Source organism: Pleurodeles waltl, chromosome 10 (genome assembly GCF_031143425.1).
Source record: "Pleurodeles waltl isolate 20211129_DDA chromosome 10, aPleWal1.hap1.20221129, whole genome shotgun sequence".
Classification (NCBI taxonomy): domain Eukaryota; kingdom Metazoa; phylum Chordata; class Amphibia; order Caudata; family Salamandridae; genus Pleurodeles; species Pleurodeles waltl.
In genome coordinates, this window is record NC_090449.1 from 162213730 (window position 1) to 162285818 (window position 72089).

Sequence of the window (72089 nt, forward strand, 5' to 3'; positions counted from 1 at the left end):
TGAGGATCCTCTCAGATTCCAGAACTTTCTGTCACCGAAATTTGAGGAAAACTTGTTTTTTTAGCCACTTTTTGAGGTTTGCAAAGGATTCTGGGTAACAGAACCTGGTCCGAACCCCGCAAGTCACCCCTCCTTGGATTCCCCCAGGTCTCTAGTTTTCAGAAATGCACAGGTTTGGTAGGTTTCCCTATGTGCCGGCTGAGCTAGAGGCCAAAATCTACAGGTAGGCACTTTGGAAAAAACAGCTGTGTTTTCTATAAAAAAAAATAGGATGTGTCCATGTTGTGTTTTGGGGCATTTCCTGTCGCGGGCACTAGGCCTACCCACACAAGTGAGGTATCATTTTTATCGGGAGACTTGGGGGAACATAGAATAGCAAAACAAGTGTTATTGCCCCTTATCTTTCTCTACATTCTTTCCTTCCAAATATAAGAGAGTGTGTAAAAAAGACGTCTATTTGAGAAATGCCATGCAATTCACTTGCTAGTATGGGCACCTCGGAATTCAGCGATGTGCAAATAACCACTGCTCCTCAAAACCTTATCTTGATCCCATTTTGGAAATGCAAAGGTTTTCTTGATACCTCTTTTTCACTCTTCATATTTCAGCAAATGAATTGCTGTATACCCAGTATAGAATGAAAACCAACTGCAGGGTGCAGCTCATTTATTGGCTCTGGGTACCTAGGGTTCTTGATGAACCTACAAGCCCTTTATATCCCCGCAACCAGAAGAGTCCAGCAGACAAAACGGTATATTGCTTTCAGAAATCTGACATCGCAGGAAAAAGTTACAGAGTAAAACATAAAGAAAAATGGCTGTTGTTTTCAGCTCAATTTCAATATTTTTTTATTTCAGCTGTTATTTTCTGTAGGAAAACCTTGTAGGATCTACACAAATGACCCCTTGCTGAATTCAGAATTTTGTCTAGTTTTCAGAAATGTTTAGCATTCCGGGATCCAGCATTGGTTTCACACCCATTCCTGTCACTAACTGGAAGGAGGCTGAAAGCACCAAATATAGTAGAAATGGGGTATGTCCCAGTAAAATGCCAAATTTGTGTTGAAAAATTTGGTTTTCTGATTCAAGTCTGCCCGTTCCTGAAAGGTGGGAAGATAGTGATTTCAGCACCAGAAACCCTTTGTTGATGGCATTTTCAGGGAAAAAACCACAAGCCTTCTTCGGCAGCCCTTTTTTCCCATTTTTTTGGAAAAAACAAAATCTTCACTGTATTTTGGCTATTTTCTTGGTCTCCTCCAGGGGAAACCACCAACTCTGGGTACCATTAGAATCCCTAGGATGTTGGAAAAAAAGGACGCAAATTTGGCGTGGTTAGCTTATGTGGACAAAAAGTTATGAAGCCCTAAGCGCGAACTACCCCAAATAGCCAAAAAAGGGCTCAGCACTGGGGGGGAAAAGGCCCAGCAGCTAAGGGGTTAATTTCCGTAAAAAGTAATTTACTGTCAATCACATTGTATTGATACTGAGTTACTCATATCTTAATTTACTTTGTCTTTCTGCTTATTTTTTATTGTGGTATCCATTTTAATGATGTAATTTAGTTGTTTTTAATATTTAAAGAATTAGGTTTTAACTTATTTGACAATTAATAAAGTTTAACTTAACTTACCTTACTTTGGTGAGGTTATACAATAGAAATGGACCTCCACAAATCAAAACATATCCATGCTGCAGAAATGTAATTCCAGAGAAACAAGCGGGCCACAACGCTTTAACATGTTACTAATTTGAGAACATGTTTCAATTGTAATTTGATAGCACTTCTCATGTAAGCACAAAAGCCCAAAAGGATAAATGGCAGAGTTATTTTACAGTGATGAATATGCAGTATTTCCTATAAAGGAATAATTCACATCATGTCAGGCTGTTCATTGTGTAGTGGCAATAAGGAAAAACCCATTCATGATGCTGTATCTATCTATTGATATATATTTATATATGTACATATATGTGTGTGTGTGTGTGTTATTTATATATATATATATATATATATATATATATATATATAATTTTTTTGTTTTGCTAAATACTTTGTTTGACGCAGCATCTGCTGCTTTGAAAGCGTTGGGTGATCCCTCAAGTGGGGGCAGAGAAAAGGGGGGTACCAAACATGTTTTCCCCAAGCAATTTACCATAGGGATTTAGTATACAGCTACAGGCTGAACCACTGGACTGAATTATGCAACACCAGCCCAAATAACTGGATGAATTGCACCAAATGTGACAGAAAGCTAGCTCTTGGTCCAGAAAGCGTCCTTTTTGTGATTTGCTGTAAATCTATTTATTAGTTTTAGGGTAATTAAAGGAAAACCAAATTTGTATATCTAAGGATGCAGAGTGTCCAAGGATCCCAGAAATTTCATGCTAACATCTGATTGGCTGCCAACACTTCATCCAAGAAGTGTTGGCAGCCATTTTGGGGCTCTGACTCCCAAAACAATTTAGGAATAGGAATGTACCAATGTAGGAATACCCTGACCCCCTAGTGCTGGGGCTAGGGTCCTCCAGGGACCCTGTCAGGACAAAAAAAGCATGTTTGCTTAATTGTTTTGCAGAAAATCGTTGGGGATCTACGATTCTAGCAAAAAACTAAATGTTTTAAAACAAGCTCTGTGTCCTGCGCTTGTTGTTCTTTATGCTTCCAGGTGGACCATGTCCTGGGGCATGTGGATTAATAACTGAAAAGGAGGGGGTGTACGGAGCCCCACCCTGTGCACTCTAAAATTGCCCCACAATCACCCCCTCCCTAGGGGAGAGGGTGGCCGTGCTAACCCCTCACCATGAGCTCCAAAGAGCCCCGGGGACCACCACCTGCCCAGGGCTCCTTCATCATTAAGGAGGGGGCCATGCGGACCAACCACTTTGTTTCCTGAAGCCCCAGGAACCACCAACTCCCCACGGCCATACAGATAAAAAGGGGGGAGGAGTTGCAAGGCCCCCTCCTTGGCCATTTTTGGCCCTGTGGACCACCACCTCCTCGGAACATGGACACTAAACAAGTGGGAGGTTTTCCATGTAGTCCCCTCCCGGGCCATTTACAGCCCTGGGGGCCAATACCTCCCCTGGGACGACCCTGTGGAAACAAAAGGAGAGGGGCTACGAGGCCACCCTCCTGAGTCCCTAATGGGACTGCCAACTCCCAGGGCCAGTTCTCTATGTATAGAGGTGCCCAAACTCAGGAGAGAGCAGTTTGTTTTTGTTTGGTGGGAGCTTTGACAGCTCCCGCTCCCGCCAAGCGATGAAAAACTGTAAGTCCTCTTCCAGTGGGCGGAAGCAGGAAAACTGCTCCCGCTCACGGGTAGAGGACTTTTCATCTGTTTTCCTACCCACAACTATATGTTTTGCTGCTGCTGTTTGCAGCTCCCTGTGTGGGGGAGCAATGCTGGCTCCCGCAGGATGAAGGTAGCCAGCAGGGACCACAGGGGCATTCAGGCTGCCCTCACAGTCCTTAATGCTGTGATATATGAGGACATCTCCACCAAACAAAAAACACTTACAATATTTAATTAATAGTAAGTACCCTTGTTTGGTGGAGATTCAACTCTTTGCAGTCTCATCATCTTTTCCACAGCAGGATTCATGTTATCAGTATGAAAACACTTGAGGAACAGTCTCATTGCCAAAATTCCAGACATACAAGTTTACTGGAGCCATTACATCAGAGTCCTTTAAGCAGCTGTAGTGTGGAATATGCACTACAAATTTACCCACTTATGTAGCACTTTTAGGCAGTTGAAAGTGCTCTAGTTGGGTAGACATTTTGTGCAAAACTGTGGACTCTCCTTGGATAAATAAGCAGTTCAGGGTGCATTCTGGTACCAATACTCATTTTACAGAAATGAAATCCCAACGGGAAGCACTTAGAAATTTAAACAAAGCAGGTGCCACAACTAAAGCTCTGCTTTCATAAAGCACAATTTATCCTAAGTTCTTACTTTTGTCCAAGGCCAAACCCTTTGGCGGTGCACAGCAAGGAATTGGATACCTGCGGGGAGTTAGCAGCAGGGTCTGGCCATGGGCAACGCCTTGTGCGGAATCTCCTCTGGGCATGGTCATAGGCCATGCGCCACATGAGGTATATGCATGCAGGGGATTGGCTGCACGGCCTGGTCGCAGACGAGGCCCTGCAGCAAAACCCCTGCTGTGTTAAAACACATGGAAATGTACTGAACAAAACAAAGGTTACAGGGACGTTATAGTTTGGTTCTGAATTTACATGAACAAAACCACAGAAATTCAACTGTTAGAGTTATTTCAAGTAACTATAACTCATGCCTTAAGGTAACTATAACTCGTGTTCTAAATATTATCATTGACTCACTCAGAACTCTGTAATTCATAAAAACAAGAGTTATGTAGAGCAGGTAATTTGATCTAGGCATTTTGGCATAAATTGGCAGGGAGAAGGCAGGGCTAAATGTGCACTTCATATATCATGCCATCTCATGCATCCTAAGAGATTCAAATGTGAACAAAGTATTTCCCAGACACACCCTCAGAGCCTAGGCCTCGCAAATTAAAGATCTGGACAGACAGAACTGTAACCAGGGTTGGTGGCTGCGAAGTCTATCTAGCGGTGGCGAGTCACCAATCATCGGAATATAACTGGACCTAGCCTACCCATCACCAACCCACAGAATCATCCGTTCGTCTCCATAAAAAAAATACAATATGTAGTTTAAGTCATTTAATATGGGGAACCTGCAGTGCCGCTTGTAGAAGCTTTTACTTATTTGCAATACAATTTGTTAATTGTGGTTAGCAATACTTGGTTTCCTGGCCATCAGTGGCACAAATGTGTTTATTTGTGTAGCTCCTGTGTTGGGTATGGTAAGTAAAATATTCCTGACATTTTCCTCAAACTAACAGAGTGCACTTAAGATATATTTTTGGCAGTGAATGCTACGTAAGAATACTCAATCCGGCAGTAAGAGAAGGAGGGCCAGCAGTGGTCTCCAAAGCAGCAGCTAAATATTTGTCAATAGTTTAAGATCTGCCATATTTGTGCCAGAGTATCCTGTCCACCAAACTCTTAATGAGTTGCTTGGTTGCTTAGTTTTCATGCAGAGAATTGGTCCCTAACCCGAGTGTTGGCACTTGACCAAACATTGTGGGGTGCTGGGTACATCACATTTCATCTATGTGCCTCAAATTCCAAATATGTGCTCTGTAGATTTGTCACGACAATACCGTTTTAATAAATATGTGTCACGTAAAAATCACTGCACAACCTGGATGTGTCAAGATCAAAAACTTAAAAGAATATGTGGCTAGTTGACTTTGTACACCAATAACATATTAGTTCTGCAAAATAAACTTGTTAATACTTAATTGTGAATTTTAATTTAAATAGACAACATTAAAAAAAAAATGTTTCACAGTGCCTACAGCCTTCTGTGTATCAGAGAAGGTATATTTAATCTGTCTTAGCCTGTTTTTAGACTCTAATTAAAATATTTTACACAACCTGCCAGCATGAGGAGACAATAACTTCATTTGCACTTCCAGCAGCAATATTATGTTGTACATTAGTAAACTGCACTGAGAAGGCTATCAAATTGTGTCAACATTTGACTGTTACTAATATTTGTACCTGCTTACTTCAATCACCCTCTCCTTGTAAAAATCGTGTCTTCCTATCTTCCAAGTTCAAGTCACTAAACAATCACCCACTGCACCAATTAAATATACAAATATATTTATTCCTTTCATTGATGCTGAGTATCTAAAATATGTATGAATTAAACCAAAATGCTCTCGGTGTGCAAGCAGACAGATCTATACATATATCTATATGATAACAGAAACAGCGTGTGGCTGTCTTTCAAATGTTGCAAGATTAATAACCCCAAAGGGCATCATGGATGCCAGTTCTCCAGCTAAAATTGCTGCAAGTAGCCTGATGGTGCTACCGAACCTGCTGCACACATACATCCAGCCCTCTTGACTACAAATGAAACCCGAAACTAATTCACCAGGCGAACCCCGGTCGAACATGTCTTGCAAGACAGAGCGGAAATGGAGACTCTCATGTCCAAGTTGGTGGGTCAACATTGACTTCTGCCTGCTTCCTTAACCTATATGTGCAACTTGTAATGGCTCTACAAACGTACGATAACACACTTGGTTTCGCTTATATTGGGTGTGTAAGTGCTGCAACTTTCAAACTGGCCGTAATGTGTATGAGCCAACGACGCAGCATGGGCTTTGACGTCCCTGGCACTGCCCTGGTGTCCCTGGCATCAACAGAGGCAGGACCAGGAAGGGAACAGGGGTCCTTTCACCCTCTGTACTTCCTGTACTGTCCAGTAGTCCTTCAGAAGTAATGAAGAGTGTTGAAGGATGGAAGGTGGGACAAGGGATCAAAACGCAATGTCCTCAGGTGTCAAGGGGGCATCATGTCACCAATGGTTATGCAGCATAATGAGTTCAATTGAACAGCGGTACTACTTGCATTATCACATGGATAAAAGTTTCATCTTGCTAGTACCACCTTCAGCAACCAGCATCTAAAAGAAAAACAATTAACTAAAGCAAATGTTCTGTCACTGTGCACCATCGCGTTGTTTTTTTTCCAGTAATTTTTTTATTCTTTTGAGCCAGAAACAGTTTTGTTGAAATCTGAAAATAATGAAGCATGTGGTGGTTAATGTGGCAAATGTGTAATTATACAGAAAAGTTCGATCTGAGAATCAAACATTTTCAGTGGCTCTGAATATGACTTAAATGGGGGTTACAACGTTGATTACTAGGACATAATATGCCTTCGAATTTCAGAACTACAACTGGAGAGGTCGGATTCACAGAGAAGTACGAATGCAAGTATGAAATGCGCACCCGTAGGAGTACTCTCACAAACAGGTGCATATTTTGTACTTTTTGAAATTCACAAACATTAGCAATTGTACAACTGGATAGCTACACCAGGCATGCTCCGAGACCTACTACAGACAGCGTCATGTAACAGGTCTGGACACTGGCATGTTACCAGTGTGGAAGTGCACGTTCGGTATAATTCTGCACTGGGGAATAAATCCTTGGTGTCCTGTGCAAAGTTTGTTTATTCTGATGTATTTTTCCTCCCGGGAAAAACATTTTATTTTATATCAGAATTCACAGTTTAGGGAGCGAGGTGGTTAACATAACATAAGGACGGCAGTCATGTATGGATATATGGTGCTTTTATATGAATAATCAAAGGCGTAGCGTGGTCTGTAAGATTGGGGGTGACCTTCACAATATCCAACAATCATACCGGCACATATTGTTTAAATACATTATGCGATAAGAAGGTGCACAAGAGGGGTTTAGGGCCGGCGGAAGGGTAGAAGGACTAAGTGAGAGAAAACACATTATTTTGTAAAATATCCAACATTTTTTAAATAGTCCCTAACAGATTGAGAGTGAGAGTGTGTGTGTACGTTTTTGTTTGTGGGTGTAAAATTCCTGGTTAAATCCGACATGATACCTCACCATATCTGACTTAAAGCTCCTGTACCCAACTATTTATCACAGGATACATTTGTTAGGGGGTGTAACTCCCCCACCACCCCGCGAAGCTATGACCCTGTTAATAATGTTGTCTATCAAACTGACAGTTAGGATAATGAAATTTCTACGATCATTTGTATGGCTTTCGGTATAGTTTTTTGAACTGTGATACAGAGAGGGATTGATCTGATGGGTGAAGTCGACCTAGAGAAAGAAAGACCATGGGTGTAACACAGCCCCAAAACCTTGCAGAGGAACCCCATTCTGCTCAAGGCCAATGAATATCTGTGAGATATGAAGGACTCAGGGACCCTTCTTATTCTGCAGGAGGGCATCATTGTTTTATAAAATACCACTGGGAAGGACCGAGTGTTGGAGGCATCCTGTGGTGGTTTGTGAGTAATCAGATGGTTATGTCAGGTTGATATCTGGTTTGTTGTAAGTAGGTGTGATGCGAGACAGGACGCCAGACAGGTAGTTGCCATTTATTGCCTTAAAGTTAAGTGGTTTAGTGGCACTTCTGACACGAGACAGAATGATGAGCTAGTAGAATGCAGGGTTAGATTGAACAAAAGTCTGATGGAGAAATGTGTAACCATATCAATCAGTGCAAAGGAGTATTGACGTCGGCCCACTTTGAAATGAGTTTGCTGCTATGTACTTGTATACAGTTGTAACCTACAATTAGAATACAGTAAGGGGGTGATTCTGACCTTGGCGGTCTTTTCGCAAGACCGCCGAGTTACCGCCGCGGTAAAGACCGCCGACCGCGGCGGTATGCCGCGGCGCGTATTCCGACCGCTGGGAGCGTTCCGCCGGAAAACCGCCAGCAGCCACACTGGCGGTCGGCGGGAAAGTGGAGACTGGTCAACCTCCACCGCCACGCCAGCAGAACACCGCCCACAGAATTACGACCCACATTTCTGTGTGGCGGTCTTCTGTTGGCGGTCTTCTGTTGGAGGTCACGTCCCTATGGCTCCCGTCGCCTCCCGGAGGACCAACGCACAAGGTAAGTTGATCGTCCGTGAGGGGAGGGGGTGGGGGGGGTGTTGTGTGATGTGTGCGTGCATGGGGGTGTGTAGAGGGGGTGTGTGAGTGCGTGCATGCGGGCGGGGGGTGCTGCTGTGCCTATGGGCAATGTGTGTAGTTCGGCGGGTGCGCATGTTGGCATGTATGTGTGCGGGTATGTGCCCCCGTTGTGTATGTGTGTGTGTAGGGGGTGTGCATATGTGCATGTTGGGGGTGCGTGCATGTCGGGGTGCGTGTATGTGCATGTCGGGGTGGGGGGGGCAGGGGGTTTGTACCATCTCTGGGGGTGGCAGGGGGTGGAGGGTGTGGGGGGGGGACTCGTGGGGGGTAGTGGGGGGTGGGGGAGACCCCTATCAGTGCCAGGGATGGAATTCCCTGGCCCCGATAGTGCCTACCGCCATGGTTCGCATGGCGGTTCCCGACCGCCAAAAACCGCGGCGGTAAGCAGGGTCATGATGCGGTTGGCGGTCTTGGGTCGACCGCCGGGCCGGAGTGCGCAAACTCCAGCCCGTCGGTCATGACCGCCGTGGCGGTCGGAGTGGGAAAGTGGCGGTCGATCGCGGCGGTGACCGCCGCGGTCAGAATGCCATTTTTTGGACCGCCGGTCTGTTCGCGGTCCGACCGCCGCCTCTCCGCCGACCGCCGGGGTTAGAATGAGGGCCTAAATGCGTTTATACCTTTTGTGAACATCTGACAGGCATGGAGCTGCAAATATAAGTTTACAGCTGAAAATGACTAATATGTTTGAATGAATTGTATACAAAACTATCTTCCGATGATGTGCAGCCCTCTTGAACCGACACTGGTTGACCTTGCTGTATATAATGGAAGAATAAGATCAAGGACATGGAACTGAAATAGTGACAGATTGATTACCATGAAAATAAGAAATTACCTTAAGAGTTAAATAAGACTGAAAATAAAGTGAACTAGGGTGGTTACAGATAGGGTGATACTGATGACGTTGTCAGCAGTCTACAGGATACTTACTGCGCCATGGGCAAGGCGTGAAAGGGATTCTGAATACCTCTCTTCGGCCCTTAAAAGTATCTTTGATTTTGCCCTCTTTTGTAGGACTCTGATGAAACACTTACTGTGGCAGGCTCTTTATTGTTTATCCTAGACCCCTGTGCTAAGGAAGGATAAACCCTTCTGTTCCACCCTGTTCATGCTAAGTGAACATTTTGAAAGCAACAGTTGGTGCAGCTTTAAAGAAAAACCCTCATTCTAATGTGGCTTGGGCCTCTTGTGTGTTTCAGCACAGCTAACTTAACAATGCAGCATGTGTATAAGTTTCCTAAATAATAAGTGTATGTTTGTCCTAAATATGACCTGCCTTTTCTATTGATCCCACAGTCTGTCTTTTTTAATATGTTATGTATTAAGCCTTTCACTACTTACATTGGTTTACAAGTATCTAGCCTAAAATGTTTGTATTGGGATTTGGGAACTTATGTTTGTTTGTATGTGATGTATTCCTATTCTTCCTACATCACTAGCCCCAAGACACCCCCACAGGTGTACAATCCCCCACCCACCCTCAGCGCCTTGAAACCCTCGGGGTGAGTAGTTGCGCTTGACAAACACTGATTGATTGACAATAACTTTTCACTCTCTCATATTATATGCATCCGACCTTAGAGCCAGCACCTTAAAATAAACCTTCTAAGCTTTAAATGTTCATTGGTTCATTGTCCTTTAATGAGGGACAGATGTTCCGGAAGAGCTTCTAATTTACTCACCCTAAAACAAGAGCAGAAACAAACATGGCGTCATCTTGAGTTCCCCTCTGTGTGAATGCTCATGTCATGGCTGCCACCCCCGGCCTATCGAAGAGCGGAGCTGTGCTTTTAACAAGCGAGGCATGATGCCTCTCGGATATCATTATCTTTGGTGCTGATTAAAGTGCTCGCTAATTAGCGCTCTTCGCGGCACTCGGAGAAGGTCTGTTGATCAGCAGAACGCGCCACTCACGGTGCCCTTTCTTTCCGAGGCTGCCAGTCAGACAAACAGCTTTGATTTGATTGATTTAATATGTGGTTTTTATAAAAGTCACACGGAGCCACAGTCACGAGGAGGAAGCTCTCTCTGTTCAGACAAATGTGAGTAGTGGGTGAAATTCCGGGGAATACTCTGGGTGAGGGATTTTGCAATGTCCCTAGAAAACCTCACGTTTATAGTGCCTTTACATTCAGAGAAACAAGTCCGTGGGCCTGACTACAAGAGGACAATTAAACTGTGATCATATTAGTAAGTGGTACAATGGTATTGCGGTGATTACCTGGCGCGATGAAGGTCACACCCAGGTTACATTTCGGACGCTCAAACTTACTAGAATTGAACTCGGGGAACAGGCTGTTTAGATTTATCACATATAACAAGGGACTCTCACAATCAGGTGCTTTGTTTTTTTTCTTCAGAAAGTTTCATTAATATTACATTAATATTAATGCCATTGTTGGACTGAAAGAGAATATTGGAAATCCGGTAACTGCAACAACAGTATGTGATACTGGACACAATATATATGCACACATACCTCTGTGAGGAATGTATACATCTACATATTTTAATGAAACATAATTGACAGAAAATACAGTTTTCTGCCAATAATTGCTCTCCTCTCAGACATACAATCTTCAGATTGATACTCGCATTCCGCAGGATGTGTCTAAATTGCTTTATGGATGTTTTTAGGAGCGTGACTTCTCAAAGCAGAGGATAAACAAGCAATGGCAAAGCCATTAGGTCGCTCCTCTGCAAAAGCTATTGGCTTTGCCAATGTGTTTTAGCCATGTTGTACACCAGCATGATTGCTGTTCAGCATGGCTAAAAGTTCGTGGCGTAGAGTAGAGTGATGTTGAAAGTCATAGAGTGGAATGGTGAAAAGTGCAGTAGAGTCTCGTAGAGCGGAGTGGCAGAGAATGTTGTGTATTTGAATGGTATAGAGTGAAGTCGCGCAGAGTGGCGGGCATTAGAGTGGCATAGAGCGGACTGGTGTAGAGTGCATTGGCACAGTGTTGCAGAGCGTATAGGCATAGCGTGCACTGGAATAGACTGCAGCCGCATAGAATTCTGTGGCGTACAATGGAGTGTCTTAGAATGCAGTGGTGTAGATTAGAGTGTTGCATAGTATAGTGCAGTGAATGCAGTACAGTGGTGTAGAGAAGACTGGTATTTTCCTTCTTTAAACAGCTACTTTAATTGTGCTCTGTGACCTGACCTGCATTTCCCCAACGCAGCTGAGTAGGGTGGCATAGAGTACAATGATATAGAGTGCAGTGGTGCAGAGTAGAGTAGAGTGGCACACAGTGCAGTGGTGTAGAGTGGTGCAATGTAAAGTGGTGCAGAGAGAATATAGTGGCAAAGAGCTCAGTGACATTGAGTGCAGTGGCTGGAGTGATGCAGGGTGCAGTGACTTAGAGTGGTTGGAGTTATGTAGAGTAGAGTGGAGTAGAGTGCAGTGACCTACAGTGCACTGGCATAGTATGCAGTAGTGTAGAGTAGAGTGGCATTGAGATCAGGGTATAGAGTGCAGTTCTGCAGAGCAGAGTGTTATAGAGTGCAGTGGTGTAACGTGGTATAGAGTGCATTGGCATAGAGTGCAGTGATGTAGAGTAGAGAGCTGTAGAGTAGAGTTGATTTGTTTAGAGTGCATTGGCATTGAGTGTTGCAGAGTACAGCGACATAGAGTGCAGTGGTGTAGAATGCAGCAGCATAGAATTCAGCGGAGTACAATGGGGCATCGTTAAATGCTCTGACATAGATGAGAGTGGTGCATAGTAGGGTGCAGTGGTACAGAGTGGAGTGGTGCTGAATGGAGTGCAGTTATGGTGCAGAGTACAGTGGCATAGAGTTGAGTGGCAGAGAGTGGCAGAGAGTGGAGTGGCGTTAAATGATGCAAAGTGGAGTGGTTCAGTGGCGTTGAGTGCAGTGGTGTCAAGTGCTTTGGCACAAAGTCGGGTAGAGTGGCATAGCGTGCAGGGGAGTAAAGTAGATAATTTTAGAGTAGATTGAAGTGGTGTAAAGTGGAGTGGTGCACAGTAGAGTGCAGTGGCATAGATTGGAGTGGCATAGAGTAAAGTGGTGTAGAGTTACCATAAAATGTGCTTCATTTATGTGTTCCTAATTCTGAAATACTTGCACAGTGTATTTGAATGTTTTTATGTGCTATAAAATAAATCCTTCCTACCCCGAGTATCCAACAAGTTTGTCACATAAATCCTCTCACTTTGAAGTCAGAGAAAGAAAAGTAAACAGCAATCTCCCTCAGAAGAATGAGCCTGACATTTGACCTCTGTCTTTCAATGCAGAGCAAATGTGACAAAATGAGAATACGAGTTGCAGGCCTGGTTTAGAGGAAGGGTCACCCATGGAAAAATACTAGGAGAGCTGGTGTGAAAAGGCTTAGCTCCTTCGGAGAGATAAACTGAATCTAGGCACCTAAAACAAATATAGTCAGAAAATGTGAGTTGCAAACCATAAAGCCAATGGTAAGCAAATGGGAGGATGCATTTCCTGTGAAGCTTTCTGCATGTCACCAAGATGTCTTAAGTAAACCTAAAAAGTAAAGAGAGCTGTCTTGCTCAGAAAATGATGGGGATATACTTATCATGGTTTTGCATTACCCTTGCGCCAAGGGTGATGCAAAACATAGAATGACATTTAACAAGCCACGCAAGGCCACCTTGTATGTCCCTGCGTGGGTTGGTAAATGTTGAGTATGGAAGGCAACTCAATTTGCTGCCTTGCGTTACTCTGCTCCAGGGAAGCATTCCATGGGTTTGGATCATGGATGTTCCGAGACATCAACCCCTGGATTTTGCCGCATTCCCAGACTTGCCATTAGTGGTAGACCTGCAACCGTGTCAAAATGCCCTACCTCCGCAGGGGAGGAATGACGATGACAAATATGCTTATTTCTCTTCATTTTTTCCTCTTTTTTCTTGTGCTGCATTCTGCAGCACATATAGAAAGAGGAAAAAGTCTCAGAGGATTGTGTTTGAGCAGGAAGTTGATCCGTCCTGCACAAAAACATTCCTGCCTACAACCCAGGCTCCCTTGCACCATGGTGCAAGGGTGCATGGTTGGTTCTAGACAGCAGTTTTTGTGCCAGTGCAGGCAGAGAGAAATTATGTGCTGTATATTGTTAAATACAGCACATTCCTGCCTTCTCACTTTCATGAAGCACAGCAGGGTGACTTGCTGCATTGCGTGAATATTTGATAAATATGCCCTGTGGTGCCCTCACCTCAAATGCAGGTCTGTCTCTGGAGACAGGTGGATGCTTTATGTTTCATGTTTGAAAGCTCTCAGTTAGGAAGGAGTATGGCAGTTAACATGTCAGATGGCTGCAAGGAGTGAAATCCCACTACTGGACGAGGCTAGTCTGTACTCTGACAAATGTAGACTTATTGATCAATTTCCTGCAACATTTAAGAGGATCAAGTTTTCAGGTACTCTAATTTAAAATTTCAACCTTTCTGGTAAAAAAATGAGATTCCTTTACTGACGTAGATGCCGATCCATTTGAACCAAGAAAAAGTGACTGGATTTTCCCACTGCAGTTCGACGTTTTCGTTTCCATTTGTGATCCACAAACCAGCAGAAGACCTTCTCAACCATTCTTGTGTCACAACATCACTATTTGAAATCACAAGAAGGATACAGAAATAAGAGTTGAAACACAGTGTCCTCCCAGTTAACAAAAAATACGTCATATATTTCCACTGCTCTAAGGCCTATGATTAATTATAATAATCATTAATCTGAATTTATCAAAACCCTAAGGGCAGAGGAAAGGAAATGATTAATCAGATTTCGATTACTTATACGTGTTTATCTAGTTTTTAAATATTACTTAAAGCATGTCTGGGGCTTGGCTGTAGTGTGAACCATGGAGCCATAGATATTCCTAGCCAGCCTCCAGTTACTATCACTTAACCTCCCCTTTGGCTAAGAGGCCCATCATTTGGTACATCAAGGAGAGCATTCACAATAGACCCAGAAAACATTAGACAATCAGGGCTTCCAGGGCAGATCTACTTGTGAACCATGCCTGACACAAACCACCCTTTTGAGCTAGAGTAATTGCCAATAGCTGTGAAGGGTGGCATGTTGTCTATTATGATGTGGGCTTGGGGGCTAAAATTCAACAAGGTCTTGGTGGGAGTAGTTGAAATGGTTTTTGGGGGAGTTTAGGGAAAAAAAAAGACTAAGGAGGGGTACAACGAGTCCATCATTTGTGATTTCTGTGGTAAAAATGAGGGCTTTGTACGAACGCATATTCCTAGAACAGAAATTAATACACATTGCTGTAAAACGTTATAAGAAAAAGTAGGGACGTTTTTGGTTTAAATTGCTCAGGAACATAAGGAACTACATGGCACTTTTACTCTTGAAATTTCTGTACTTGACTTACTCCCAGCAGAAGAAGAAACAAGACCTCACTACTTGCTGAATTGGACACATGCCTGCGTTGCGGAGGAATGTGAGAGGTTTGTCACCATCTTTCGGACTAGTCATGTGATCCAGGTGTTATGGGTGCAGAATGTCCTGTGGATAAAGTGAGCAGGTGATGCCACAGAGGGACATCCCAGGATCTACTTGGAAATGTTCTTTACCTATCTGATTTAAGTATTTCTGCCACTCCAGATACCGTGTCAGAGTCAGGAATAGTATAGATATAATTCTGAATTCCTTTCTAATTTCCACATATGAGAAGCAGCTAAATAAGTCTATTACTTTTACCAAAAGGTCTGATTGTATGGTTCATAGGACAGGGTTGGGAAAATTACCTACGATCTGGACCCTTTTCATGAAAACTGGTGCGATTTCAGCACCATGAAGCAGATTTCATTTAACTAGTGGAAAAGTAGAAACCACCTCCATATATGTTGCAAACTAAATGAACATTTCCATTATCAGTCTTTAACGGTTCACCAATGTATTCGTTTAAATGTTATTGCAAACTTAATGACTGCGAAAATGTTATTCATATTTCATTACTTTTGTAAGAGGTGTCATAATTTCCTCTCCGAGTAACAGGACTACTATGTAATTAATACCCAGCACTGTTTGATAATGAATAGAAGGTGTGTTGCAACGCAGCCTTATGAAATTCTTCAAAATAAAATCGATGAAAATAGACAACAGCGTTTTATGGAATTTATTTTCGATTATTTTGTAAGACCTTATGGCAACAAGACCCCTTCTCTGGTATGAGCATCGTCCAGGCAAGTAACACGTTTCATTGCTCCATTAGAAAACGTTTTCAAGATGCACCAATCACTTTAATTTCTTGTAGACACTATAACTATATTCACTATCACTTAAGCAGAAATATTTTTTCTCGAACGTATGATTATATTTGCATCTAAAATGTATTTAATTACAAGTAATATATACAAAAATATATATGTAAATATATATATATATATATATATATATATATATATATATATATCCAAGAAAGAAGTGACTCAAACAGATGATCTCACTAAAGAACAAAAATATATTTCTACTACAACGTTTCAGCTTCCGCCTTCCTCAGGTAGTACAAGATGGTTTGCTCAGTGGCTGCACAGCTGACACTGGTGGATTTCAAAAAGCACTCTCTTTTTGAAATCCACCAGTGTCAGCTGTGCAGCCACTGAGCAAACCATCTTGTACTACCTGAGGAAGGCGGAAGCTGAAACGTTGTAGTAGAAATATATTTTTGTTCTTTAGTGAGATCTTCTGTTTGAGTCACTTCTTTCTTGGATATTACATTTTCTTGTGGCTCTTTGTATCCTTTTGGATCCAGATTTTTGCCCTGGCTGGCTGTTGTTTTCTTGTGATCCTGCATCTTCCAGTATATATATATATATATATTTATATATATATATATATATATATATATGTATATATATATATATATATGTTTTGACACGCAGACCTTGACCAATCTTCAACCAAACATGCACTCCCAACTAGCTTGGTGTGATTGTGTTCTGGCATTTCATGCATTGGGGCTGGGAGGACTGTGCGCTCTGAACACAAATATATCTGTATATACATATATTGCCTAGTGGCGGTCCCTAGTAGATAGTTATAGTTAGGACCATGTTTCCATAGAAAAAGCTTTTTTTGACGTGCCTATATCTTTGACGAATCTTCACCAAATTTTGAAAAAAAAGTGCCCTAGTGATTCTTGTAGTGCAGGGAAAGTTTCAGGGTTATCTGTAAAGCGGGGACCAAGAAAAAAAGGGGGTGAAAAAAGTTGTGTTTCCAATGCTAATTCCTACACGACCTTTACACATGACTAGAGCCCGAACCACTGGATGGAATTACACCAAATTTGGCAGAAAGCTAACTTTCAGTACAAAGATTGTGCTTTCACTTATTTGGTGTAAACCCATTTCATAGTTTTGGAGACATTAAAGGGAAAATAAATTCAGATATCTCTGGCCGCGATGCATTCATGATTATTTTGCAAATATATTGTGAAAATTAATGAATTTTCGCAAATGCACGTGCGAAAAGAAGTGCTGTAATTAGCTGACTGCAACCTTACTAGAAAGTTGCAGCCGTCATTTTATTTCACGGGATATGGTCCAGAGGGTGAAAACCCTAATTGAAAGTCTCATAAGGAGTTAGGGTAAAGGTACCCTGACCCCAGGGGTGTGATATAGGTGTGTTTTAGGGGAACATTATGGGTTTAAAATAATTTTACATCACCATGCCTGAGAAAATATTTTCAATTATGGAAAAATGTGAAAGAAAAACCACAGACTCATCCATACACTAATTCATTCACTCATACATGCACTCAGAGACTCGTGTGCCCACTCACACACCCACTCACTTGTGCACCCACTCAGAACCACTAATAGATTCACACACCCACTTTCAGACCCACTCAGACACTTGCGCACCCACTCATAGATCCACTGATAGACAGGCCCTGTGGCCAACTTGTGCTGCCAACGGCCAAAGGCCAAAGGCCCAAGGGCCTTGCGACCAACCCCTGCTGTGCATGGCCAAAGGCTGTGCAGAGTGGGGGCTGGAATAACGTAAAGTAATTAAAATTACTTTATGTTAAAAAACATAGAAAGTCACTGAAAAAACAAAGTTTACAGGGATGTTATAGTTAAGTTCTTGAATTAACTCGTACAAAACCATAAAAATTCAGCAGTTATAGTTAGAGTTATTTCATGTAACTATAACTCGAGCCCTAAGGTAAATATAACTTGCACCTTCGCCACGCACAGCTACTTACTCCACAAATTACACCGCTGATAAGATCTTGTATGGCATCCTTGATATTATCACTGCAGCATTTGCAATAAAATTATTGATAAGAAAACTGTGCATGGCAAGGTTGCGAGTTATAGTTACCTTAGGGCACAAGTTATAGTTACTTAAAAGAACTCTAACTGTAACTGCTGAATTTCTTACTAAATGAGTAAATTCAGAACCTAGCTATGACGCCCCTGTAACCTTTGTTTTTTTCAGTATATATATATATATATATATATATATATATATATATTCACTGAAAAAACTAAAGGTTATAGGGACATTATAGTTAGGATTTAGAATAAAAAAATAGTTACTTGAGCTAACCCTAACTATAACTGCTGAATTTCTATGTTTTGTACGAGTAAGTGCCGAACCCAACTATAACCTGCCTGTAACCTTTGTTTTTTTAAGTGAAAAAAAAAACATATACAGCCTAGAGGTGGTCGCTACTAGATAGCTAGAGTTAGGACCCAGTTTCTATAGAAAAAGCATTTTTTGACTTGCCTGTATCTGTGGTGGCAGTTGATGAATCTTCACGAAATTTGCCCAAAAAATTAGACACCCACTTCAACTGCTCTCTGGAGAGTTTAGGGTGATCTATCTATCTATCTATCTATCTATCTATCTATCTATCTATCTATCTATCTATCTATCTATCTATCTATATATCTATCTATCTATCTATCTATCTATCTATCTATCTATCTACCTATATATATATGTTTGATATGTTTGATGACATTACATAAATCACTCCATCCATCCAAGTATTACATGTTCTATCCTTAGGTGTTTGGTGGCCCTAATTTTTTCCAGCAGTGTAGGATATTTACACGTTACTTAAAATCATGTATTGACAGAAAACATTTGCCTGTTATTTTCAAGATGTCATCCATAATCACATGAACTTCTAAGGATTTTCTATTATTACTTCAGAAATCTCAAGAATTAGTCATTAGGAAAATGTAATGTCGCTTTTTAAAATTCATTTCCCAGTCGGAGTTTTCTGTACTGCTTACTCTCAAAAATGTAGTTGCACAGGTGATTAATTTTTTTAATATGGAGAGAAATACAATGGGCCAGAGTGATTCATTTTTTAAAATCTTTTATTGCATTCTCTTATTGCATTCAAATACTTCAATATTCACAATATCAGTTTACATTGTGTCCACTAAGACAGGCATTTTTGGTGTATATATTAGATATTCAGTACTACACCGAAAAAAGATATACTATGTATACTGTTTCCCACCATCCCTATCAGTGAAATGTTTCAATATATTAAGCCCAAGGTGCCAACTGTGGACTTTCTGCAGGTAAAAAACAGAATGATATTTAAGACAAACAAGTATTGGTTTAGGCGTTTCGCAACAACTCTAACTCAATCTATACTCAAGACTCTAGCCTTTAGTAGATGCAAGAATAATCCTTCTATTAAGCTGTTAACGAGTGTTACTCTGTTCTTTTTACAATATGCTTTAACATGAGGGGCATTTGAGCTTCACTTTGTACTAAACCTAGTGTGATGAATCTCCTAAAAGCACACCACTTATTTGTTCTCTTGAATGTTATGGAAACAGAAGCAACTCGCTTCATTGGTTCTTTCACATACACAGGATTTGCTTAAGTTGATGACTTAGTGCATGATCATAGAGACACCCTTTATCTAATACTCATCCAGAGTGTAATCCGATGGAAATGCCTGCTTTCATGTAACGCCAATGGATGGTCCTTGAGGTCTATAATAGAGCATTGGCAAGACTGTCAGGCCACTTTGTTTACCCACATACGAGGCTATCACACAAAAGTGGCCTGTTTTAGAGTTGAGCGGAACTGGAAAATAATCTAATTTCCAGTGGAAATTCTAAACCTGGACGAGAACCCACCAAGGAATTTCCTTCCACATTGGGACAGTACCATTGTGGACTGTTCACAGTAAGATTATTTTCTTTACGTTTAAGGAGCACCTCCATAAATTGAAATATTTGGCACTACTTCCACATTCTATGTTTAAAATACTTTATTTAAACATCAGAATATAATAGGATAATAATCCTTATAGTAAAATTATTATTCTATTAGATACATGAAAACATTATATTAAATACCTAAAGTCTTCATAGTTTTGGAGGGGTGAGGGGTGAGGGGTGAGGGGGAGGGAGAAGAAGGACACACATACATATAAAATTTATCACGTAAAGTCCTCATAAACTGTAAGATAATATATAAACTTAGTAATAACAAGCATAACCTGCAAAAAATGTAAACAACAGAGAAAAACTGCATTCACTGGGGTTGGAAATTTTCAGACAATGTACATCTGGTTGATGATACATATTCTGATGTATGTTTAAAAAAGGAGGTGAAAGGTGACCATAACATTTGAGCATTTTGAGAGGAGGAACATTGAGACAAATAAGTACTGTCTAGTTTATGATATAAACAAACACTATCCCACCAGGCCTTATATAATAATTTAGACGAGGATTTCCAGTTAAAAGCTATTTGTTGACAGGCAATTGCTAGGAGGTTGTCTAATTCAGGGGAAGGAAGGGAAAATTGATTAGACAAAGGGGCTCATTTTGAGGCTAGCAGTCCTAGGACTGCCAGCCTCACAGTGGCGGTCAGATTACCGCAAATGTGGCGGTCTGACCACCACATTACAACCCTGGCAGGCGGACCCACCGGGAGATCACCGTCTCCGCTGGTAACATTGTTAGGGATGTGGTGACAGCAGTCAGGGTTGTAACCAGCCAGGGCGGCGTTGAACTCAGCACCGCCTGGCTGATTACAACCTCACTTTCTGTCAGCCTTTTCATGGCAGGGACCCCACCATGAAAAGGCTGGCAGAAAGCCCGTGCTGGGGGTCTTTGGGGCGCCGCTGTCCAGCACCCTGGAGCGCTAGGATATTGGCATCAGCTCCATTAAAGGAACCAAGGCCGATATCCAAGCACTGTTTCTGCCTGTCAGCTCGGCGGGAATGCGTATTGCAATGTTCCCTCCAGTCAGCCCGTGGTGGGACTTCCAAAGTTATAATAAGGCCCAAAGTATTCAAGAAGCAAAGGAGAATATTGAAAGAATATTGAATGTTGAACATCTTTCCATTTTGTGACTAAACTTTATGCTAAAAGGAGAGAGTGTAGGCACATCTAAATAACATATGTATTACATCACTATTTTGATAATGACAAGAACAACACTCAGAAGAAGTACCTGGTGAAAACTTGTAATGGGGTGAAGTATAACCTCTGGAAGAGGAAAAACATGGGCTGTTTAATACTGGCTGTTCTAGAAATTTTATAAATATGTGACCAAACCTTATTCCGAAACAAAACCTGCTATTGGAGTTGAAGATCTTGATCCCCAAGAAGCTCAGTTTTGGACTTGGTTCTAGGTAGACATTTATACATAGCAGAAACTTCAAGTCCAAGAGTAAGAATTCCGGTTAAGCCACATGCATGAGGAAAAATGATGGGAGTATGTTGCAAAGCAAAATAGGCATCCAGGACATTATTAATGGGCAGTAAAAAATGCGCATGGAAAGTTTGAGATCATCTGAAAAGTTGTTTGAAACGGGCGAAAGAAATAGGATCATCATTTTCAAATAATTGTGAAATCCACATAATACCTTTATTTTTCTAGGAGTGCCAGAAAATAGGGCTGTTGTTAATCTTAATCAGTTTATTATACCATTTAGGCATATTACAAAACATAGAGGATGTTATTGCTATGATGAAGGAGAGGGGAAGTTTAAATTGATGATTTAGAGGAAAAAGATAACACTTCTTTTGGAGAAAAGGGAAAGAGAAGAGCTTTTTCTACTTCCAACCATAAGGTCGGGAGGGATAAAGTAGAGGTGTGTGGGGAGCTCCGCTCTGCTGGCGGAGCTAACAGAGTTTTTGGAACTCCGCTTGGATCGCGGAGTAATTCCAAAAACTCTGCTAGCCCCACCAGCAGAGTGGAGCTCACCTAGTGCGCGCTGCAGACCACATTGGGCTGCAGCGTGCACTGGAGCACAGAGGGAGGCAGCTGCTGCAGGGAGAGACTCGTCATCGTAAGACGATGAGGAGAGGAGGACCCCCGGGAAGACCCAGGTATGTCCTCTTCTCTTTTATCATTGTTTGTGCACACTGGTGCACAAACAAGGACTGAAATGGCAGCTTTCCCTGCCTAAGGCCCTGGCTTGAATTAAGGACAGGGCTGTAGGCAGTGAAAGCTGCCGTTTCAGGCCTCTTATGCACTGGCCTGTCCCTTGTGCACTGCACACGGGGCAGGCCGGTGCACAACAGGCCTGGCAGCTTTTGCAGCCTACAGCCCAGGCCTGAATACAGGCAAGGGCCATAGGCAGCCAAAGAAATCTGCAGTTTCAGGCCTCTTGTGCATCAGCCTGCCCCGTGTGTACTGTACACAGGACAGGCCAATGCACAAGAGGCCTGAAATGGCAGCTTTCTTTTCCTACGGCCCTCTCCTGAATGCGCCCGACCTCAGAAACGCTAAGCAGGGTCCGGCCTGGCTGACCTGTTTTTTTTTCAGCTTCGCAGAATTCCGCAGAGTCGTACTCAACGAACTCCGTCCAGGCCTAGGATGAAGGTGAATTCAAACACCAAAAGGAAGCTTGATGTTAACCTAAAGCTTTATGATATCTATGATATCTATGAAAATTTGGGAAATGTACACCTCCTTCTAGATTCAATTTCTTTAAGAGAGACGGTGAAACTCTTGCTTTCTTATTGTTACATACAAATTTAAAAGTATAGAATGAATCTTTTTAAAATTAGTCTTAGGAATATAAAAGAGCATCATCGAAAGAAGATGTAGTAAAAGAGGAGATATCATCATTTTGATAGATTATGAACACCCCTACCAGGATAAAAATAGAGGATTCCAAGAGGAAAGTAGAATTTACTGAAAGGGCTTTAATCCCTTCCCTGCCAGGCCTTTTCCCTCTCAGGTGCCAGGCCTTTTTTTGGCTATTTGGGGCAGTTCGCACTTAGGCCCTCATAACATTTTGTCCACATAAGCTACCCTCGCCAATTTTCCAACATCCTAGAGATTCTAGAGATACCCAGAGTTTGTGGGTTCCCCTGGAGGAGACCAAGAAATTAGCCAAAATACAGCGAAATTATTATTATTTTTTTTTTTAAATGGGAAAAAAGGGCTGCAGAAGAAAGCTTGTGGTTTATCCCCTGAAAATGGCTTCCACAAAGGGTTTATGGTGCTAAAATCACCATCTTCCCAGCTTTCAGGATCAGGCAGACTTGAATCAGAAAACCACATTTTTCAGATAGTGACAGAAATGGGTGTGCCCAGACGTGGGTCCTGTGCTTCCCATGCCACTGGATTCAAGCTAGCCTGGCTGATGAGGGGTGAAACCCCGAAACCGGTCCCAGAATGCTTGTTTCCAGTCCAGAGAATACCTGGCCTGGCAGTTCGGGCTGGACTGTTCCCATGGGGAACAGGGTCAAGACTGATTTGCATATGGCTGGGTCCAAACTGGAATGGCATGGGCAGCAAAAAAACAATGGATTTAGGCCCAGATCTCTGTACTGGGGGTGAATGTTTGCCATTGTTCAGCATTCCGTCCATCACTTGTTCTTTTTGCATTTCTCGCCCTAAGTCGGAAGGGTGTGCCCAGACGTGGGTCCTGTGCTTCCCATGCCACTGGATTCAAGCTAGCCTGGCTGATGAGGGGTGAAACCCCAAAACCGGTCCCAGGATGCTTGTTTCCAGTCCAGGGAAGACCTGGCCTGGCAGTTCGGGCTGGACTGTTTCCATGGGGAACAGGGTTAAGACTGATTTGCATATGGCTGGGTCCAAACTGGAATGGCATGGGCAGCAAATAAAAGATGGATTTAGGCCCAGATCTCTGTACTTGGGGTGAATGTTTGACATTGTTCAGCATTCCATCCATCACTTGTTCTTTTTGCATTTTTCGCCCTAAGTGGGAAGGGTATGCCCAGACGTGGGTCCCGTGCTTCCCATGCCACTGGATTCAAGTTAGCCTGCTGATGAGGGGTGAAACCCCGAAACCGGTCCCAGGATGCTTGTTTCCAGTCCAGGGAAGACCTGGCCTGGCAGTTTGGGCTGGACTGCTCCCATGGGGAACAGGGTCAAGACTGATTTGCATATGGCTGGGTCCAAACTGGAATGGCATGGGCAGCAAAAAAACGAAGGATTTAGGCCCAGATCTCTGTACTGGGGGTGAATGTTTGACATTGTTCAGCATTCCGTCCATCACTTGTTCTTTTTGCATTTGTCGCCCTAAGTGGGAAGGGTATGCCCAGACGTGGGTCCCGTGCTTCCCATGCCACTGGATTCAAGCTAGCCTGGCTGATGAGGGGCGAAACCCCGAAACCGGTCCCAGGATGCTTGTTTCCAGTCCAGGGAAGACCTGGCCTGGCAGTTCGGGCTGGACTGTTCCATTGGAGAACAGGGTCAAGACTGATTTGCATATGGCTGGGTCCAAACTGGAATGGCATGGGCAGCAAAAAAACGAAGGATTTAGGCCCAGATCTCTGTACTGGGGGTGAATGTTTGACATTGTTCAGCATTCCGTCCATCACTTTTTCTTTTTGCATATACGGGATCCCGGACAGCTAAACATTTCTGACAAGTAGACAAAATTCTGAATTCAGCAAGCGGTCATTTGTGTAGATCCTACAAGGTTTTCCTACAGAAAATAACAGCTGAAATAAAAAAATATTGAACTTGAGGTAAAAAAAACTAGCCAATTTTCTCCACGTTTTACTCTATAACTTTTTCCTGCAATGTCAGATTTTCAAACGCAATATACCGTTATGTCTGCCAGACTCTTATGGTTGTGGGGATATGTAGGGCTTGTAGGTTCATCAAGAACCCTACGTACCCAGAGCCAATAAATGAGCTGCACCTTGCAATGGGTTTTCATTCTATACCGGGCATACTGCAATTCATTTGGTGAAATATAAAGAGTGAAAAATAGGTATCAAGTAAACCTTTGTATTTCCAAAATGGACACAGTATAAGGTGTTGAGAAGCAGTGGTTATTTGCACATCTCCGAATTTTGGGGTCCCCATACTAGCATATGAATTACAGGGCATTCCTCAAATAGACATCTTTTTTACACACTGTCTTACATTTGGAAGGAAAAAATGCGGCGAAAGATAAGGGGCAATAACACTTGTTCTCCTATTCTATGTTCCCCCCATGTCTCCCGATGAAAATGGTACCACACTTGTGTGGGTAGGCCTAGTGCCCGTGACAGGAAACACAACATGGACACATCACATTTTTACATTGAAATCTGACATGTTTTTTGCAAAGTGCCTACCTGTGGATTTTGGGCTCTAGCTCAGCCGGCACCTAGGGAAACGTACCAAACCTGTGCGTTTTTTAAAACTAGACACCTAGGGGAACCCAGGATGGAGTGACTTGTGGCGCTCTCACCAGGTTCTGTTATCCAGAATCCTTTGCAAATCTCAAAATTTGTCTGAGAGGAGCCACAAATTTCCTTCTATCCAGCATTCCCCCGAGTCTCCCGATAAAAATGGTACCTCATTTGTGTGGGTAGGCCTAGTGCCCGTGACAGGAAATGCCCCAAAATGCAACAAAGACACATCACATTTTTACATTGACAACTGACGTGTTTTTTGGAAAGTGCCTAGCTGTGGATTTTGGTCTTTAGCTCAGCCTGCATCTAGGAAAATCTACCAAACCCGTGCATTTTTTAAAATGAGACACCTAGGGGAACCCAGGATGGGGTAACTTGTGGCACTCTCACCAGGTTCTGTTACCCAGAATCCTTTGCAAAGCTCAAAATTTAGCAAAAAAACACTTTTTCCTCACATTTTGGTGATAGAAAGTTCTGGAATCTAAGAGGAGCCACACATTTCCTTCCACCCAGCATTCCCCCAATGCCCCAAAACACAACAGAGACACCTCACATTTTCCCTAATCTGACCTGTTTTTGCAAAGTGCCTTGCTGTGGATTTTGGCCCTGGCTCATCCGGCACCTAGGAAAACCTAGCAAACCTGGACATTTCTGAAAACTAGACACCTAGATGATGCGAGGATGGAGTAACTTGTGGCGCTCGCACCAGGTTCTGTTACTCAGAATCCTTTGCAAATCTCAAAATTTGGCAAAAAACACTTTTTCCTCACATTTCGGTTCTGCAAAGTTCTGGAATCTAATTGAAGCCACAAACTTCCTTCTACCCAGCATTCCCCCAGGTCTCCCGATAAAAATGGTACCTCACTTGTGTGGGTAGGCCTAGTGCCCACAACAGAAAATGCCCCCAAAACTCTATGCGGACACATACAAATTATCAAATGCAAAACTGTGGGGGAGGGGGCACCTGCGTTTTTGTTCCTGGGCTCAGCAGCCATATAGGGAAATCTACCAAACCAAAACATTTCTGAAAACTAGACACCTGAGGGAGTCCAGGAAGGTGTGATTTGCGTGGATTCCCCAGTGTTTTTTTTACCCAGAATCCTAAGCAAACCTAAAATTTAGCTAAAAAATCACAGTTTTCCACATTTCTGTGTGGGATCACTGCACGGGACAAATTACCTACCACCCAACGTTCCCCTCAGTCTCCAGCTAAACATGATACCTCACTTGTGTAGGAGGGCCAAGTACCTGTGACAGGCAAGAGTCAAAAAGATGTCGAAAATGAGGGGGAACCAAAGCGGGTCCAACAGGACAGTTTGAAAAAACACTTTTTTAGGCTGACAAGTGGGGCAGAAGTTTTATCGGTATAGATGCGACAATGCTGGGTGGTAGGAATTTTGAGGATTCCTGCAGATTCCGGAAGGTTCCACCACAAAAATGTGGGAAAATTTGTGATTTCAAGCAAAGTTGAAGATTTGCAGGGTATTGTGGGTAAGAAAATGGTGCGGGGTGCATGTGAAGCAAACCACCCTGGACTCACCCAGATGCCAAGTTTTCAGATGTGTCTAAGTCTTGTAAATTTTTCTACATGGCGGCGTCCCAAAGTCCAAAAAGTGCGCCCTCACCCTTCCACGTGGGACGATTTTGAGAGTTAGACAAGCTCTCATGGTCCAAATGTAAAACCAAAACCCCAAATAATCAAATGTCTTCTTGCTTGCTGTGGGATAAGATGTTTTAGTGTGCGGGGGGAGAGCTGAAAGACTGTTATCCTCTTTAGTTGGGGTGGGTGCACAAGCATGCCCATACTGGTTGGTAGCCACCACCCCACTGTTTTTTTTTTTAAGTCCCTGGCATCTAATAGGCTTTCTGCCCCTGCCCCTGGGGAAGGGTTAATGGTAATTGCCTCATCTGGTAGGCAGAACAAATTTGTCCCAATTTTTTTTTGGCTAGGGGTATGTCCATAACCCCACCATCTTTTTTTAAATAAAAATCTTCCCTGGTCTCTGGTGGGCTTTCTGCCCCCCACCTTGGGGGCAGATGGGCCTTACAAAAATAGGCTGGGACAAAAATGACCAACAGTAATATGCCCCAATGGGGAGCGACCCTTAAAAAATTTACAAAATCCCTGATGCCTAGTGGATTCTGCCCCCTTGGGGGCAGATTGGCCTAATTAAAATAGGCCTATTGGCCCCCAAGGGGGGGCAGAAATGGCATAAAATAAATTTGACCTGTAAGGGAGCGACTCTTGCCTAAGGAGTCGCTCCCTTTGCCAGAAACTGATGTAAAAAGAAAAAATACCTGGTGTCAAGTGGCTTCTGCCCCCCTTGGCGGCAGATTGGCCACGAACCGTGGCCGAGGACGAGACCAGCTCATACTGGGCACCCAGGGGCTTAAAACTGGTCATAATGGATTTTTGCATTGATTTAGTAAACCTAAATATTTAGGGGGTTATTCCAACTTTGGAGGAGGTGGTAATCCGTCCCAAATGTGACGGATTTACCACCAGCCGTATTACGAGTTCCATAGGATATAATGGACTCGTAATACGGCTGGTGGTATATCCGTCACTTTACCGTCACTTTTGGGACGGATTACCACTTCCTCCAAAGTTGGAATAACCCCCTTAATCTTGGAAGATGCAGTCCATTGAAAACCATTTTCCACAAATGAATGTTTGAGGGTATAATTGTTAAGTGGAAGAATTTCGGTTTTATATTCATTAATTTTATATCCGGAGACCTTATAAAAGAGAGTTGTTTGTTGAAGAAGTGATGGGCTGGAAGTTTCTGGAGAAGAGAAAAAGAGGAGGATATCATCTGCATAAGCCGCTAGTTTTAGCTGATGATTTCTAAACTGAAATTCAGATATAGATGCATTAGAACAAATGCGGTAAAAGGAAAGGTTCAAGTGTTAGAACAAATAGTAAAGAAGAAAGAGGACAACCTTGTCGTACACCATGTTGAAGAGGAAAGTATGTAGAAATGTTCCCACTAACAAGAACAGAGGCACATGGTGAGTAATAGAGAAGGGAGATTAAATGTATTACTTTGGGACAAAAATCATGCGAGGCTAAAGAGTTTAATATAAACTTCCAACTTATCCCATCAAAGGCTTTCTCTGCATCTACTGTAATTGCAGCAGGAGGAGTTTTTAGAAGTGGAGTATGTATTAAAATAATCTAGTATTATCTGATGCTAATCTGCCTTTAATGAAAACAGATTGTTCTTTTCCAGTAAGATGAGGGAGAAATGATTCCAGTCCAAAGTTCAGCAAAAATCTTGTAGTCTACACTCACCAGGGAAATAGGTCTATCATTTTTACACTGAGCAGAGTCCTTACCCTCTTTGTGAATAAGGCAAATTGAAACATGGCAGGAGTAGATTTAGATTCTATAAAATAATGAAAAAGGTTCAACATGTGCAGAAGAACAATATTAGAGAAGTGCAAATATAACTCCACAGTAAATCCATCTGGCCTTGGTTGTTTTCCCTTTTTTTAATGAGCTTAATGCTTGGGTGGCTTCAATAATAGTAACATCTGTTTCCAAAGGATCAAAAGATAAGTAAGAAGGGATAGAATGGGGAGTTTGTTGTAGGTACTCTTCTATGTAGAATCGGTCAGTTGGACATTCGGGAGAATATAACTTTTTAAAGAAGTTAACGAATTCATTTAATATATCTTGATGTTTTGTGATCGATACACCTTGAGAGTCAAGTAATGAGTCGATTGTACGATTGTATGTTGCTGTTTCTTCACTTTCAAATAATTAGCTAATAAGTTACCAACTTTGTTCTTTCCACTATAATAATGAGCGGTGCTTCTAAGTAAAATAGATGAAGCATCATTAGTGGAAATAGAATTGAAGTGTAATTTGGCATTAAGCAGATTTTGATGGTCGGTGTTTGATTTGGAAGGAAAGTAGTTGTCTCTAAAATTTTATTTGAAGACAATAATGATTTATATTCCTTAATAAACCTTCCTTTTTTTGTTACGTAATTTATTATAAATAATCTAATCGTTGCTTCAAATGTCTACTACCACATTCTAAATCAGGCCACTTGTCTGCTTCTCTGCAGAGGTGTCTGTTTACATTGTCTGCATACTTCCACTTACCTAAGCACTTTGTTTGTCAATGTGTAGAAGTGTTTATGTCTGCCTATGCCTGCTCCTCTAGCTACAGGTGTTCAAGGATGCCTGCATCAATGGCTGCTTGTGCACAGTATCTGTGATCTCACAGTGCCTGACAATGCCTACTTTACTCTGTGCCCACGCTCCACAATGTACAGTAGTACATTATAAAATTCAATACATTTTCTATTTACAATAAAAATATTAAAACTTAGATACAGACATACAGCCTATTTATTGAAAGGTCAGGATTATTACTAACAACCCCCTTAAATATACACATTACAGTTCTAATTAATGACAATCCCCAACATTATTGAAAAGAGTAATATCTGTTTGTGACAATAGATGATGAATTAACCCACACCTAACACAAATCTAAATCTTACCAAGATTATCACACTGAGGGGTTATTACTAACAATAAATAATGTTCCCTTCATTGGCACCGTTTTTATGAGAAGTTATATTCTAACAGTTTTTGTTTCCCAAAATCGTTGCAACCTCTTTCAACTGGACATCAAGCTACAAAAGATTATGCGATGAATTGTTTGTCTTTGAAAGTCCAATTTTTAGGTTTATTCTCAGAGAACAATAACCTAAAATCATACCTATGAGATGATAGAGAAGGAATTTTACAGAAACCTCTTGGACACTTCTAGTAGGCAACTTGGCAAGCATCTCCAGTGACAAACATGTTACTTGTCACCTTGAGGTACTTGAACCCATGTGTCAATTTTTTCCATTCCAATAGCACGAGGGGCTTAATATAACATTAGCACCAACTCGCCATAATCTGTCTGTTACACCTCAAGCTGATAACCTCAACTCACCCATTCTCAAGACTTGTGTAAAATAATCCAGAGATTTCTTACGGCAAAGGCTCTCATACAAAAACAAACGCTATGGCAACTGATAAGCCAGATGTTTTCTGTTTGCAGTTTCAGATAAGCCAGATGTTTTCTGAATGCAGCGTTTGTGGCAGGTCCACTTTCCCTACTGTAGGAGAGTTCTGTCCAGACTCTGGTTCTGCTCTCTGTGCCCTATGATTCAGGCAACACACACACTTATATTAGTGACTCAGGATACTGGTGGGCCCCACTGGCATTCATTTTAGTGAGCCAGGAGTAGGACTCTCTTTGACATCGTATCCGTGTTGTGTAAAGTGCATGAGACTGAGATAGCCCTGTTGCATGGTATATATGTCTCTCTTTTGTTTATCAGTTTTATTCCTGCAGTTGTGTTTTTTCATGTACAATATGAGTCTTTCATAGCGCGTACTTCAAACTGAATTGCCTCTAAGTTTCTGGGTGAGTTCAGAAAGTGTAGGGGAGTTGATGATGGCAGGACAGAGAGCTCCAGAGTTGAGGCTGAAGACAGAGCAAGTTTCTGACAGTGCCAGTGACTGTGTCATAAAGGTGTTCTTATTACATGTTCGCACATCCCTTGGCCTCTCTTTGCAGAGTGCACATACAGTTGGTCATGTGTGTGCAAATTGTAATCACTAATTTATGGGAAAGTTTGTGATGGAATTTTGCAGCTTTTGAAATATGGCAAGAGCGAAGGGAAAATGGTCCCTTGGGGAATGCCTGCCCCGAACCCCCCTCACTGTGCTCAACTGTGAATCTACTTTTGCCTTCCGAGACGCAGCAGTGCACGGCAGTGGTGGAAGTGGGCAGTGGCAGTGCGGGGAATCTGGCCGCAGCCTTCAAAGAAACATTTTGGGAGTGGAGTTTTCTTTGCTTATTTTTTTTACAAATCAAGCACTGTCTAAACCACACTCACCAGGCCCAGCCAGGCCCAATGCTGTCCAGTCTGGGGTTGCTCTTGATACCATTTAGGAGGGCACGGCGAGGCAGTTTGGTCTTGGCAGTCCCTTGTAGAGCAGGGCCAAGACTGATTTACAAATGATTAATCCGTGTCTGTAATGGCACAGACGCGCTCAAACACAATACGACCTGAGTAATTAGGAGAAGTGCACATAGAAGGACAGTTACACAGGGTATGTACGAACAGGATGGAACCACATTAGAATGTACAGAGAGGACAGGACTAGATTGGGAATGCAAAGAGAGAGGACAACAGAGAGAGAAAAGGGACAGTGCAATAATGGGAATTTATGGAGTATGGATGTAGACAGAGTGAAAACAGAGATGACAGAGCTAGACTTGGACTGTACAGCGTGGTTAGAGCTCTGCTGGGGACTTAATTGCATTTGTATTTGCCTTTTGCAATGTAATTGTAGAAAGATGAGAGAGCTATAGTGGGAGTTACTGAAAGGACAGTGTCCGACAATGAGTGAGCAGAGAACAAAGAATCTGACTGTGGAAGAAGCAAGAGTAAAATAGTGTAAAATAGTCAGAAAACAGCAAGCTTACAGTGAACAAGAAAGAGACCCAGACTAAGAGAACAGAGAGGGGCATTGGAATTAAAACATAATGTATTCTAGGTATTGTGGGCAAGGACTCAGGGAACCATAACATGAGAACAAGTTGAGCGAGAGAGTGAAATCATGAGGGATGAGAGGAAAAGCGAATGGTGAGGGGGTAAATATTGAACGCATGAGCTTTAAAGTCGTAGGACCTCATTTAGATTTAGGTGGACGGGTTAGGCGGACGGTTTACGGCGATGGATATCCCGTCCGTCGATATATAAATCCCATAGGAAATAATGGGATTTATATTTAGGCGGGTGGGATATTCGTCACTGTTGTGACTGAGGAACTCGTCCGCCGAAATCTAAATCCGGCCCATAGTGTGGACTGAGAAATTAGGACAGGAATTAAGTGTGTATTGGAGAGAAAGGAAAGACGGGATTGTGCAAAATTCACACAATTTGCTTTTGCTTAGTTACGCAAAGTGTGTGAAAAATACAGAATTGCTGACATTAATCAAGACCACTGGTGTAATGGATATTTCACCTTTATTTTTCCTATGCTGACTTATTTGGATTATTGTAGCCTATGCTGTAACCAGACGCTTATTGAATTACGGCTAATTTGTCTGATTTGAGCTTGTACCTTTGGTAATCTGCTAATAAACATTCATGGTTTGGATATCTACTACTCTCTGTCATTCTTGTGGGGCAAAATGTGCTTTATTATCATTTTTATGCTATTGAACTGTTGATGTTAAGCCTCAATTTGATACAAAGATCCATCCACTCGAGTACAGCTGGGATTCTCAATTTGCACCAAAGCTTTGCACCGTGTAAAGACATCCTTTCTGCTCCATCCCCTCCCTCAATCCTGGTTGGGCAAATAGAAACATGAAGACCTTGATTGGGCACTAAAAGCAACACTGGAACATGTATTAACACCAACCCAGTATTACACAAAGCAAGCATAGTCTGCAGGTCTTCCCTATAACCATTATTACTATTCAGCAGAGATAATATAACATTAGTGTGTGTCCCTCCCTCTTGGTTGGGAAGAAATAGCTTGATGATGTTCCCTCAAATACTACAGAAGGAAGTGTTAGAAAATGGAGTAGATCCTAAATGACAGGATCGAGCGGACCTCCTTGGAAGACACATGATATCAGTTGATTCCTCTGTGCTACAACCCAGATAAAAGTAGTGAGAACCTCCACAGTGTATGGCTAGTAAGCTTAGCCAACCGCAAGAAGTAGAGTGGATGTAGTGTCCCCAGAACCGCAAATCATACTACGCTTTTGCAAACTGGTCCAGTTATTTACACAGACCTTCAAAGCTGTTTTTATTCCATTTCTATGCACTCACAATGTCAGAAGACATGCAAATAGAGGGAAAGGGAGTTAACAAATTTTTCCAGGATCACACAATGTGTGGCGAAATGTGCAGCGAGATACAGGACCTAGGTTTTCTGGATCCACCATCAGCAACTCAGCGACTAGAACAAAAGAGAGGAATCTTGCCAGAGGCCCACCAAGGAATCCATGAAAGGTAGATTTTATGTGGATTTCCTTCATAGGGCCTAACTGGGAAAAGGTGGTTCAGGGATCCAGAGACGGGTGGGGCAGGCCTAAGGAGCAGGTCTCCCAAAAGCTTGGCCCTCTGCTGGAAACCTCTGAGGTTTCCAAAAAAACTGTCACAAACACTCTTCCCCCCACCCCACCTGTCCTACTTAACTGGAAGTACAATGTGAGCTCTAACGCCGCATTCATGCAGTGAAGGTATCCTCGTTTCATTCCTACAGTGAATGAATAAAATGTGGCCACTTTTTAATAAATCAGTCAAACTGTTCATCCACTTTCACCAAGCCAGCCTGTTGTTATACTCCTAGCTAAGATGTGGCGGTGTTATTGAGTGTTTGAAACCGGCACTGGCGTATGTGGCTGCATAGTGGTGGTGCTAGGAAGCTGAAGGCAAGTGATGATGAAGACAATATGTGTGAGTGGTGCTGTAGAGGCGGTGGGGTAATGTTGTTTGAGTATCTGGGAGTAAGAAGTACTGGGAGTGCTTCTTGTGGCTAGTTAGGCCAAAAACGTCCTTTTTGTGCTGGAAGAGATTTTGGTGAGGAGTTATGGGGTTGAATGGTATTTGACAGTCTCTGTAAACAACATTCTGGGTTGTGTATGGGTGAGTGGTACTGGGAGTGTTTGTGGGTAAGTAGTGCTAGGAGCGAGTGTTGGGAGGCCAGCAAGTGAGATTATTCAGAGGAAATGTGTGGGAGTACTACTGGGAGTGTTTGTGGTTGGGTGGTGCTGAGAATGTTTAAGATCAGGTTGTCCTGGTGGCATCAGTGGTTGGCAGTGCTGTCAATGGTTGCTGATAAGTACAGCAGGGTTTATTGATGCATGATCGGTGCTGGGAGCTGTGTGTGAGTGGCCCTGCCGGTGTACAAAGCTGACTGTTTCTGTTATCATCAGTGGATATGTTGCTCTTGTAGTGGAGGTAGGTCATTGATCCAAAGATTGGCTGTGGGTGAGTAGTGGTGGGGGTGACTATTGGTTAGTAGTTGGTAGTGAATTGGAAGAGGGTGTTGGTAGTACAGGTTGTGGGTGAACAGTTCTTTGAGGTTTTGCCATTGAGCGCTTGAATGAATACTTACTATTGTTGGGGCTGTGAGACAGAGGTGAATACTTGGCATAGAAGATGTGGTAAGGTTTGGAAGTTTGCTGTTAGGGGAGAAGGTTGATAAAGAAGCTTCTCTGCAACTTGATTGTCAACGTCATTTAATGTCATATTTGAAATACTGACACAATATCTGAAACAATATCAAGAGGGGACGCTCTGCCCCGATTAAAAGATAACTGACAAGTACAACCTTCTTTTGCAACATTCTCTTGCCCATGCTCCCAGTAGCTCTTCACCTGCAACCAGATCTTCATTCCATCTGGAACAAATATAAATAAATGAGTGTTCACAAAACTCATAAGGTAGACCAGTCTCTATCTGATCCAATGATGACCTAAATCAAAATAAGAGACAACCTGACAGATATATATCGAATAATAATATCTTAATCAACATCAGAACTGTTCTTACCTTCTTTCAAATCAAAAGACACTTAAAGTGCCCCTATTCAGAGAACGCTACCTCCACTCACTGTCAGAAACTTCCAAACCACCTCATCAATGTAACCTATTTTTAAACAATCACTGATCATCTCTCAGCAAATTGTTCAACGCTCTGCTGCTCTCTAGCTACATTTGTACATTACATGAACATTAGATCTATACAAACATGTAGTGCTTAATTTGTGCCGGTGGTTTCCGGTGCCGGGCACCGGGGCTTCTTTTTGAGGGCAGGCACTTATGTTTTTTGCTACCTCAGTATTCTGTGCTCGCACTGTCGCACATTTCAGTGCAGCAGCCGCGTGTTTCAGTGGAGAGCTTTCGGCACCGCAAACATGTTTTTTGTTAAATCATCCATTTTAGTGTTTGATGCCGTTATTGAAATCCTTAGGAACCTCTTAGGCAATCCCCATCAAAATTGACCAACACAACAGACAAACAAGCTTGGTTCAGCTTGCCAGATTTGCTATTTTGTGCTGTATTCGTTCAAATATTACAAGGGGTAGTCATAAGCCTCCACTATGAGATTTTTGTTTACTATTTATTTTAAAAGAAAATGTTGTGCAATTTCCACACATACACATATACAAATCTGGGAAAAAATGACATTTCTTGATACAATGGGGGTTTAGCCAGTTTTCGAGAAAATGCCAAAAAAACGAGCAGTTTAGCAGACATGCACGAACAAGGTACCTTCAAAATTCAAGACCTAAATGCAATCCCGAATTTTGTCCCAGGTGCTTTTTGTTCTTTCCATAAATGATCTGTCTATTTGTAGTTAACCCCACTCGACCGGCAAACATTTGACTGGTGACTTCACAGAATAGATGCAAACAAGAGGTTGCTATTGTCAGGTGCTTGTTTCTGGAATGTCATCCCACTGGAAATTCACCAGCTGATGGCCAATAAGTCATCGAGAAGGCTGAAAAGAGACGTACTCTTTTAAATGCATGTCATTTTCGCAACCCTGAGTCCCATAGGATCCTTGCGTGAAGAATCGATTCAGTTTGCAGTGATCACGCATTAATAATGTAAAAAGGGAGACACATTTTAGGCAAAATCTTGACAGCTGACAGACAGTTACTGTCTCTAAAATCGATTTATTTGAGTATGCACATAATTTATTTATTGTATCTTTATACCACACTGCATGCAGTTCAGCTGCTAAGGAGCACCGCTAGTCAAAAGGAGCCGAAATGGCTAAAGTATTACACAAGAAAGAAAATAAATACATCGCTGGTAAAGTACATAAAAGTAGGGTTGGTAAGAGTTTTCTTGGGATTCACAGCTGGCAGAAAACATTACCTAGCATTTCCTAGAGTGCAGTGGCCCAGGGGGTGAAGTCACATAGTATGAGTCTGACTTAAAAAAAGATTATAATGTAGATTTTCCTAGTAAGTTATGAATGAAAGTCTTAATTTTATTAAAGACACGGAAGCGAGTATTATGCTTAGTCTTTTCTTTATTTTCAAACAGCAGCTGCAGTCAAGAAAAACTACAAAACCCATACGGCAAACAACAGTAGCCAATGGGAAACAAAGAGTAGTTCACCAAAATACACCAATAACCATTGAGGTGACCCAATAATACCTTTCTTGACCGAGAACAGCACTCTTTTCTTGTGCAAGATTAATAAGTAACGAATAATGGAAAAATGGTACAACAAATACATATTGCCATTAGAATATATAAAATCTCCTGAAGAAGCAACAAAGGTCGAGCAACAAAGTCCGGAAGTGTCTGTGGCTGTGAGAGTTGAGTGTTCCAGAGGGAAGGAGAGGACGGAATCCCTGTAGGTGGAGAATTGAAGAAGCGATCCCTAGACAGAAGTCTGTTGAGTCATTGAGAAAGCTGGAAGGGAGGGAATAAAAACAAAAGTGTGAGATTTTGTAGAGGCGGGATAATACTCACCTCCATGTCTTTAATGAAATTAATACTTTCCTTCATAACTTACTAGGAAAATCTACATTTTATGGCAAGACCGGAGGCTCCTATTATGCTGTTTTAAAGCGAATCAACAATATTTAATGAAGCATGATGAATTGGTTTACAATAAAATACTCTGAAGACATTATCATTAGACCAATCAGCTGATCTGAGAATGTCCTCTAGGCGAGAACCAGACCAAAAAGCTTTAGAAGCCATAGCTCCTCTAGCTGAATGGGCACCAAAAGTGGAGATATCAATACCAGCAAGGGACATAACCCAACGGACCCAGCGTGCTAAAGTGGGAGAGGAGAGGGGATTGAACGGTTTCTAAAGGATATGAGGAGTTGGGAAGTAGAAGGATTCCTCAAATCAGCTGTCTGTTGTTCAGAAGCTTTCAAGCACTGGCCTACACATAATTTAGGGTGATCAGGGAAAAATGGATAGAACACTGATGAAGGGTTAGTTTTCGTACGTCTATAAACATTAAAAAGAACACCTGTTGGGCTAAAATGACGAGCTGTAATATCTAATGTTCTAACATCGGACAAACATTTGAAAGAAACGAGACATAATAACATGTTAAGTTTGGCAGACAATTGTTTTAAGGAAGGCATTGAATTGTCAGGCCAGGAAATAAAAAGGTTTAATACAGCATTAAAATCCCTAAAAGAACTGTATTTGGGTTTCGGAGGATTCAAAAATTTTATTCCCTTAATAAACGGCAGACCAACGGATGTTCTCCAACCGGTTTTCCATTGATGTAAGTGTGAGAAGAAAAATCTGTACAAATTGATAGTACAAAAGGACTTACCTTTGAGGGCTTCTGCCGCCAGGAAATTGGCAATCAAAATTGTATCTGTTGTAAAGGGATCAACGTGTTTTCCCACACACCAGCTATGCCAGAGCAACCAAGCTGATCTATATGCCTTTTTTGTTCCTGGAGCCTGGGCCAGATCGAGGAAGTTTGAAGCTTCTGTCGAAATAGGTAGGATAAATTGGGATTCCCTGAGATTTCCCAGGCCGAAAAGGAGAGTAGGTTCTGTAGAATTAGACTGTGGGGGAGGCCGAGGGGGTTTGTCAAGAGATCTGGGAAGGAGGGAATTAATAGAGGAGCATCTATTGAAAGTTCAAGGAGGGTGGGGAACCATACCGGGGAATGCCAGAAAGGAGCTATGAGAACTAATGTTGCTTGTTGTCGTCTGACTTGAGCCAGCAATCTGGAGATCATAATGAACGGAGGGAAGGCATAATTGAGGGAAGATGACCAATCTTGAGAAAAAGCATCGAAAGCTAACGCCAGTGGATCTGGGCGCCAGCTGAAGAATTGAGGGAGTTGTGCATTGAGACAGGATGCAAAAAAATCTCTGTAAAAAAGGACCCCATTTGTGATGTAAAGTTTTGAACACCTCGGGGTGGAGCTTCCAATTGCTGGAATCTTGAAAGTGGCGAGAAGGCCAATCTGCTACCGATTTGAGACTGCCCAGTAGGTATTCTGCTTGCACTGAGATTCTGTTTTGAAGACAAAATTCCCAAAACCCTTTCGCCAATTCTGCTAAAGGCTTGGACTTTGTGCCTCCCAGATGGTTGATGTAGCAAACTGCCGAAATGTTGTCCATTCTGAGAAGAACCGAACAACAAACTCTGTCTCTTGCTAGACTTTTGATTGCGAAGGAGCCGGAAAGCATCTCTAAACAGTTGATGTGCAACCTTGACTCCTCTAGAGACCATGTGCCTCCAGTCGAGATTGGACCACAATGGGCTCCCCAACCCAGCAGACTTACATCTGATTCTTATACAAGATCTGGGGCTGATGAGAAGATATTCCTGCCGTTCCAGGCATCTAAATGGTCTATCCACCACTGGAGTTCCGAACGAGAGTCTTGGTCTAATACAATGGTATCTGAATAGGCTAGACCTTTATGGAGATGACAAATTTTTAATCTCTGAAGAGCCCGATAATGTAATGGATCCGGAAAGATGGCTTGAATTGATGATGAAACGAGGCCTACAATCCTTGCCAGAGATCTGAGGGACAGAAGAGAACTGCGGAGGATCAGAAGGATTTCTGATTTGATGGATTTTATTTTCGCTGACGGGAGAAGAGTAGCAGACACTGAATCTACTAAGAAACCTAGAAACTCGACTCTTGGAGCTGGATCTAGACAAGATTTTTCGTAATTAATAATGAAACCTAGATCTGAAAGAAGAGTGCAAGTGAGACGAACGTGAGATAGGAGAGACATGCGTTTCTGGTTCATGATGAAAATATCCTCTAAGTAAATGATCAGTCTGATTCCCCTGGCCCTAAGAAAGGCCACTACTGGTTTCATTAGTTTTGTAAAGCACCATGGGGTGGACGACAGGCCGAAGGGTAGGGAAGTGAAGTGAAAAGTTTGGTTGTGCCATTTAAATTGAAGACATTTCCCAGAATCTGGATGCATGGGAACTGTGAGGTACGCATCCTGAAGTTCGAGACGCACCATCCAATTGCCTTGGAGCAAGGAATCTCTGAGGTGGAGAATAGTCTCCATCTTCAAATGGCGATATACGACAAATTGGTTGGACTGTTTTAAGTTGATAACAGGACGCATCTTTTTGTTTTTCTTTTGGACTAGAAAAACTGAGCTGACGAAACCCAAGGGATCTAGAGAACAAGGGGCAATTGCTTGTTTCTGTAAAAGAGATTGGATCTCCAAGGAGATCAGCTCTGACATTTGAACAGAAAACTGAGGAGGATGAGGGAACGATGATTGAAAAGGTTCTGAGTAGAGCTCGATAAGATAACCTTGAGGAGTGTTTAAAACCCAAGGATCTGCTGTCAGATCTCACCATTTCGGAAGACACAGAGAAATACGGCCCCCTACAACAGGAAGACAAGGGATTTGACTTACTGGGTTGTGAAGAGAATCTGGAACTGCGATTGCCTTTGTTCCTGAAACCCCTGTTCCTCTAGGGATAAAATTGTGGCCTGTACTCCTGGTAAGTGTTTTTGCTGTAGTAGCCACGGGAACCTTGGTTGGGGTAGGCATGTCCGGCAAAGCGGTTCCTGCCTGCCGGCCCTGGAGAAAACCCGAGATGAAAACATCTTTGTCAAGGACTGCTGAGTCTTATCCAGGGATGCGAAAGTTGCAACATATTTACTCAGTTCCCTTATGAAAGAGTCACCAAAAAGAAGGCCCTTGGCTTTAATGCCTGGATCTGAACCTGTGAGATTTACTAACTTGGGGTCCAGTTTGAGCAGGAGACCCTTCCTGCGTTCATGAGTGATTGCCGAGTTGGCATTGCCAAGGAGACAGAAAGCACGCTAAGCCCACAGCGACAATTCCATGGGATCAACTGTGGCGTGTTCCAAACGGGCTGATTCAGCCATGTCAAAAATACGGGTCAAGTGCCCTGCGATGTCCAAGAGATTATCTTGGCAGATAGACCAAGCTTTGTCCACCCCCTTACGAGGGTCCTTCCCAAATTTTGTGAAGAACGTTATCAGGGATGAATCAATAGAAGGTGTAGAGGTAATCTTAGAGGGTATAGAGGGTAAAGCAGGACGGGGACATTCGGACTTCAGTTTTGCTCGTATTTGCTTGTCTAAAGGGGTACGCAACCTGGATGTAACATATTCCGCCACATGATCAGCGGGGGTGTTGAATATCGTTAGGGTCAAACATTGGAACCCCTTCCGCATCCATTATTTTCCATGACTCAGACAGCTCATGGCTCTCATGTTTAGATTTTTTGTGAGGAGGAGGGGAGAAAGCATCTCCGTTGTCCTTGTCAGAATTATCCGAATCCGAATAACGGTCATGCAACTCATCATCTGTGTCAAGAATTTTGAAATTATAATAGGGGAAGACACATGTTTAGATTTAGTGACGCAGTTCTTAGAAGGTCTGGATAATGTTAAGCCCGTCCTTTAATGGAGGCCTTTGAGGAGCCACGTCCTCTGTCCTGTGTTAGGAAACCGCACTTCCCAATAGGGTGATTTTTCAATTTTTTGATGGGCCAGGATGCTTTCTGCTATCCCCCAGCATGGTTTTTGAAACCAACTTGACAACAGAGTTCTCTAAATTCTTAGATAATTTCTCACAAGAAGCTGAAACTGCTTGTTCAACTGAAAAAATGAATAAAATCATTTAAATCATCTATAAGGACTTCTTCCTCCTCCTCCTGGACAAGCTGGGAAACAGGGGATCTGTCCACGGTAGCAAAAATTGCAGTATTGGTTGTTTAACAGGAGAAAAACGGGATGGAAAGGGTTCAACACCTCACAACAGTGAAGGAGAGAGGCTAGGCTCTGCCTAGGGGCGTGGGCAAAAGGATTAGACAAAGACCGAGGATCGTTTGAATAGCAAGGCACACTCGGCACTGCAGGGGGACAAACGAAGAAAGAGCGGTAATAATGCTGAGGCGCTAAACTGGTCACACGTTTCCCCTCAACTGCCGGTCAAAATGGCCACCGCACATTGAGGGGAAAAACGGTGAAAATAGTAAGGAGTGCGCGACGTGGGGCGCGAGGCGGTAAATGCGGCTACAAGCTGTCTAATGAAATACAAATGCGCGAAATGCAAAGCGCGTGTTACAACAAAAGCCCAGTATGCAATACACATCGAAAGCTTTGTAAAGTAAGGGAAATAAATAATACTTATCTTGACTGTGAGCAGCAAGAAAAGTAGGCTGTTCTCACTCAAGATAGGTATTATTGGGTCAGCTCGATGGTTATTGGTGTATTTTGGTGAACTACTCTTTGTTTCCCATTGGCTACTGTTGTTTGCTTTATGGGTTTTGTAGTTTTTCTTGACTGCAGCTGCTGTTTGAAAATAAAGAAAAGACTAAGCATAATAGGAACCTCAGGTCTTGCCATAAAACTTTATATTGTTCAATGTAAATGGCTCAGTACTAACAAAGAGAAAAGTGCAGATCAGTAAGAGCAGTGCAGTACTGGAGCACCTAGTGAGAACCCCCAATATAATGCGGAATATAGTGAAAAGTCCAAATTATCAGGAGCAGGGCAGTGCTAGGGCTCACAGTTAAAAGAGCAGTGCAGTGCTGGAGTATATGGTGAAAAGTACAGATCTGTAAGAGCAGTGCTGTGTGAGAGTATATAGTGAAAAGCTCAAATCAGTAAGAGCAGGACAGTGCTGGAGTAAATAGCGAAAAGTGCAGATCAGTGAGAACAGTGCTGGAGTCTATAGCGAAAAGCACAGAGCAGTAAAAACAGGACAATGCTGGAGTATACAGTGAAAAACACAGATCAATAAGAGCAATGCAGTGCTGGAATACGTAGTGACAATTGCAGATCAGTAGGTGCAGTGTAACGATGGAGTATATAGTAAAAAGCACAGATCAGTAAGGGCAGTGCAGAGCTGGAGTGTTTAGTCAAAATAACAGATCAGGAAGAGCAGGGCAGTGCAGGAATATATAGTTCAAAGCACAGATCAGTAAGAGCAGAGCAGTGCAGGAGAATACAGTTATAAGCACAGATCAGTAAGAGCAGGGCAGTGAGGGAGTATATAGTGAAAAACATATATCAGTAAGGGCAGAGCAGTGCTGCAGCCTGAAGTAAAAACTCTAGATCAGTAAGAGCAGTGCAATACTGGAGTATACATTTAAAAGCACAGATCAGTAAGAGCAGGGCAGTACTGCAGAATGAAATGAAACATCCAAAGTAGCAGGAGCAAGACGTGCTGGAGCTCACAGGTAAAAGGTCAGATAAGAAAGGGCAAAGCAATGCTGCAGCCTAAAGTGAATACTCCAGATCCATAGGAGAAGTGCTCTGATGGAGTACCTAGTGAAAAGCACAGCTCAGTAAGAGAAGTGCAGTGCTTGAGTATATAGTGAAAAGCACAGATCAGAAAGAGCAGGACAGTGCTGGAGTACATAGTGAAAAGCGCAGATCAGTAAGAGAAGTGCAGTGCAGGAGTGTATAGTGAAAAGCACAGATCAGTAAGAGAAGGGCAGTGTTTCAGAATATAGTTAAAATTCCAAAGTAGCAGGAGTAGGCAGTGCTGGAGCACAAAGTTAAAACCTGAGACCAGCAAGAGCAGAGCAGTGCTGTAGCCTAAAGTGAAAATTCCAGATGAGCAAGAGCAGTGCAGTTCTGGGGTACATAGTGAAAAGCAAAGATCTGTAATAACAGTGCCGTGCTGGAGTATGTAGTGAAAAGCACAGATGAGCAAGATTAGTGAAGTGCTGGAGTATATAGTGAAAAGCAGAGATCAGTAAGAGCAGTGTGATGCTTGAATATATAGTGAAAAGTGCAGATCAGTATGAGCAGGGAAGTGCTGGAGTATATAGTAAAAACACAGATCAGTAAGAGCAGTGCGGTACTGGAGTATATAGTAACAAGCACGGACCAGTAAGAGCAGGGCAGTGAGGGAGTATATAGTGAAAAACATATATCAGTAAGAGCAGAGAAGTGCTGCAGCCTGAAGTAAAAACTCCAGATCAGTAGGAGCAGTGCGATACTGGAGTATATACTTACAAGCACAGATCAGTAAGAGCAGTGCAGTGCTGCAGAATTAAATGAAACATCCAAAGTAGCAGGAGCAGGAATTGCTGGAGCTCACATGTAAAAGCTCAGATAAGAAAGGGCAAAGCAGTGCTGCAGCCTAAAGTGAATACTCCAGATAAATAGGAGAAGTGCTTTGATGGAGTACCTAGTGAAAAGCACAGGTCAGTAAGAGAAGTGCAGTGCTGGAGTATATAGTGAAAAGCACAGATCACAAAGAGCAGGACAGTGCTGGTGTACGTAGTCAAAATTGCAGATCAGTAAGAGTAGTGCAGTGCAGGAGTGTATAGTGAAAAGCACAGATCAGTAAGAGCAGGGCAGTGTTGCAGAATATAGTTAAAATTCCAAAGTAGCAGGAGTAAGCAGTGCAGGAGCACAGAGTTAAAAGCCGAGACCAGCAAGAGCAGAGCAGTGCTGTAACCTAAAGTGAAAACTAAAAAATGAGCAAGAGCAGTGCAGTGCTGGGGTATATAGTGAAAAGCAAAGATCTGTAATAACAGTGCGGTGCTGGAGTATGTAGTGAAAAGCACAGGTCAGCAAGATTAGTGAAGTGCTGGAGTATATAGTGAAAAGCAGAGATCAGTAAGAGCTGTGTGATGCTTGAGTATGTAGTGAAAAGTGCAGATCAGTATGAGCAGGGAAGTGCTGTAGTATATAGTGAAAACACAGATCAGTAAGAGCAGTGCGGTACTGGAGTATATAGGAAGAAGCACAGATCAGTAAGAGCAGTGCAGTGCCGGAGTTCATAGTGAAAAGCACAGATCAGTAAGAGCAGTGCAGTGATACAACCTAAAGTGAAACTCTAGATCAATAAGAGCAGTGCAGTGCTGCAGTATGTAGGGAAAAGCACAGATCAGTTAGAGCAAGGCAGTTCTGCAGAAATCTAGTGAAAAGTCCAGAGTAGCAGAAGAAGGCAGTGCTGGAGCTCATAGGTAAAAGTTCAGATCAGCAAGGGCCGAGCGGTGCTGCAGCCTAAAGTGAAAACTCCAAATCAGTAAGAGCAGTGAAGTGCGGTGCTGGAGTATATGGTGAAAAGCACAGATCAGTAAGAGCAGGGGAGTTCTGCAAAATATAGTAAAAAGTCCAAGCAGGCAGTGCTGGAGCTCACAGTTAAAAGCTCAGATCAGCAAGGGGAGAGCAGTGCTGAAGCCTAAAGTGAAAACTCCAGATCAGTAAGAGCAGTGCAGTGCTGGAGTATATAGTGAAAAGCTCAGATAAATAAGAGAAGTGCAGTGCCAGAGTATACAATGAAAAGTGCAGATCAGTAAGAGCAGGGCAGTGTTGGAGTATATAGTGAAATGCAAAGATCAGGAAGAATAGGAAAGTGCTGGAGAATATAGTGAAAAGCGCAGATCAGTAAAAGCAGGGCAGTGCAGAAGTATACAGTTAACAGCACAGATCAATAAGAGCAGTGCAGTGCTAGAGTAAGGGAGAAGCGCTGATCAGTAAGAGCAAGGCAGTGCTGGAGTAGATAGTGAAAAGTACAGATCAGTAAGAGCAGGGCAGGGTTTGAGAAGACAGTAAAAATCCCATACCAGAAAGACCAAGCATGGACCATATTGTGAAATGTCCAGCTTAGAAAGAGCAGAGCAATGCTGCACCTCACAGTGAAAAACCAAGATCAGTAGGGGCAGGGCAGTGCATGAGCATCTAGTGAAAACCTAAGATCAATAAGAGAAGGGCAGTGCTTGAGCGTATATTGAAAAACCAAGACCAATAAGTGTAGGACAGTGTTAGGCATAGATTGAAATCCCAGATTACTAATTGTAAAACAGTGCTGCAGCACATAATGAAAACCCCAGATCAATAGGAGCAGGAAAGTGTTTAACATATGGTGAAAAGTCTAGAATAATAAGAGAAGAAAAGTGCTGAAAGATATAATGAAAAGTCCATATCAGGAAATGCAGGGCAGTGCTGCGGCATATGCTAAAAAGCACAACTGTTTAAGAGCTTGCCAGTGCTGGAGCACAAAGTGAAAAGCTCAGATCAGCAAGAACAGGACAGTGCTGGAGCTTGTAGGAAAAAGCCGAAATCAGTAAGAACAGGTTGGTGCTGAAGAATACAATAAAAAGTAAAGAGAAGATAGAAAAGGGCAGTGTTGCAGCATATGATAAAAAAACAATATCAGTGAAAGTAGAGGAGGGCTGGAGCATACTACGGACAACCCAGATACGTAAGTGCAGAGCAGTGCTGGAGCATACCGCAAAATCTCAGTAAAGTAAGTGTAGGGCAGTGCTGAAGAATAGAGTGCAAACACCAGATCAGTAAGAATAGGGTAGTGTTCGACCAGGTGGTAGGAGGTGTGCTTCACTTTAGGAGGACAAATGCAAAAAGAAAAGGTCTATGGACAGAATGCGGATCAAATCAAACATTCACCCCAATCACAGATCTGAGTTTAATCCATCAGGATTTTTTGCTCGTCATGCCATTGACCCAACCATATGCAAATCAGTCTTGACCCTGCTCCCCATGGGAACAGTCCAGTCCAAAATGCCAGGTCAGGTCCTTCCTGGCCCAGAAACAAGCATTCTAGGACTGGTGTTGGGGTACCACCCTGTCATCAGCCAGGCTAGCTAGAATTCTGTGGCATAGAAAGCATGGGACCCATGTCTGGGCATATCCCTCTCACTTAGGGTGACAAATTTAAAAAGAACAGATAATAGACAGAAATTGGAACAAATCAAAAGTTCACCCCCAATCATAGATCTGGGTTTAATCCATTAGGTTTTTTTGCTTGGCATGCCAATTCCAGTTTGGACCCAGTAATATGCAAATCAGTCTTGACTCTGTTCTCCATGGGAGCATTCCAGCCCAAACTGCCAGGCCATGTCCTCCCTGGACCAGAAACAAGCACCCTGGGACTGGTTTCAGGGTATCACCCCTTATCAGCCAGGCTAGTTTGAATCCTGTGGCATTGCGAGCATGGGACCCATGTCTGGACAAACCCTTCCCACTTAGGGCAACAAATGCAAAAAGAACAGACGATGGACAGAATCCAGAACAAATCAAACATTCACCTCTGGGTTTAATCCATCAAGGTTTTTTGTTTGCCATGCCAATTCTAGTTTGGACCCAGCCATGTGCAAATTAGTCTTGACCCTGCTTCGCATGGGAACAGTTGAGTCCGAACTGCCAGGCCAGGTCCTGTGTGAACCAGAAACAAGCATCAAGGGACCAGTTTCAGGGTATCACCCCTCATCAGCTAGGCTAGCTTGAATCTGGTGGCACAGCAAGCATGGGACCCACATCTGGGCATTCCGACAAATGCAAAAAGAACAGATGACGGAGGGAACAAATCAAACATTCACCCCCATAAACAATGGATTAAACCTGGGTCTTTGTAACTGGGGCACAATGTTTGCATTGTTCAGCATTCAGTCCATCATCTGTTCTCTTTGCACTTTAGGAGAAGGCACAGAGAGGAGGCCCTGAAAGAAGCATACAGTTTTATGAGCAAATGGCAAAGGCCTTGAATTAGACAGAGCTTTTAGGCCCAGTAGGAGGGAAAGGCCCAGTGGTGCTAGAGAACTGCTTCCTGAACAGTTTACTTGTGGTGGGCTGGGACATATCTGCAGTAGCATTAATGATAGCTACCTAAATAACTGTGGCCATTAACTCAAGCCTTTATAAAGTAGATAACGTATCTTAAGAAATCCAACAAATGAACTGGCCAGAGCTGGTTGAACTGGTTTAAGAAATGCCTAAGAGAGCTAGAACATGGATCCCTAAGAAATATCTAAAGCTGGCAGTGCCTGGCTCAAGGAAAGAGCAGGTTGTATGAACTTTAGGCTCCCTCAAATATGGCTGCTGTAAGCCACCTCATTGTGTCCTATTTCAAATCTACGAAACCAATGCAATGTACCTGTCTTAAAGAACGTCCCCATCCAAGAAAAGGCACTACTCTAAGTTTAGGATGGGGCAACGTCCAGTCGCAGCACTGTCAGGAGGAGTATATGCAACTGAGGAAGAGGTAGATTTTCACACTTCTTCCCCAATTATATCTGCCTCAGATGGATCTGACATAGGCGACTTTTGGAGAGGATGGGAGGGTGAGGAAAGCCATCACACTGCTGACAGTCCCCACTGACAGACCAGTGGTTTTTGAAGTTCCTTAAGCATAGGCATTAGCCTCCTGGAGTCCCCCCTTTTTTCACCACAATTCACAAAGTTTGGGAAGACCAAAATAGTCCCCGTCTTGTAACCTAAGACAATTAAAGGGGCAGCGAAGGGCACGAATAAATCCAAGCTAGGCTGGCCAATGTGGTTCTGAGGCATCTGAGGCAAAGGGACCCTTTGTGCTGTACCTTTAAACTTAATATGTTTTTGGAGTCATTTGTAGTTAGCTCTTAAAGGCCAGTGTAGCGTTCACTGAGCAGTGGACAAGGTAACTATATAAAAGTGGATGTCCAAAAAAATATACATATTCATGTCTCCTGCATCGAAGATTTCTGAAGAAAGAAAGCTGTATGAATCGGTTATCTTTATCACAAGCATGTCGGGTGGCATGGAGGGTATTTTTACATAAGAGGTGGGACGGGGCCCACATTTGGTGTCGCCCATGGCACTATTTGAGAAAGAACAGCCCTGCCTGAGGTGGGCTTGGCAATAGAGGGCGCCTCTTATGCGGTTACTCCAGTAAGTGCAGTGCCTTTAGATTCAGTAGATGTGGTTGTGGCCCACCACCTCTCTGACTTTGTGGTGGCAGGATGTGGCTAACTGGAAGTGGAACTGAGGGTGGATCATTATGATATGTAGTATCTGGAACTTGATTAGTCGAGGTGGTGGAGATGAACATCGACATTTGCCACCTGGAATTGAGTAGCGCTACAGCCTCCATTACAGAGGGTAAGGAGCGAGGGGATCAGAGGAGGACAGAATAGCACATGCCAGGAAGGCAGAGGCATTTAAGCAGTGAAATTGTAGATTTCTGTTTCAGTGTTCACCATTGATTGGTGACCTTTCAGGGTCTAATGACTGTAAGTTAGTTAGACTCGAGCCAGGAGATGAACAAAGACAACTTGAAAACAAAAAAACACACAGCTGTCTTCTGCAGAGAAATATGAGAAGTGGAAGGAGAAGTTTATAGGTATCATCTAGATTTGGCTGGATGCGGCACACTCAACAAAAAAAGTTGCAGACATCTGCTCTGCCATATTACATATATTGTGCTAACGACTGCCTTGGTGCGCCTTATTGTAAATACGGTGCAACCATGGTGTCGTTAGGTGCCAGTAGGGGGGGCACAAGAAAAGTGATGCACCATCATTGATGTACCACTTTCTTGTAAATATGCCCCGAAGTATGGCTGTGTGTCTTCAATGGAGTTAGTGTAAAGAGAAAGCAGCAAGGTAGCTTGAGTAACAGTTACTTGCAGGGCTGTAAGTAGGAAGTGTATGGAAAGGAGAAGTTGTTGGCTGATGCAGGAGTTGTGAAGGGAACTATGACCCTCATTACGAGTATGGCGGTCTGCGGTAATTTGGAGAATGGTACGGCCAACAGGCTGGCAGTACCTTTTCCCAAATAATGAGATTGGCGGTTTGCCTCAAGCCAAACCGCCAATGTACCAATCCCACCCTCGGGATTATGACCCTGCCTACCACCATGGATTTCGTGGCAAGCCTACCGCCATGAAAACCATGGTGGTAGGCACTATCAGTGCCAGGAATTCCTTCCCTGGCACTGAAAGGGGTCTCCCCTGCCCCCTCCCCCCTTCCCAGAGTCTTCCCCCACCCTCCCTCTACCCCTCCCAACCCCCCGCACATTTACACCCCCCCACGCGCACACATACACACTCATACACACATGCATACCCACATCCACCCACGCATGCACACATACATACCCACACACCGCAACACACACCAACATACATTGTCACACACAGGCATTCACAACACACAACATACACGTATACTCACATTCAGTCATTCACGCACTCATTCAACGCGACTCACACCTGCATGCATGCATACAAACACAGACACACACACCCAGCACCCCCACACACGCACATACCACCCCCCTCTCCTGTCGGAGAACCCAACCCGGCAGGAGACGGAATGCGACGCTGCTGCCAGCAGCAGCGTCCAACAGCAAAACACCGCCAGGCCGTATCATTGCTCATGATACAGTTGGCGGTGTTTTGCTGGTGTGGCGCTGTTGCTAACAGCAACGCCACCTTACGACCGTTCACCGCCATGACCATCGACGGTATTCCACCAGCTTTCTGGCAGAATTCTGCATACAGTCAAAATGCGGGTGGGCGGCTGGTAGCCACGGCGACGGTATGTTGGCTGCCGTCGCCGTGGCGGTAGGCGGTCAATACCGCCAATGCCGTAATGAGGGCCTATGTGTTTAGGAGACTGATGACCATAATACTGCAATATGGAGGCGTTCTTCTACCTAATCCTATGATATTCCCTGCTCTCAGGAGCTCTTCGAAGTATGGTGAACTTGTGTGGATGTGTGGCTGTGTGTATAAATGTCTGTGGGTGTTTAAATTAGTAGTGGTACAATTTCAAAAATCGCATCATCCTCCTTGACCCATCTTTGTCTTCATTTCTTGTCCCATCCCTGTTCTACATCTGGTCTTGGCTCTTCTTCTCCACAGTTACTTGAACCCCAAGAGTCTCATGCTCGAGAGCACATCCCTCAATTTGACACAGCAGCCAATCCCAACCTTGGGGGCCTTGGACACACCTCAACCCTAGGTTTCCAAACCAATTTGCATTAAAAAAACACCTTAGGGCACCTTCTACTCTGGACGGTTCTGATCTCAGCTGAACAACACTTGGCTGATGCAATGCCGAGCATGGGATCAGGGCTGCCACTGGCCTTGTAGCTGCACACAGACACAACTGGAGGCTGCTTACCTCCACACTTTTAACCTGTCCTTCATAGCTCTCTTTTCTCTTCTCATCTGCTTCCATTCACCTCTGCATTTCAACTCATTTACATTATCTGCCTTCCACTCTTTTTCCACAGGCCTAGATTTTCTCCTTCTTTTCCTGCCTCTCTTGTCTTCCCTCCTTCATCTTTCACCATCACACCTGTATTTCTCTCCCTCAATATTAGCTTTGCTTTTTTGCCATCTCGTCTTTACCTATTACCCCTTCTTTCCTTCCTCTTCGCTTACCTCTATTCCCACATAGTGCTGTCTGTTTCTTTCTTTCCTCCACTTTACCCTCCTCTCTGCTTCTCTTTCAACTTCTCACCTCCCTCTCACATCTCTCTCCTGCTTCTCTTTCATCTTCTCACTTATTCTTGCTGAAAGGTTTCACCTACAGACCAATGAGTAAAGGGGACAACACGGATGTTTCCCCAGTCCCACCTCTTCAACCCAGCCAGGTTGACATGACAGTCAGGTGAACTATGCATCTTGATTGCTTAGGGTATAGTATTGGTACTAACTGCTTTGCTACGAACACCGTTAAAAAAGGACAATGTGAATCGAAACATATTACATTGATGGTTTCATTAATACAGCATGCCCCAATCCTTGCCCTGTAGGTACTTTCACTAGGTATCTAGGTAGTATTTCTCATGGGTGAGCCTAGCAAAAAAGGCAGCAGAGCACTGAAAAGGGTCAAAGAAAACTGTAAAGTCAATGAGCGATGGGAGCGGCCCTTGGATTGTAGACTGTTAAGGCATTGTGATGCAGTGCTCTTTAAAGAGGTGTCTTTTCAACAAATTTGGAGCAGCTCTGGGGTAGTTCCGATGGATAAGAGAATATTGTTTAACAGATCCTGAGTGTATAGATTGAAAAGGCCGGTTACCATGGTTTTTTCCTTTATTTACACCTCTTAGTCTTCAGTCTGGTGGTGTCCAGGCTGCGGTTGTGCCTAGAACCACCAGGAATGGGGAGCTGGCCTACAAGATAAGCTGGGACGCTTGTTGTGATGGTTTAGTAAATGCCACAGCTGTATTTGTAGATGGTGTGGATCAGCAAGGGAAGGAAATGGAATTCCATCAGGATAGAGGTGATGTGACCATATTTATTCAGACCCTGGATGAGATGATCTACGTCGTGTAGCATGCTCTGAAGGGATGCCAATGTTAAGTCTGGGAGGCCATGGATTAGGGCATTTGCATCATCTATTTGCCTTGCCGATGATGGAGCATTCTGTATGCTCTAATTCAGTGGTTCTCAACCTTTTGACTCCTGAGCACCCCGACTGAATCACTACTGGAAACCAGGAACCCCCCAAGCAATTTGTATGATTTAAATTTCAAACATTAAAATAGTAATTCACAAAAAATACAGAAACAAGTACACATCAAACAAATACTCAAATTACTAAATATATAATTATTTTTAATGGGAAGGTTGGCACTGCATCTCGGCGACTAACTTTTCAATATTTAGTTTTATTTAGGAATGCAGAATCCTCAGGTCAGATTCAACATTTCCCAAGTGATTTCTATTCTTATGTTTTTAGGTACATGAGATCTGAGAAAGCTTTTCATATAAATATGTGGTAGGGAAAGGAAGCAAAATCATAGGGGTCTCTCATCTCTCCATAGCCCCTCTGCCTCATGTAATTCATACATGTGTATGGTGCTGGAGCACTTTACAGGGGACTACAAGGTGTAGGATTCATGTCATCCACACTGGTAGGCATTTTCTAAGAGTGCTTGGTCTGGAGAAGCACAAACACAGTATTCAGACCATAACATAGTGGTTAGCGTTGACTTTAATAATAAGAATCTATTTGTACACAGGCAAAAAAAAATTAGCAGCATAAGGAAAATGAAAGACTGAGGAAAAAAACATAGCTTTCTAATTTGATCCATGCAGTTTGCCTGCAGCTCTGTGATGGCAGTTCATAGCTCACTGTGCTAGATTAGGATAGTAACTGATGAACTGCACAGTAACAAAAGAATCTCCGTGACAAAAGCAGTAATCCACTGTGCTATACACATAAAATACTGTTCTTAGAATGATACACGTTCCTTGCAGCAGACATATTAACCATCTGTGCTACTTTAGATAAGATAAGAGAAAAGGTTTTGAAAAAATAAAGGTAAAAGGGAAGGTGTCAGCATTTTAGAAGCTCAGTTACAAGTCTTCTTATGGAGTTAGGTGTAAGCCTAAGCCATACTCAGCAAACATTGGGCAAATGGCAAAGTCAGAGGTATGTACCTCTCTAAGTCCAAAGGAATCTTCTGTCCTATCCTCGTTCAGTGAAGCCTAATTAATACCACAACTTCAGACTCAAGTAATATTTGTGATCACGTGATCACATGACAATTTTCTCTTGTCCCACAGTGTAACATTATGCTGCACTCCCAAGAGAGTCCCGCAAAGGTTGCTGTGCTTGGTCTCCTGAACATCATCTGCAACCTGTATGAATATGGGACAGTCTTCTCATTCTTGGTCTTTCCATGTACCTTCTTCAAGGTTGTTTTCTCAGACTCTCTATTAGTAAAATAATAACACAACTATTTCCAAACAAACATTTCTTTGAAAAATAACTGCAATGAAATGACATGTTATCCGAAAATGGAAAACAGATTCTCACGTTAAAGAGATTTCAGGCCTAGTCAAGCTAACATTAAGCAAACGCACATTTGTATTTTACATTTTACTACACACACTTTTAATTCTGTACCAGTCTGAAAGCTTAAGTATAGGTATGATGTTGGCATACATTTAAACATTATACTTCAACATTAATGCACCCATTACATCAACTGTTATAGTTTTGAGTGACTCTAAAGATACATTCCAGGATTATAATTAAATTAATATGGTTGAAGGCACTCGAGATAACACTTCTTCTAACACTACAAGGAATGCACTTCAATATTTAATTTGAGTGCACCACTTTACATCAGATGACAGTTAAAGCACACAGGGCCTGATTTAGATGTTGTTGGTAACTGTCCCGCTGTCGCTTTTTTTTCAGATTTCTCACCCGCTGGCTTCGCCCTATTTAGATGTTGGCGGGACCGTTGACGAAAGAACACCACAGTCCCACCAACTCCGACAGAATTCAATAAAGTAATGGGAAACTGTGGCTGGCGGCGGGACTGCAGCCACTGTCCCCACTGAGCAGATTCCAATCTGCCTCTCCACCAGGTGATTGTGGCGGTAAAACCTCCAACCCAAGGCTGGCGGATTGGGGGATACGGGAGGTGAAAACCCTCCTTCTCCCCATTTTCTTTACCTTTAATACAGGAACAAGACTTGAGGACCCCTGCCAATGCTGTTGACCCTGTCGTCGCCGAACACGAAGGTGACCAGTACATGGGACATGTACACAAAGGGGTGACGCTTTACCATTGAACACGAACCGACCTTCAACATACATGTAAGTATGCTTTTATTTTTGTTCTTGGTATTGGAATATATGTAGACATAGGTTGTTGCATACTTTGCATGCAATACACCTATATCAACACATATATCCAATGGGACACTACCCCTCCATTGCTAAACCGCCGCTGTCACACCACTGGTACAGAGCGAACATCTAATTTAGATTGGTGGTACACCGCCAGCCTGACTGTGATCGAGTCCAATCGGCCAGCAATACGATACTGCCACCACGCATGGACGCCATTTAGAGATCGTAAGGGGTCATAGCTGCAACCCTCAAATTGCCCCTTGCTACCCCTGGCACTGACTTTGCAACCCCTGGCCTCAAAGGTGGCAAAATCAGTGTTAGGAACACATTGGGGCTCGTCCTTATGGACGTTGCTTAGGGCTTCACTTCCTTGTTTTCACTTAGGCTTTTATATTACCTTAATGGTGAATAATATTATATTATTCACTATTAGAGTAATAAAAAATGAGGTACAGTTAGCTGGAATATGATCCTCCTTGATAGCTGAATTTAAGAAAAAAACGCTTTTAAATGTACGTTGTGTGCATGCTTGTGGGTGGGAGTGTGCTTATGTAAAGGAGAGTGTATATATGAGTGAATGTGTGTCTATGGGTAAACATGTGTGTGTGAGTGAAAGTAAAGATGAAACGGTATATGATGTTACTTCCACTACCCCTGGTGGTTTGATGAATTGACATCCAAGCAGCCATTGCAGTTTGTTTCCGAACTGCTAACAGCCAAATTCAGCGGACGGGAGACTGCTGACATGATGGTCTTTTTAGGCCTGCCGCCGACGCAGCTTGGCAGTTATACCACCAACATCTAAATCAAGCCCACAGTTTGGTATATGTCATGACTAAATATGTGTCATGTTTTTACGTCAAGCATGGCAACCAATTCTCCACTGCACCATCCGTCCCTTACTATTCCAGTACTAGGTCCAATGACAACACTATGAAAACGGTCACTCCAAACTAAGAGTCCTTTTCTCATCCAGTACACCAACAGCTTGAACAATGCACCTCAAGCCAAGCTTGTAGAGCATGTTGCTAATCCAGCCGTGGTGCCCACTGCACACAGGGGTATAGAAAAGGTGTCATGGCTCTATAGCAAGGGAAAGTGCCCAACTGTCCTCAGGCGGGTGGTAAAAGCGCAGAAGAACTCTCACATCCTTCGGCCCCGGTATCAATGAACTTCCTGAAGTAGTGATACCCACCTCTCTGAATGCACCTCAGTACTGTTCTTTTGCACCAGCTGCCCTTCCAGTACCGAGACCATCACCAATGTCAATGAGTGCTATATGAACCACACACTGTTATTCCATTTTTGGCATTCACATATAGATGTACCAATAGACTCAGCTCAAGGAATAAGCTAGTGATTCAGTCAGAGAATGAGTTAGCAAGGCAGTAAGTGAATCAGTGATTGGGTTATCCAGATGTGTGCATTTGATTATGTGTAAGTCGGTCGGTTATTCCGTCCGTGAATCTGAGGATACTGAAGCACGCCATTGTAATTTTTGCTTTACTTGTAAAGCGTGTTTCTGTCACGCGCTTCGACGTTTGAAAAAATGCAGAAAATATCGAAAGTAAAAATCATGTAAACTCTGCTTAATTTGTAAAAAATTAAGCGCGTCCTTCTCGGAAGGCTACTGCAGTTTGCACTACTCGTTGCCCCTGCCGGCGCGGCCAGTGACTGTACCAACATTACCCGTCACCCTCCTACGAGTGTGGCCGTTCACACTATTTCAGGCCACACAAAGCTACAATCCTGGCGTGAGAGGCTGGTATTGTTCAATTTCAGTTCAATTCACTCAGTAAACACAGTTGTGCTCACCTCAAAATGAAACAGTCAGCGCCACCATGTGAAGGACTGTCACTAAAAGGTGCTGACAATTAGGAGCCGGTGCCAAGCACCGGAAAACACGGCTCAAATTAAGCACTGTATAAACTACAAGTTTAACTCATTCTGAAAACTGAAAATCTTGATGGTGTTGCCGGTCACCTCTGTATACTTCAGTACAAAGAAAATGGAGAATGTTTTTTTCCCCTACCATATTTGCCAATGGGTAAAGGAAAGAAACAAAAGACTCCTTGTTATATAAAAGTAAAGTGGGGGCTTAATCGGTGTGTGAATGCACTTGCACCATTTCCTACTTAGTAAGTTAAGCCTTGCAACTCATCCACTAAATGAAGGTACCCAGAACGTCGCATTTATGTTCTTAAAAAAGCAAAGTGATTATTTTGTTATTCCTTTCCACGTTTCATATGTTGAAGTAACAGAGGACCAGTTAATGTACATTAATGTCTTCCCCAGAGACCAATATAATTTACATTACTGTGCACGGCCACCTGCCTTTCGGCACTTGAACATGCGATGACATACATAATGCATAGAAACAGATGAGTCCAGTTTGATGTCTGGCTAAATATTAAATTACCCTCCCTTCTGAAGCTATCAGGGCTCTCCCACTATAGAGTGGCCTTCTTTACAGATAACAGCATCAAGCACAACGTGACGCTTGTAACTACGGTGTCAGGTGGAGGACAGGTTTTGTGGGGGATATAGAATTAAAATATAGGGTAAAACAATTAGAAAAGTAGAAAATGAGGTTATAAAAAGTTTAAAACGTTGGGAATTGATGTATGGGTTATTTTTAGAAAAAGAATGGAGGTTAGCGAAAAGTTAGGTTATCTTTAGGATTATGGAATGGAATGGTGTAAGGGATGATGTAGGGTTGGTGTATGGTTAGCAAAGGGGTAAAGTATTTGGTAGGGTTAGCTAAATTTTTATGGTTCGTTTGGGGTTAGTAAGGTGTAATGGAAGTATGGTTAGGGTAGGAGTATTGAACAGTGTTAGGACGGGGAAAGGGTGATGATTGATGGTTTAAGGTTAGCTTCCATTATGGCACTGGGTTAGGCACAAAGGAGTGGAAGATACAAATGATGGTGTAGAGGATGATGTAAAAGAAGGCAGAGGAGCAGAGTGGGTTAGGGTGGATTCTCCCTGGGTAAACTGGGAGAAACAACATGGTTAAAGTGAAAATAGGTTAGGGTTAGTGAGGGAGTAACAGAGGTTAGCTTCAGGGCTCATATTTGTCTATGTGCAATTCACAAATGTAGTGGTGAAAATGTGACTTTTTACTTCAATATTGGGTAACTTTATTTTACATACATGTTAGATGCAGTTTTCCCTTTACTTTTTGAAATCTAATTTTTGGATTCTGGTTCTTTAAATGCAATCTGGGATGGGCCCACTCTACACCCCAAAGGCATCTAAATACTACAGTGTGCTGACAGGCCCCTTCTTCCTGAAGTACTTACAATCAAACTTCAACAAGAATTTGCATTGCAATGGGTCTTGTGTTTGCTCAAGTAAGAGTTATTAGCATTGTAAACTACTAACCGGACTTTTCTTGTCACATAAATTGAAAATTTTAAGTAAAACAGTTTCATATAACTAACCGAATGTTTCTTGCCATATAAACTGAAAAGTAAAAGTTTCACATAAGCGAGCCGACGGCCGCCAACAGCACAAAGCAAACACACAAAGTTAAATTAAAGTTTGCTCGCAGTGAAACCTATCGGCAAAAGTGCAATTATCCATGTAACCGGCAAAAGTGCAATTATCTATGTAACCGAAAAAAAGTACAACTACCTATGTCACAGGATCGATGTCATGCAAAATGCTCGACTACTGCCCAGTGAGATCGTGCTGTGAAATAAAGAGAAAAGGTAGTCCAGAAACCAGACGGAAAACATCGAGCCTCGTATGTTTTCAGTCGTTGGTCGGTGTGCTCGAGGTGGGCTAAACACCGGAAAATGCATGACGTATGCATGCCTTTCACTAATGAAAGCAAGCGGATTTTAAAAGGCAATCCCACGAACCAATGAAAGTGACTGACATGACATGGGCGTAGTTAAAAGCCCAAAGAGAGATTACAACAGGGACGGAGAGCTTTACGCTTGCCCCTAAAAACTACCACTTTGACCCCCTATAACCTTGCTTATGATGTCCTGTCTGCACCATTTTGCCAATACGTACCATATGCTACTTTTAATAGCACCCCATGTACATTGTCAGTTGTCTTTGTTTTTCAACAAGCCTTGACAAAAATAAATAAATCGGGGTTTAATGCGCTAATGAAAGCAGAACTCCATTCAAGAACTGAAAGACAAACTATATTGACCCCTCCCCAGTTGTAAAGTAATCCTTCATGCGTTCAAAGCAAGCACTGGAGAAAAAGTGTAAGGATACACCAAGCAACCACAGCATTAGGTGAGAGGTTAATACTCCTCTGCGCTGAATCAAGACATGATTGACCAAGTCTCAGGCCAATGGCTGAAAGAGTATTTGGAGAAAAGCCAGAGGTTGAAAGATTCGTTCCAAAGTCCACTCTTTGTATACAGTAAGCAGTAGGTCTGAATGACACCTTGGCTGCCTTAACCCAAACCTAAAAATGCCCACCCCTCTGCCCCTGCCTAACCAATGCTTGAAGTCTTTCCTATTACTAGCATTCATAATTTATATTAAAATGGACTTCCTCATGCGCCTTACTGGTGGTTCTTCATCTCTACCCTGTCTCTGGTCTTAAAAGATGAAACAGGACAACCACGATGCACCACTTTTATGCAAATTCTAATGAGTGTACTTCCAAAATTGTTTCTTGGGCCTCTAAATACGTCTGCCAAGTATTGTTCTCGCCTATTGCTTTCAAGTTCTCATTTCTCCCTTTCTGTGAAAACGAGCCCACGCCAACATGTGAGATGTGTGTTAACAGGAAAGAAGCAGTACACAATTATGACTATCATAGTGCTGGCCTGTCAAAGGCAATATGCAAGGTGGCGAGGAGCGAAGGGAAAGGGTTGAAGTTATGGGGTGGCACCTCTGATTGCTGTCTTTTTCATTAACAAGCAGCAGAGTTTTATAGTCTCTGGCTCAACACTAATCCACTATGGGCCTACACCTGCGGGGGGTGTCAGATTACTTTTATAAGCCAATTTTGCCCTATTAGCAGTGGAGGAAAAATCTCAAAATCCTTGCACTGTCGCTCGAGGAACCACAGAATGCCAAATCTTTAGCTGCAATGCAAATTAACTAACAACCATGACCCATCAACACAAATCAAACTGTGGAGCATAAACTGAATTGCAGCAATGGGCCCATCTGTGCGGCCTGCATACTGTCACAATGGACATATTGATGTTTGGATTACCATTACCAGCCTAAACAACAGCATTTTCCACGCACCTTACTTCCTTAGAAAATAGGATGTGCATCTGGAAGAGCTGAGAGAGAAAGTGGCATTGATGTCTGGATTAGTATGGAAGAGAGCCATCTGAGAGGAAGCAAGACATAAGCTTCCACAAGACACAGACAGAAACCTGCGTGGAGCAGGGCTGGAATGAGTGGCCAGGTTCACAATGCAACACATGCAGGTGCACCGGCAAAAAGGAAAGTGACTCTATGTAAATATTGGGATACTGTAAGAGAACAGTAGCAATGTGTCCACCAGTTCAGAAAATGTATTGACCTTATGTTTGTCTAAGTGTACATAGAGGTATAATATTCTGTAATATAATACCTATCAGCCCAACTTCCCGCAAAATACCCTTAATAGGGCATACAAGCAAACCTTGCGCCGAACTTTGCCCACAACGCCCTCTGGCAGCGGTAAGAGCTTTAGGAGAGACAGACACAAGCAGGACTAGGAACAGAGACTTACATCACACTTTTGAGGAGAGGAAAGGTTTAATCAGTCCTCATAGCATGATTCATGAGAGTCACGATAGTCATCATAGTTTGATTCATGAGCAGCATCTCATAACCAAACTCTTTTCAGTTTTGTTTGCTTTGGTAAACCACATTGTGCCCTTGCTGTGTAGGGTTGTAGGGTTCTTGTGTCGTTCGTATCGCCATGCTTCTCACTAGATCAGAAGGTAACCACAATTTCAAATCATTGGAAAAGGCTCCTCTGCTATATGGCGGACTTAAGCCGCAAAGTCTGACAGACTACACCAACTGACTGACGCCTCTGCCACCATGACAGTTCAAGGCAAAGCGAAGAGTGTGTAAAGTTACTTGTTGGCTGGGCTTGGTGTAGCTCAGTTTATACACCCATGGGTTGCAGGTGACAGCCCTGCAATGGTAAGGGGTTAGTAGGATGGGAAATCATAAAGCCTAATGGAGATATTGTGACCAACCTTGAATTAGAAAGACGCAGTTTGATGTTTCCTATTTGATTGGGTTTCGCATTCTTCTACATCTAATGCCAATTAAATACAGGCTCCGGGTGATAGCTCTGCTGTAGCCAAAGTCAGCAACATGGGACCAAGTGCCCAGGAACCAGGAAAGCTAGTCCCTTACATTGCAACCAGGCTTGAAATAGTATGTGGTAGCCTGATTTCCCCACATGTTCTTACAGAGCCCACGGTCAGAGTTTTTGGAGGAACAGGGCTGGTGAAGGCTCCACTGTCTCTCACGACAAACACTCAGATAGGCTGACTTTGGACTTGATAAGAAAAGGAATTGACACATTTTGACTACAATTGCTTTGGTTCAAAAGAAGAGGCCGGAGTGAATGGATGCAGGAGGGGAGTGAAATGGGACCAGGCAGAGAACAGAAATAAAAGTTAGCTTGTGGAGACATTTTTCAGAACAAATTGTATTTTGTATTTTTTCCTTTTTAGCCACAAAGAAAAACAGATTTTTTCAGAAATTACAGCATTCTCCACTCTAATTATTTTTCAATGCAGTGTGGCACACTTATCGTTCGCATTTTTTATTCGCACCACCTTGTTGGTCCCCTTTTGTTCATATTATTTTCCTTTGTTTAAAATCCAGATCGTGTGATCACACTGTTGTGCACATTTATTTTTGATGTTAGACGGCCACTTGAGGAGAGCAGGTTTTATTAAGGTCCACAGATCAGAAAGGAGCTAGTCTATAGTAGAACTAAATGAGAACTAACACATCTATGCCATGCTGCTATCATAGCGACACAACAGATGCATGGTGAGTCTCCTGTCTCCTCAATGTCTCTTTTCACCCTCAAATGCCATTCACTATTTCTAATAGAAGTGGATGTTATTAGAGACGAAATTCTAGAAGGACAAAAGGATGCCTCCTCATGTAAACTAAAAAAACAAAACTCAAGGGTCTCTGGGCTCTAGGAAAAACTGTAGGCTGAAGTTTATGGATCAAAATAGAAGTATAACAAAGGGGACTGATTCGTTCTTGTGCTTGTACAAGAATCATAAAGTGCTTCAACTCTCACCCACGCATGTGCAGGAAGCACGTCTGGCTAGCACTTTTGCACCATGACCCAATCAGGGGTTGCCCGACTGGTGCTAACCCACTTTTGGAAAATTGAGGCATAAACCCCTACTCAAAATTATGGCTTCCATCGGCCTAGCAGGAGAGGGGCGAATGGGAGCATTTCAAAGATTGTGTAGTTTCTGCTCAGGTTGCCAAACTTGATTGCTGCTCCATTTTACCCTTGCTGATAAGTCGAATTTGCAGTATAGTAGGCAATATTCCCGGATTAAAGGACTTTCTCTGATTACCCTCTTTTTTGGTGTACACACACACCATACTAGGCTGAACCTGTATCACTGCTTATATGTGTGAGCTTCCCTGCCCCTTTAAGTGGACTACATGTAACACAAACAATTCAGGTAAATCCTTGGCCCTAGGCATTATAGAAACCATTAACTATGGCACAGAAAAGCAGAGAAAAATATAAGTGCCAGCATATTAAAATAATATTTTGCTCGTCAATCTCTCACACTTGCCTCCCAGGCAAGATACACACACCTTTCTGGCTACTCACAAGTAACACTAAACACTTTCCATATGGAATCACAACAAATACAACACTCTGCCAACCATGCATGCATTAACCCACAGTGTGGTGTGCTACAGTCCTCCTATATTTCATTAATAGTGTGAACTACACTATACCTTCAATTTGTAAACATATTTAAACCTTCAATAAAACGTCTCCAGAGTACCGCAGTAATACCTACAAATCACCGTACTACTTCAAAAATGTGCAGTTCTGCCCAAATTGCTCTAAAAATATATAGACATTATAAATACACTTCTCTATCTATTAACACTTCAATAAAGTGGACACCTATAAAACCTATTACTAAGACAATAACCCAGAATGCACTGAAATGCAGAATGCAGAACGCCTACAAACTACAAATGTGCTGAAAACTACATGGCTGCTTTTTATCTTTGGTAATTCCAGACATTAGCCAATCACATAGGTGGTCATTCTGACCCTGGCGGTCTTTGACCGCCAGGGCGGAGGACTGCGGGAGCACCGCCGACAGGCCGGCGGTGCTCCAATGGGGATTCCGACCGCGGCGGTAAAGCCGCGGTCGGACCGGCACCACTGGCGGGGTCCCGCCAGTGTACCGCGGCCCCATTGAATCCTCCGCGGCGGCGCAGCTTGCTGCACCGCCGAGGGGATTCCGACCCCCCCTACCGCCATCCAGATCCCGGCGGTCGGACCGCCGAGATCCGGATGGCGGTAGGGGGGGTCGCGGGGCCCCTGGGGGCCCCTGCAGTGCCCATGCCACTGGCATGGGCATTGCAGGGGCCCCCGTAAGAGGGCCCCTACATGTATTTCACTGTCTGCTGCGCAGACAGTGAAATACGCGACGGGTGCAACTGCACCTGTCGCACAGCTTCCACTCCGCCGGCTCGATTCCGAGCCGGCTTCATCGTGGAAGCCTCTTTCCCGCTGGGCTGGCTGGCGGTCTGAAGGCGACCGCCCGCCAGCCCAGCGGGAAAGTCAGAATTACCGCCGCGGTCTTTCGACCGTGGAACAGTAACCTGACGGCGGGACTTTGGCGGGCGGCCTCCGCCGCCCGCCAAGGTCAGAATGAGGGCCATACTGTCTTATCATGCACATGTACTGCAAACATACTTCAGCAAACACACAATATATCATTCAATATTTTACACACAATAACAGCACTACTTACACTATTCATATTACCAAATTTTAACATTTACACCAAATAATCTTACTTCTCACTACATTACATCTACATCCATTAACACACTTTCATGCTGCACCTGTTTCAATTATCTCACTCCGCTGTACTCCACTACACTCCATGTAACTTCACTCTACACCACTCCACTGTGCGCTATTACACTCTATGCCACTTCAGCATACAATACTCCATACTAGGCTTATCCACTGTATGCCACTCCACTCTATAACCCTTCACTCTATGACACTCCACTCTACACCACTACACTGTACGCTATTACACTCTACGCCACTCCATTTAGTGAGACTCCAGTGTAAGCAAATACACTATACACCTCTCCACTCAATGTTACACAACTGTATGCTATTTCACTGTACACAACTCCAATGACACTACACTCTACGCAAGAGGTCTTCAAACTTTTTGCTCTGAGCTCCCCCGCACTTCCCTAAGCAACATGTTTTGAAGTTGGGCTCCACTCCAAAACTATATGGCAAGGATTTAGAGAGTGACAGGGATGATCTCGTAAGGCGGCTCATGAGGTCATTTTAGGTGTGCTCTTCTGTAGCTTGTAATCCACACTAAACGTGTAACCTATAAAAAAGACATCAGCATCAAACAAGAACAGAATTGACCAAAAACACTATTCCCCATAATTGGGGTGCTGTAGGCCCGAATTAACTCTGCTTGCGGCACTAGTGTTCGCTGTAGCCTTGAGAAGCAGACTATCTCCTCTTCTTTCACTCCTTTTCCACCATGTCTGACCAGCACTTCAATCTTGAAACAAGTCTGATCACTTTCTGAAAGAAAATGAGTTACTGCATGCTGTCCATCTTTTTTGTGCCAAGGGCACCATCTGCCCTAATCCTAGGAAAGAAAGTGACCCACCATGTCCCCTTTTTAGTGTATAACATATATAATTGTGATGCAGTGGTCCCCTGGGCAAAAGTGGCACTGTACCTGTTTCATTAATGATAGCTACTGCCTTGCTGTCACCTCTGACATTTGTTAACAACATGGGCTCCCATCTTGAACCATCCCTCTCCCTCCCATCTGTCTGATGCCCAAATCAGGGTGTCTCCTTTGCTCCATTATAACCTTTATTTGAAAAAAATATATATAAAAAATAGTAATACAATAAAACAATAAAAATAAGAAAAGCTTGCATTACATTAATCCCAATCAATGCATGAGACAATTTAATTTGCTTCTAGAACATTTACAGCAAAATTAACATTAAAATAACATTCAGAATCAAAATGCAGAGAGAAGAATTAAAACCTGATTCACAGGTACAATGGAAAAAACATATGATGCAAGGAGGGAAGGTATATTGTTTGTTTGGATGTCTGAAGTCACTTGTCTAAAGGCTATAGCTAGACTAAAACTAATGTATTTAATGCACTTCATAGACTAAAGCCTCTAGATGTGAATAAACCTTCCTTCTTTTAATTTCAAATTGGACATAAGTAGACGCTGCATGGCACAATCCCTCATGTTTGAGTCTACAATTCAAATTAAATGCTACTTTATAATAAAATATTTTCTCCTGAAGTAAAATAGGCCTTGAACTTTGTTTTCTAATGTCCATATAAAAATTGCAAAAAAGAATAAAGTGAAAGGTTGTCTGGCAGGATTTGTCGTCGCATGGGCACTTAGCTAGCATTTGATCCCATATACTCATATTGGGGAATGCTATTATAAAGTGCAAGGTGCCATCTTTACTCCAGATACTGTGCCAGACAATAAGCAGACAAATGCTGATACTATCTTCTACATAAGGGACAGCAAGCTCTTTATGCACAATATAGGATGGAGTTGTGCCTGGAACTGCCAACAATGTACGCTAGAAAAGATTCTCTAGAGTCTGCAACAATGAGCAGTTGGACATTCCCCATTATGGGACCCCATAACAGACACCATTTACACAATTACTCTTGTATAGCATCAACATTTCTCTTATTGGCTTATTTCCTATTTTAGCAGGCAATCAAACCATGACTTCTAGTGATCGTAAATTCTTTAGTTTGCCAATTTTCAGCTGAGGACCCCAATGTCCGTTACCTGAGAATTGTCTTCCCAAATATGTAAAAGTATGGGTTTCAGCTAAGGACTACCCCTTGATGTGATGTACTCTCGTTTTAGGTTTCCCTTTCCCATATACCATTGTGTATGTTTTCAAGTTTAGCTTTAAATCCAAAGGTTGGTCACTTACCCACCTTTGGCGTGCCAGATTCAACCTTTGCATGGACACATCAACCCCATTGATATAAAGGGAAAACAGGAGAGGAGCAAGGACACTGCGTTGTCGGATCCCACCTGTGACCCTGAAGCGTGTTGTACATTCTCCTCTTGTCCAGTATCACACCCGGGCAGACAAGCAGTCATATAGTTGTGACAAATAGATAATAATCTCTTTAGGGACACCCATTTTGTCCAGTGTCATAGCTTTACATGATGTACTGGATCAAATGCACTACTCAAACCAACAAAGCATAAATGAATGTGGTCTTCTTTGAAAAGAGTGTATTTGCTAATAATAAAATGTAAATTCATATATTGTTCCATGGTCCAAACCTCACTTCTAAATCCATTCTGGGAATCTGCGAGCACATGATTTTCATTCACCCAGGTCTCCAATCTCTCCAGGAAGACCCTGTCCATTAATTTGGCAGTCAAGCTGAAAAGGGATAGGGGGCGGTAGCACCTTGCATCCCCCCATCCTCTTTCTTAAAGAGTGGAACAATAGTGCTCTCAGTCCAGGTCTCAGGCAGGGAACTGCTAGCAGCTGCATTACACACTCTCGTCAAAATGGCACCCAGAGAGGAATATTAGATTTAAAGGTGTCTGTGGGCGCCCCATCAGTACAGGTGCCTTCACTTTGGCACACTTTTCCAAGCTTTAATGACTTCTTCTTGGCTAAATGGTGTCATCGGAGAGCGACCTGTCATTAATATCTCTTTATCATTTACTGCTACCCCAACGTCATTAGGATTAAATATCCTACCGCAATGTTTCAACCAATCTAACTGTTAGACTAGGGTCTCCACCCTATGGGTAGTCTGGTCCTTAAGCAAGGGCTAATTAATTGTCTTCCAAGATAAAGTCATATCTAGTGTAGTTGTTGCCTGGACTGAGTTATCCCATGCCATCTCTTGTAGCACTGTTCTTCTCTTGTTTAGGGTCTGTTTATAGAGGTTTTTTAAATAAGGTCCCGGCTTGCTTTTGAACAATGCCGGCCAAACCAACCATGTTCCTTTTCTTGGTGTTGTTGCATGTGGTTTTTGGGTTAGCTGAGATTGCAGCTGTAATTTTACAAAAGGCAGCGATGATATGGGGGGGTATTGTTTCTATCCATACAATATTTGATTTCTACAGCATTGTCATGTGCTATTTTATCAAGGAAGGCAGCCCCATTGATACTCAACCACTTAATACTCATCCCATTATTACCCTAGTTTTGAGGTGTGCTGCTAGACATTCCCCATCTCTATGATTTGTCCTGATATTAAGAACCAATAATATGGGCTGATGTTCACTAAATGGGCTACTAACAACCTTAAAAGATTCTATTAATCCTTAACCATTTTCAGATACCAGAACATGATTGATAATAGAGCACTGCCTATTTCCCTCAAAAGTTGAAGTGACTTCCTGCATCTTGGGCCTGCTCAAAGAGCTCTAAATTATACCTATATAGCATTGCATTTATTGCCTCACCATAGGCGTTATGGAAAAAATGCTGTTGAACATCTCCATATTCATCTCTATATCCCCATGTATTCCCAGCTAGAGCATCACATTTGCAGCATTTAATATCTCCTGCTCATATTTAGATACAGCCATGCCTGATACATTTGGTAAAGATATCCAGTTCCTTTTTCAGGGTGGCAATTACTCCACTTCTTGTGTTGTCAAAGATGTTATAAAAATGTATTAACACAATATTCAAGATCTCGGCAGTTTGAAGCAGTAGGAGCTGAAAAAAAGGCGAACTGGTATAAGTTTTTTTTTAACGTTAAAGGGACTTCTAGGTATACAAGCCTAGTTAAACCTCCCTTTCCCCTTCCATTCTTTGAAGGTATAGCTGGTGTTAAAACTGAAGTATACCCTTCGATATGAAAGGCTCCTACATGCCAGGTTTCTTGCACGGACATCAGGTGGGAAGACTGTACCGTGCTCAGCCATTCTTCGTCCTCCAACTTATTTCTAACCCCAGCGACATTCCATGACCTAATAATTCATTTTTTATTCACATGAAAAATCAGGCCTAATCGTTGCGACCTAGGAGGCGCTACCATTGTTCAAAGTTGTTTTCTGTTCCTGAATAGGGGTGTCCTGTAATCAGTCTAGCTCACTACAGCTTCTGAGTGTGGTAACACTGTTAGATATAATCAACGAAATATACACATTAGGTTTTAACATAAATAGTGTCTGAGCCATGCTATTGTAAACAGGATTTCCGCCAGGGGGTTTATAAAAGAACCCAAGGGGTACCGCTGTGATTGCACCTGATTGGCACCATATTGATTTTTGTCTGTCGAAAATGTGACTAAAGAAGGCCTGTACTACGGGTGGTAAAGGAGAATTAACTATGATGTAGCCTTAGGCAATAGATGCAAAGTGTCCTGGGCCATCTTATACGGCTTTGAATTCACTACTTCACTACTACGTATTTCCTATAATTTTATGCGGGAAACCTTGCTTGCTGCTTGCCGCACGTGATCCGAGATAGATGAGCTAGATGGTTTATTACCAGGCAAAGCACCTATGAAGTGTTCACAAGCTCCAATGTCAGTCAGTTCCGATCTAAGGCATGGAGCAGCGGATGCAGATGTTTCAGAAAGAGCGTTTTCCTTACGAAAGGCTAAAAGATCCTTGACAGCTTTTTCTATTAGATCTACTTTGTCCTTTACGTCTTTTAATCCAGACAAAAGTTTCCTTTCGATAGTGTACATTTTTGCATGCACCTTTTTCAAGATCCCCTCTAGTTTTTTGGTATAATTTGAAACTTGTTTGGTGACCATCCCTTGGTTTTCTTGCTCTTATTGCTGGATCTGGCATTATTACCAGTGGTGTTAGGCCTGACTGTCATGGATTCTGTTGTTTACCTGATTTTCTTTGCTGGCGGGGAAGTTAGTTCATTGCTACATGAGAGTACAGATATCTCTAGCAGGGTATTTAAGACACAACGCGGCCGAGTAGAAGTGTTAGTTACCATTTGTGTCATCACCTGGATCACTTGTTCCACTTGATTCGCCTTCGATGACTGTAATCTCGACCCTGGTCCTCTCTATAGCAGTGCTCAAAGCTGTCTTGGTCGCGGCCAGCCATTCTCCTGCATTAATTATTTAATTATTTATTAGCCCCCATGGCATGTGTAAGATACTTACTGATAGAGGTGCTCACCTGCTCAGACTTTGTACCCTTTCCCCCAGTGCCTGCCGTACGTTTCCACTTGCCCATATCGCATCCCCTTGGCTAGCAAGTCGGTATTCAGGAGGCAGAAAAATGGAACAAAGACCTTCTTATCAGTTTTTTAAAGTCTCGAGCCAAGAGAAAGGACCTGTCCCGGCCTCAGTCGGGCACTGACGGGCACAGATGGGCCTGCTCTTGGCCTGGTCTTTGCTCGGGCACATGCCCGGGCACGTCCCGTGTGTGTCCCATGCTGAGGGAGCATGAAGCAGCCTTTAAACAAGAGCCCCCGTGCATGGTAGAGCTGTTTGTGGCCTCCTCACAAGGTCCAATGGGGTCAGTAGTTTGGGGCACCCCTCCTGGTCAACAAAGCTTCCTGTGCTGCGGGAGCATGGAGTGGCCTTTATATATGCACCCAAGGCGCTGTAGAGCTTTGTGCGGCCTCCTTGCAAGGTCCACTGGGGCCAGTAGTCTGTGAACCCCCCTCCTGGTCAAAAAAGCATTAGCCAACTGAGGCTCCATAAGATAAAAGAGTATATTTCCCTTTGATTTATTTAACTTGCATTTATTTTTCATTTCAGGTGTGTGTGTATGTTTTGATGTGACAATATTTTCCTCTTTTTAGCCATGTCCTTGACCCCGTCTTCATACTCACTGACCCTGTCGCAGGCCACTAAGTAGTACCGTCCTCACACTTTTTTAATGGGCTTTAACTGCTACATGCAAATTAAGACAGTCTAGAAAATGAACCTTTTGAGTTTCCAGGCTTTCTTATTTTACATGTAATTACAGACCCATTTGCGCAGGGGGGCGTGCCCCACAGTTTGAAGACCTCTGCTCTATGCTATTACACTCTATGACACTCTACTGTATGCCACACCACCGCACTCTATACTATTCCTTTGTACGCCACTGAACTTTATTCCACTCCACTATACACCACTCCACTCTTTAACAATCCACTGTATGCTATTAAACTGAACATAACTCCTTTCTAAAATACTACACTTTCCGCCAATCTACTCCACGCCAATCCATTCTACAGTACTTCTCTCTGCACTATTCATCTGTATGACTCTCTACTCTACGTTATTCCACTACATGCCACTTCACGTCAGTACACTGTATAACAGTACTACTCAATTTTATTGCACTCCACACCACTCACTGTATGCTACTCCATTGTATGCCACTCCACCCTACATCACTCCACTCTGTGCTATTCCACTTTAGGCCAGTCCACTATACAACATTCCACTCTACGCCACTTCACTCTATGCTATTACGCTCTATGCCACTCCACTGTATGTCACCCTATTATATGACACTCCACTCTATGCTAATCCACTATATGCCACTTCACTCTACAACACTCCACTCTACACCACTACATTGTACACTATTACACTCTATGCCACTCCATTTTATGAGGCTCCAGTGTATGCCAATACACTGTACACCCTTCCACTCTACGCTACTTCCTCTGAATGCTATTCCACTGTATGCAAATCCACTCTAAGACACTATACTCTACATTATTCCACTGTATGCCACTTACACTGTATGCCACTTCAGTATACATCACTGTACTGTACGCTATTCCTTTATACCCACTGCACTTTATGCCATTCCACTGTACGCCACTCCGCTATATGGCACTCCACTCTCTGACAATCCACTGTATGCTATTACACTGTACATAACTCTACTAAGTGATACAACACTCTACATCACTCTACTCCTCACAATACACTCTACAGTACTTCTCTCTATGCTATTCGACTCTATGCCACTGTATGTCACTACAGTGTACGCTCAACTTTATTCCACTCTACACCACTCCACCGTACACTACTTTACTGTATGTCACTTCACTCTATGTCACTCCACACTATGGGGGTCATTACGACCTCAGCGGTCTTTTTGCAAGACGCCGAGGTACCGCTGTGCTGAAGATCGCCAGTGGTGGCGGTCTTCCAAGCCGCGTATTATGACCGCTGGCAGCCCGCCGTCCTTTTTTGTACAGAAAGCCGCCAGCAGCCATACTGGCGGACGGCGGGAAAGTGGAGGTTGCTCAACCTCCACCGCCACGTCAACAGAACACCGCCCACTGAATCACGTCCCATGATTCGGTGTGGCAGTGTTCTGGTGACGGTGTTCTGGTGGCAGAGCTGCCCCCATGGATCCCGTCCCCTCCTGGAGGATCAACGGACAAGGTAAGTTGATCGTCCGTTAGGGAAGGGGGTGAGGGGGTGTTGTGTGTTGTGTGCGTGCATGGGGGTGTGCGTGTGGGAGTGTAGAGGGGGTGAGTGAGTGAGTGTATGCGTGCGGGGGGGTGTTGTGTGTATGGGAAATGTGTGCGGGTCGGACGGTGTGCATGTCTGTGTGTATGTGTGCGGATATGTGTTGTCGGGGTGTATGTGTGCGTGTAGGGGTGTGTATATGTGCATGTTCGGGGTGTGTGCATGTAGGGGTGTGTATATGTGCATGTTCGGGGTGTGTGCGTGTAGGGGTGTGTATATGTGCATGTTCAGGGTGTGTGCGTGTAGGGGTGTGTATATGTGCATGTTCGGGGTCGGGGTGGGGAGGGGGGTTGTGCCACCTTTGGGGGGTGAAAGAGGGGTGTGGGTGTGGGGGGAGGATTCGTGGGGGGTAGCGGCGGAGACCCCTATCAGTGCCAGGGAAGGAATTCCCTGGCACTGATAGTGCCTACCGCCATGGATCTCATGGCGGTTCCCAACCACCCGAGATCCATTGCGGTATGCAGGGTCCTGATACCGTCGGTGGTCTAGTGACGACCGCCGGGCTCGAGACCGCAATCTCCAGCCCAGCGGTCTTCACCGCCATGGCAGTCGCAATGGTGAAGTGGCAGATGACCGCGGCGGTAACCGCCACGGTCATAATTCCATTTTGTTTTCCGCTGGCCTGTTTGCGGTCTTAACGCCGCTTTGCCACCGACCGCCAGGGTCGTAATGAGGGCCCAGGTCACTACACTCTATGCTATTCCACTGTAGGCCACTCCACTCTTCAACACTCCTTTCTACGTCACTCCATAGTATGCTATTACATTGTATGCCACTACAGTCTACCCACTACACTCTACCCTACTCCACTCACGGTATTCCATTGTCCAACACTCCACTCAAAACCACTACACTGTACGCCATTCCATTCTGCACCACTACAGTCTACACCATTTCACTGTAAGTCACTATCCTGTTCCTCACTACACTCCACGTCACTCCACTGTATGCCACTCCATTCTATGCTGTTACACTCTTCACTCTACTCTATTGCACCCCACTCTAATGTACGCTTTTCCACTGTATGCCACTCTAAGATATGCCTTCCCACTGTACGCCATTCCACTCTCTGCTACTCTAATGTATGCCACTACACCGTACCTCACTCCATTCTACACTAGTTCACTGTATAACATTCCACTGTACAGCACTCCACTCTATGCCACTCCACTGTATGACATTCTATTTTACGCTATCCCACTGTATGTCACTCCACTCTAACACACTCCAGTGCACGTAACTGCAGTGTACTTTACTCCACTGTACACTATTCCACTGTATGCTGCTCAACTTTATGAAGCGCCAATCTACACCACCCCACTGTGCGCTACTACAAAACACACTAATACACTCTATATTATTCCACTCTATGCAACTTCACTCTTTGACATTCCACTGTATGCTATTCCACTCTATACCTCTCCACTCTATGCCACTACACCGTACACCACTCTAATAGATGCTATCCCACTGTACCCCATCCCAGAGTACCCCACTCCACTCTACGGCACTCTACTCTACCCCATTCCATGCTATTCCACTTGACTCTACGCCACTCCCCTCTATGCCACTCCAGTCTACACCACTGTACTGTAAGCCACTCCACTATACGCCACTCCACTCTACATCAATCCACTGTATGCTATTACAGTGTACACCACTCCATTCTAAAGCCACTCAACTCTACCTCAATCCACTGTACCCCACTACACTCTACCCTATTCCACTGTGCGACAGTCCATTCCAAGCCACTCAACTGTACACTATTCCACTGTATGCCA